At 37.6% G+C, this 72,089-nt stretch overlaps 1 protein-coding gene across 3 annotated transcripts; it reads left to right on the top strand.

The window, feature by feature from the left end:
* The first annotated feature begins 36,013 nt into the window (after positions 1-36,013).
* LOC131036202 (nitrate regulatory gene2 protein) lies at positions 36,014-54,848 on the top strand. 3 transcript variants are annotated; one of them, XM_057968044.2, is made up of 6 exons: positions 36,014-37,054; positions 37,207-38,687; positions 39,145-39,222; positions 39,406-39,620; positions 40,246-40,469; positions 53,371-54,848. In XM_057968044.2, exons 2-6 carry the CDS (start codon positions 37,469-37,471, stop codon positions 54,128-54,130), a joined length of 2,496 nt encoding a protein of 831 aa, XP_057824027.2. In that variant the 5' UTR covers positions 36,014-37,054; positions 37,207-37,468; the 3' UTR covers positions 54,131-54,848. The 3 variants fall into 3 exon arrangements, with proteins under 3 accessions (XP_057824027.2, XP_057824028.2, XP_057824029.2); XM_057968045.2 differs by having other exon boundaries at positions 37,175-38,687; XM_057968046.2 differs by lacking the exons at positions 36,014-37,054; positions 39,145-39,222 and having other exon boundaries at positions 37,071-38,687.
* Positions 54,849-72,089: the final 17,241 nt, after the last annotated feature.

The raw sequence follows: 72,089 nt of genomic DNA, 5'->3' as shown, positions 1-72,089 counted from the left end.
CATCCTAGAGAAAATATGACAACATAATCATTGTGAAAATGAACTCTCATATAAGCTCTTCTCACAAACACGTGTATTTGTAGAAATTACAATGCAAAAAGTAGCAACTTCTCAAATGTGTCCACATTCAATATATTTGCAAATGTGTCTGCATTCAATGTATCTTCAACATGTAATATATAAACTCTTTTTTTCATAACTCTTACATAACAATATTTAATACAAATTACACACAAGGCATCCAAGATAAGAAAAACAAGCCTTTTGTCAATTAGGACTTTCCATTTTACTCCAAACCTATTTAGGTGGAAGGTTTGGTCCCGCTAAGAATCTTTCCAAATTCGTGCTAAAGAATAAAACAAAGCTACTACCAGATGTCATTTGGGGGAATTTTGAGGAGCTCCTAGGCATTGTTGTTCTTCAAAAGTCCCTCCTTTTGACAAGTGTCACAATTTCCTACTCTCCTCAACACTAATTGCAACTCAATTTGCCATCGAGTTTCGCAATGTATCATTACACTTTTGAAACTTATGATATATCATTAAATGAATAAATTTGGCAACATGGGACCATTTAATTAATTAAATAATTATCCTTGCAACTCCTAAGGTTGAGGCACCTTAATCCCAACAATCTCCCACTTGAAGAAGACCTTTCAGGAGTCAATTAGAAACACCAAGATTTACATTGCTAAGAGCCACTCAATGAAATCACACTATTTATATTGAATTTGAATCTTATTTGTAAACCACAACTAAATCAACCACTAACCTAGATCTACAAACTAATTCAACACAACATCAATAGAGATCTACAAATGCATGTAAATAAAATAAAATAAGGAAAGCTATACCTTCACATGCAAGAAAGGCTTGTATCCATTGTTCTCCTATCCTCTATGATCTTGGTTTTGATAATGGGTGCTCTTAGATTCATGTTTCACTTGCACAAGAGCCCAAAAAAGAGTGGATGTGGTTGTGATGATGTATGTTTATGATGATATATTATTGGAATGATTTTGGTAGTGTAGTTATGCTCAAATATGTGTTATGATAAATGAGAGAAGGAAGCCTCTTTTATAGAGATCTCCAAGAGAATCACGGGTTTAGATGAAGAGGTTAAAAGATGAATGACTAGGATCACTTGGGTGAAAGAGACTCAATAGGATTTAAGGGTAGGTACAAATGGAAGGAAATATTAAGAGGTGGAAGGGTAAAAGATAAGGGTGAATAAGATTAAGAGGTTAATTTAAAATGGAGGGATGAGATTGAGGAGTAGGTAATTTAGAGAGACGTGTTATGATGTGGATAAGAAGAAAAAGATCAATTAATTAATTAAATAAATGAAAGTTTTAATTTAATCATTAGAGGAAAGGCTACATAAATTAAATAAATAAAATATTTACTTAATTTGGGAAAGGGGGATGAGATTAAATGAATGATAAATATTTATTTAAATTAGAAAAAAAAGAGGCTTAGTGAATTAATTAAATTAATTAAAATATTTTTTAATTAATAGAAGACATTAGGATAAAACAATTAAATAAATCATAAATATTTATCTAATTAAAGGATAATTTTAGGTGTCTGCACACATCGTCATTGTCATCCATGAAAACTTATAGATCTAGACCATGCTTTCATGATCCACCAAGACATTTGCAACAACCTCCAAGATGTCCACTATCTCAGGAAACAATCCCTTTTATCCTCCAACATGCCACGCATAGAAGAAAAGGAACAAACCAAGGTGTATAATGGTGCAGGAGCACCTAAGACTTTGGCAATTTAACTTTCATAATTTTGGCTTGTACTGACCCTAGCCAAATCAGTGATGAATAAGGACTCCTGGATGGTCCAAGAGTGAGTATGTTGTGTCAATGTAGGCCTAGGTTGAGTTCATTTACTTAGGTTTGCATTTTTGTGTAAATAGTGAGTTTGAGTAGGTATTTGGCCTTTTGTTGGTCAAAAGTGTCAAAAGTTGGTAAAAGAATTAGAGAGGGTTAAATATATCTTAGACATGTTAGAAAATTCATTTATGATGATTTGGGATAGGTCTTATAAGTCGGAGAGACCAAAAAGTGTGAAAGTGCAAAGTTGCAAAAAGTTGTCATGACAACATTTGCCCTGAAATTGGTTAGCGATGGAGTTAGGGATTTACCGATGCCATGGAAGGACTCCACACATGGTAAAACTATATAAAAACTCTCTTTCATGTTTACCAAGGTTGGTGAAGTGTGTTTTGTAAGTCTAACAACTGAAACTACTCATTTTCAATCTCGTGGACAACATTTTGGCTTGTTTTACTAAATTTTGCAATAGAATATGGATTGAATCCATTCATCCAAAAATGGATTGAGTTACTCTTGTGTGTTTTTGTACTATTGGTTCATTTTAGATCTTTTTAGGTACTGTACATAGGTGTTTTCTTGTTCAAGTTTGTAAACAACCAGTTTTGGCTTGTAATTAGCAACTTTCTTGTAAATATGGTTGCCCCATGAGCTCCACACGGGATGCCATCACGGATTGTTGGAACATGATGAGAAACCCTCTATATAGTGTACATATGTAGGTTCAAGTTCTGGAGAAGAGCTTTGATGTGACTGTCACCTTATTCTAGGTGAGTCTAGGAGTAACCCGGTTAGAGGAAATAAGGTGAAAATGGAGTGTTAAGTGCAGGGGTGTGTGCTAAATCACCATTTCAGAGTTTGGAGGGGTTCATGGAGTTGGGGAAGACTTTTCCATGCAAGGAGAATATTTGACAAATCCTTTTTATAGTAAAACCCCAATTTGTTCATACACTGCAAGTTAAAGGCCTTGTAAACCCTTCAAAACCCTCATTTTGGAGTTCATACATTGTACGGTGAAACCAAGGGCCAAAACCACAAAAATCCTTGACAGATAGGTGTATCTTTGAATAAAATTCAAAATTATTTGGGGGTCCTTTGAATTGTTTTCACCCAAGCCCTAGAAAACCGGATTTGGAGGCCTAATTAGGCCTAATTCCTTGTAGCCCTTTTCTAGGCAAGAATTTGAGATCGGTAAGAAACCTATTGACTACAATCCACTAATTGACTTAAAATACATTAAAAAACATGTTAGTAGACACCTCCACACCTCTGCAACATCTCACAATGATAGGAGGTTATTTTGACAACTTGAAGCCAAGAAGCCATAATTGAGTACCTGAGAAGCATAGTGAATTGGTAGGGTTCCTAGTCAAGACACTTTAATAAAACACCTTAGAAATAAAAAGGATCAAGCCCTAGAAGATATTGAGAAGAACTTGAAGGTCTAGAGAGAAACTAGGCCTGGTGAGTTGGTGCAATTGAGCAACACCAGCTAGGTGAAGTGTTGAGCAAACTAGATAAACCCCATCATATAAGAACCAATATAAAGAACATAAGCATAAGATATCAATGACACCAAAGGCTATAGGATACTACCACCACTCCACTATACTTATGAGATATATATAAGCATCAACAATGTAAACTTCAAAACATGTAACCAGAATACAACTATGAAGTAGTCCTCCAGAAAACAAGATAGAATATTGGCTATAACAATAATCAAATTGATTGCTCCCATACAACTAATAAACCCACATGGCTGAAAATAGCACCCACATCAAGTACTAATCCATCCAATCACACATAACTCAAAGGTATCCAACACTAGTAAACTCATTCCACCAACATAACCAACCCATAAATTTCAACCACAAGATCCATGTGCAAACTAGTCGATGGAGTCCAAACACATCCAATAACTCCCATCACATGGATAATGTCAAATCTAAAAAGATCAAATGCATATCAAGTCTATCAATTACAACACATATAAATTGAAACCATTTAGTACCAAGGAACATCCACAAAGATATGCAAATCTTACAAAAATATTGTTGCAAGAAACATCTCTCTCGACAAGTCTCCACAACTCTCCCAAGTTCTCCACATCTGACAAAAGAAAGAGATACAAGAGCCTCCATGTCATCATCCAAGAACCAAGTGACAACACATGACCACAAACTAGTGATAACTATAACTCCATAGAAAACCTCACATCCAATGTTATGTGGATCAAAACGTCCAAGAAGATAACTAATACCAAAGAGAGAGCACAAACCATAAACATGTACCATGCCCTTCTACATATACCTCTAAGAGTCACTTGTTCCAAGTAAGATATTCTTCACAACCCCAAGATAAAAAATACAACACCCAAACCCATTCAACCTCAAGTGATCAAACATCACATACATATCATGCATATACATGGATGTAAGCCTCTCAAATAAGAGATCAAACTACTCCATTCCCATTTCAATAAATTAGCTCACCACCATCCCCTATGATTATCATAAAATAAAAACACATCCCAAGGAGATAACCATTCTTTCTGTCTCTTACAATGAATCCTCTAGAACCATTTGACTGTAGCTCAATATCCATGAAAGAAAAACATAAGGAACCCAAGAGAAACAATGGAAAATACCTCTCAAGTGATAAACTACCATAAAGGCCAAGAGTGGGGAATGAGAATTATCCTCCAATATTCCAAGTCACCATGACTCATCCAAAGAAATATCCTCATAGGTCTTTGTTGAACTCACATCCAACCAAGGTGTAGGCTTCTCAAACTTCCAACTAAATTCTCATCAAGAGTAACCATCTCAACACATGTCTCTCATCTCAAGAGAACTACAACCTCACCTAAGTATCCATGTATCCATGAGTACCAACAAATGATAAATTCTTCCAAAACTCTGAATGTCTCTCAATAGTCACATGAAGCTCTCAAGAAAATGACCAATGCACTCAATATAAAGATATCTCTCCAAACCACTGTGAAAGCTCCAACCATGAATTAGGAATCCTCTTTGACGTTGTGAACTAACCATCCCCTCCTAGGAGATCACATGCTACAAGTGAACATACCATGTTCCCAAGAGAAATTTCTCATGCCAAAACTCCAACTAGTATCAAGAGTACACCATGACATAATATAGACATACTCTAGACCAACATCACTTGTTGAGCACCACCAACACCTCAACTAAAAAATTCAAGACTAGTCCTTCATGGACCCCAAGATATTACACATCCTCAAATAGTGTACATGCAAATTATGAAAGAATCCTTTTGTAGCAATAAGATTTAAGAGTTCCACCAAACCATATGCATCACTAAAGAAGATCATCCACCGATGAATACACAATCACTACTAAAGCTCCCATTAAAATATTTGGAGAAATATCGAAAGTGAGATCTTAGTGGGAGTAACACAAAGCTGCTCAATAAGATCATACTTGCTTTGTTGCTTGGATCTAGGTTTAGGTGCTTGAGGAAGTTCAAGTTGAGTAGGTGGTAAAGAAGTACGTTGATTAACATTTTATTTATTCCTTTAAGTATTATAAGTATAAGCCATTGTCTTGTAAGAAGGAGCCTTAGATTTTGGGCATCATGTAAAAAGATTTTTTGAATCATTTTGAAATGGAATCCCTTAGATAGAACAGACTACCTTTGGAGAACATTAAAGTTCTAAATAAAAAGTCTAACATGGGGTTCATGCCAGGTGAGTTTAATTGAATTGATTGATCAGTGAACTGGATAGATGAGTTTGTTCGAAAAAGCTGATTAATGAGTTAGAAAAGACGATTAAGGAGTTAACTGAATTAACTAGTGAGTAGACTGAATTGATTGCTCGGTTAGAAAAAGGTGATTGATAGTTAGACTGAAATTCAGTGCCAATTAGGATTTTGACATGTGCTATAAGAATTTGTTATGAAATTTAAATTTCAGTTGCATTTGATTTGAATTTGGATTTTATGAAATGAAATGCATATTTGATTGAAATTAAGTGAAATTAGAATTTGGGGATTTTTGAATTTTTGAATTAAAGAAGCACGAGTTAGATAATTAAATAACTCAAAGAAATTATTTAATCATTAGAAATTAAATAATAAAGAATATTAAATTAAAGGTATTAATTTACAATTAATTAAATATAAAGAAAAGGAGGTTAATTGATTAAATGTTTAAGATGGAAATTGAATAATTAGAAATGATGAAACATGATGAATAAATTAGTTTAGATGAACAAAAATTAGATTAATTAAATAATTAAATAATTATTTAATTAGTTAGGACAGACAATTAGTGTGTTAGTGATGAGACATTCTTAGGTGTCTACACTAGGTTCACAGAAATATAAAGGAGGGGATTCGCTACTCTTAATATAACAAGGTCTCAAGGAACAAATAGCCCTTGGTTGCCTCAATATTAAAATGTTGAAGTGAACTAATAAAGGAACACTAAGAAACTTGATTTTATACTAAGTTCAATAAAGAATGTAAAACTAAAATTGTTGAATGATATGGAAATACAATATGAAAAAATATCTAAAATATAGAAATGAAAAGTACAAAAGTGATGAATCATGATGTTAAGAAGGCTCTTAGCTTCAAATGCCAGTGCATTGAAAGGACATCTATGCACCCACACTGTTGTTTGCACATAAAAATATGGAAAACCTACCAAACATAGGATTCCAGTCTGGTAGACCTATTTACTAGTAGTTCTGGCTCCCCTCTTAAGCCAATAGATGTGATAACTTGCAAATAGAGGAGTCTTGGCTATTGTGAGTGTCCAAGTGTTGTGATTATTTTGATAGAGCTTTGTTGAGAGAGAGAAGGAGAGCAAGAAAAGTTGAGAAATATTATCCAAGAATGTCAAAATGAGGAAGGATGAGAGTTTTGTTGCTTGGAATGGGTAGGAATAGTCATTACAAGTGTGTCTAACCATTGTGACATATGTCAAGGAAAAACTATGCATAATATTATCATATGAATCTCGAAATCTATCAGAATTTAGAAATCCTAGTCATAGGTTTTTCATAAATGCATTAGACACAATATGTAAGTGTGAAATTGACATAGGGTGCAATTTATACCACTACACCCTCTTACAACTCTTTAATATATCATAGATGCCCTTACATTCCTGATGTGAGAGCCCTAATTTTTAAAGGCCATAACTTTTGATCCAAGAACCCAATTCATCCCATATTTTAAATTGAATATCTTTGAGAGATCCATGCCATCGTAACACATATTAGTTTGTGAAAGCCCATGTATTGATATTTTGGGGGATAAACTATTACCTCTATAACCTATAAAATAGATTTGAAGGCTAGGATGAAATGTAATTGCCTAAAAATGGACAAGCATACAAGATAGGTCAAATGATGAATTGATGGCCCAACACATGACCTATGTTATTGTGAATACTTGAGTCTCTTTCAATTTATTATAATATGATGGAAGTTTTAAATTTACCATTAGACCTCTCTCCCTTTATTTTGTGTTTATTATCTAGTTTATATATTTATAGCTTGTTCCTAGTTGAAAACTTGATTTTTAACTTTGACTGATGTACTTACTCTTGATCCAATTGGTTAATTTGTGTGTTCGCATGAATCCCCTAATGAATGTGTATTTGACACATTGCCAAATGACTATCAAAATGGGGTAAACATGCATGCTATTTTTACTTGTGTGGTTTCTTTATGCATGTATTTGTGCACCACTTTTTTTTTCTCTAGAAATATTATTCTAATTGCGGACAAGTGCAACCAACATAGCTAAACTCTAGTTCTCATCTCTAATTATGGATCTTTTAATATTAATAGAATTAAAAAATATTTTGTAAGAATATTTTCATCTTGATAAAGTTTTTCTCTTGCCTCTCTCTATCCATGATAAATAGTAGGTCTAAACTTTTATTTTAAAACAATTATGTCAAGATTTCAAAATTGTTTCATGTTTCATACATCTATTATGATAGCCTCGAACTCCCAAGCTCCAATTCCAACATTTAAATAGCAACATTATTTTGTTTCTCCCTATTCTATTTTTACTCTCCTAAAATTCCTTCATCAAATGTAAGGATTGTAATTGATAGGAGAGAGGATACCCAAAAACTAGTTCAAGAAAAAAACTAACTCAATTAGCTCTCCTCACACTTTGACTTGTTCATATCCTAAGTGTGAGGATCCTAATTATTTTACTTTTACTTAAAAATTAGTTTTAGAATAATCATTTTATTTCTCTCCATTCATTATATACAAAAATATAGTATGAAATATAATTATTTTATTTGTTATAGTATATCATTTTATTGTAAGTAATCATTCTGATATAACGCCATCATTTCTTTCAAAATATCAAAATAAATAGGTAGAATTTAGCAACAAATATAAGCAAAGTAAAAAAATCATCAAACAAATCAAACCACCAAGCAAACAAACCCTTTGAAAACTCATTTACTACCTCTATTGTATTGAAAACCAATGCTACTGTCAATGGGCCCTTGGTCTACTAGTGAAGTTGAATGGCTCCAAATAAGCCCACCATAGATCAAGTCTTTTTGAGTGCAAAGGTTCCAACATCATAAGGGATGAGGTCAGAATTATACCTCGAGCGAATTTGGTAGAATTGATACCCCTCAGTCTTTGGATCTTAGCCAAAGAGATTTCAACCTATAGGCTTGTGCCCTTTTATTGGGAGGAAAAAACTATAAATTTCTTGATGCTTATGGATTAGATTGTGTGCAATTTTTTTATCATCGACATTTCAAATCACACTCTGTGATTCATTATCAGGATAAGAGAAGAGTTCAAAGGAGATTCATCAAGAAATTTATAGCATGGATTGTGGAAATCTGATAGCTTTAAGGGAAAAAACTACTCTGCGAAGGCCCTCGCTAGGTTGATGTGCTTGCGGGCTTCATGCCCTTGCTAGGTTGTCATGCTCGTAGATCTGGACCTCCAAAAAAAAAACCAACGTTATTTTGAAAAATAAATAAATGCTCATTATTGATTATACCTTATGAAAAACAATTATTTTTACTAAACTTCAATTAATTAGTTGTGAGTTTATTTTTTTGGTTTATTAAGTTAGAATTTTATTTTTTTCAATTCATATTTTTATTGATGAATGGCTTTATTTATTACATGCAATCATATTAACACACAAAAATAGTTTAGTTTCATTGTTTTTGATCTTAAAAGAAGCATAATGAGGGTGTTGTCCCTATAACATCCACAACCCAAAGGAATAAAAAAACATCAACAAAACCACAACCAAAAAACAAAAATAACTATATCCACAATAATTTGTAAGTAGATAATAAAATTGTAGCATCCTAAATTGTCACCAAGCCAATTTACATCTCATGTTTGTGCCCCTACTTTACCGTGTCTCCCCCTCATCTCCTATCCAGGTCCATTTAGTGCCTTAACTCCAATTTTAATGCCATATACACCTACCAAATGACTCTTTGGAGGGGTATCCTCTTCTCTGGGCCTAATTTTTGGTCCTTGATTGAGGAGGACCAGGGCGCTAGAACCTTGGTCCCCCTTAATGGGGCCCATTTTTCAAGAGAAGGATGATACCTCTCTCTTTGGAGGGAAATGAAATAGGTGGCTTATACGACCGTTGGAGGTCGACCTAATCAGTAAATTGACCAAGGATCTATTATATAGATACATTAATCAATTAATCAATCTAAGTCTCCATCTCTAAGCAATCAATCATTCAAGTGTTCAAGTATTCATCATCAAGCATTTCCAGAGATCTTGAAGGGTGCATATTCTTCATTCAACTATTGTGGAGAAACATTACATCAATCCTATTCAAGAATGTGTGTGTGATTAGGGTTTTGTCATGTTCATGCCATTTCATACAACATATGTGATTGCATTCAAGAAGTAAAGCATCATTATCAGTCATTGCAAATATGAGGTATATCTTTCCATTGTTTATTTCAATATTTGTAATATTTAGTCAAGATTAATTCCTAAACTGAGGTTTGACTTAGGCAAACCCCTATTTACAACCTATTTCCCTTCTCTTGTGTGTGTAGGAATAGGTACAGAGTTGTGATCTTCAAAATTGGCTTTATTTATAGTGATGAACTAACCCCCCATTAGAGTGCAAAAAGTGTGGAGGACCTTAGCGACCACCATCCCGGTCTCGAAAAATCAAGAGCCCCTTTTGGGAATGTCTGAATATCTTATATTCTTCAGATCCAGGTTTATGGCTTGATCCAACAACTATAGCCCACTATTTGCACATAATTACTTCAGTTCCAACTTATTTGCCCTAATTTCAACATCTTCAATAACTCAGTTCACCTCAAGGGAAAAAAAAGGCACACTTAAACCCCATGGAATTAGACCAAAATCTAGATCTATTAGGATTAGGTCTATCTAATTCATATCTTTCCCTAATGTAATTGGTCCCTAAGCAAAATTAGTAGTCTTACTACATTTAATGGTGGAAACCCTAATTTTCACTAGTACATTTTGGTGAGCCTGAATCCTTACACCTTTAATTCTAATCTATGCTCTCAAATCTAAGTGTTTATGCAATTTAAAATTCAAATTTACATTTACAAGTTTAATTTCCAATTAAAATTAAAAAATTTAGAGGTCAAATCAACAAAAACCCTAATTTTTAAATCTAAAATTGAACTTGTGAGTTGTCTAATTTGAATTTAATTGTTTCAAATTTGATTTGGGAACATTATATAATTCAATTTTGCATTCATAGATCTTATTTTAATCAAATTACATAAATTTAGAGGTTTAAATCACAAAAACCCTAATTTATTTTTGTTAATTTGGTTTGTGGGTTGCATTAATTTTTTAAATCAATTTTCAGATCTAATTTTAAACATTAACAATAACACTTAATAGATCTAATTTATTTGCTATTTCACATATGATTACTTTACTTTTCACTTATATATGTCATAATCATGTGTTGGATAACAACTTCTTTCATTTCACATTGCTTCTTTTCACTCGTAGCACTTTGGCACATTGCATTTTTCAAAATTCCAAATTGCTTTATTTCAATCAATTAGATCTCAAAGATTTCATTTATAGTTCATGTTGTTTTATGATGATATTTTTAGGACAATGAATTTCATATGTAGATCACTTAAAAGATGTTGTATATCCTAATCCTAGAGATAGCTAATGTAATAACCGATGCCAAACTAACACCAAATTTAAACTATTTCTATACTTTTTCCTTCTAGTGCATTCTGTCAAATGGTTGACATACTTGTGTGATTTCAAATGTGTGTATGGTGTTAGACATTAAGTCAAATACTTTGCATGCAAGTGTTATTTATGCTGTAAGGGAAACTATATTTTAACTTCTTAAGGCTATCTAATGATCTATGCTTAGGTGATACATCTCATTCATGCGGCAAGATAAATCCTGGTATATTCACGACACCCAATTATATTATCATGGGGCCCGATATCTTATACACAAACCTCTCTAATTATCCACTTGCCCAATAATATTATTTCATAGTTCCAATTCAAAAGAATGCCCATGCTAATACTTTAGGAAGTGCGATTAATTGTTATCCATATTTCAGGCACCACTCTTGCACATAATATTACATCTGAGAAGTGGAATATTTCGCTCTTCCAAAAATAATCAATAAATAGGGGGAAGGATCTAGTAGTTGTGCACCCTAACTTCACACTTCTCAAAATCTTACGTGGAAATTTCAAATCACTCTGATTTTTTTACAGCAACTTATTTGGCAAGTCCCTTGCTTATAACTAAGGTTTTAGGGCCACATCATCAAATATGATGCCACGTCAGCATGCTTTTTGCCAAGGTGTCCAAAACAACCCCCCCAAAAAGTGAGACCAATAGGTGTGCAAAAGGGCCCCAATACTTATGCAGCTAATGTGGCATCACATGATTGGTTACTTTTCACAACAAATGGTATATTTCATTCAATTATTGGTACTTATAATACAACTATTGGTGCAATTTTATACAAAGGTTGGACATTAAATCAACAAGTATGGGGGTATTAAATCAACAACTTCTATCACAAGAATTGGAACACACTCAACTACTGGATCCTTTCCCCTATGTTCGATTAATAATATTGTGCGTCCGACAACAAATAATAATAGATAAAATATTTATTATCATTTGATATGGAATATTAAGCCCAAACTATGCCCAATGCAAACACACCTTATGTTGCCAAAATCTTATTATTTTCTTCCATAGCCAAGGGCACAATAACATTCGCATTAATATGCAAAGCCTAACTTAATAATATTTATCACCCAACAATACAAAGATCGGGGTCTTCAAAATAAAATATTAAGAAGATAACATCATATTCACGGGAATACATATTCAACCATTTGCTAATACGATAATCAAAATGCCTTGAGAAATAATATGGTGGATATAAATATTTTAAATTTGATTAATGAAAGATCCAATAGAAATTCATCTCTATAAAATATCATGAAATACCATAACTAGTCCCCTGACAGTCAATATATTCCTATCATTGCAAATATCATTATTTCTTAAACAAACCTTAAATCGTACAAATTTGTCTCCAAATGAGACTTCATAAATTTGTCTAGATGTAGACTCTGTCGCAAATCCACTCCTAAGAAGAAGAACTAGGGTTTTGTCTAGCCCTTCTATCAATCTACTGAAGGTTTGTGTCCTCAGCAAGCTAATGCAAAGCAATCAGACAGTTCATCAAATCCAAAATCCATAAGTCTCCCCAAAATGAAGCCCAAACTTCCTTTTATAAAACTCCTCAGGAAGCTTCCAGAAGCCCTAAAATATTTTCCTTACTTTTATAATTAGTTTTACAAATGGGAAATAATATTAATAAAGTGACTTTTATTTTTATTATTCTTTGTTGACATAAAAAGTCACTTTAATTGCTCTACTAAATAATTAAATTAAGTTGTCATTAAATTTGATATAATTTGACAACTTAAAACTTAATTATTTAATTAACTTTTTAATGTCCCAAAAAGGGGACATTACAGTCCTCCCTTCCTGAAGATTACTTGTCCTCAAACAATCTGCACTTACACACTAACAACTAATTCTTGGATCCCATACCAATTTGAGAAATGTTGCTCCACCAAACTGTTGTGCTACTCTGATATAAATATTTTATAAGCCCCAAGTGAAGCAACACATCACAGATCCATATAAGAAGTGCACCATACATGTTTATGCAAAGATCCCAAATCTCTATGCTATCACATCCATCCATCATGTCAATCCTCGTTAAGTTGTTGTTAATAATCAAGACATCATCTATCCAACTGAGAACTTCACTCCAAATGAAGCCACAAGTACTACCAATAATCAATGCTATTAGGAATTCATGAATGAGCCAATCTTCTGCAAGGAGAGTGTGTTGAATACTTCTCCAAGACCTCCAAACAACTGCAACAACTTTACCTATATTTCCACAAGTTAGTGTTCCTTCATTGGAGGTTGCTAAGTAAATGTTTTGTTTAGCCATGCAACCAACGAAGTCCCTTACATGTTGATCCTCATAGCCCAATGTAAAATTTAAGAAGATTGAATCTCCAATCAATAAGTGCATTGCTGCCCTATCATATGAAAGAGGTGACAAGTCCATTGATGAATGGGAGTTTTTATTTCTTAACAAAGATAGGCTTTTAGTGGTTATTCCACTATGTATGCAACCAAATATCTCATCAATTCTAGGTAGGGAAGGATCAACTTCACACTTGATCATCCCAACTTGAATGGTCCCAACCCAGGGTTCAAAGTTTGACTTATGAGATGAATGAGAATTATTGATCAAGCTCAGAGAATCAAAGTTATACTCATACCTCTTCAAGATACTATTGTCAATAATATGACACCTTTGGTCCATCAGTGAGAACTGATCAGAGATATGTTCCATGCACCAGGGCTACCCAGTTGATCAAGGAGAAAAGCAGTGAAATCATGGTTTGAAGTGTTGTCTTGTCGGAAGTTCCTTGGCCCTCTCTTTCGCTTCTCCGGAACTCCAGAACCCCGAGGTTCCAAGTTTATTTGCCTCAGCCTCTTGCTCTTCTCCCTCGGAACTCCAGAACCCCCAGGTTCCAAAGTTCCTTAGTCTTCTACTCCGAAACTCCGAAACCCCCAGGTTCCGAAGTTCCTTAGTCTTCTACCCCAGAACTTTGGAACCCCCAGGTTTCGAAGTTCCTTAGTCTTCAACCCTGGAACTCCATAAACCCAAGTTCTGAAGTTCCTTGTCCAACCACGGAGACCCCGATCCCTGAAGTTCCCCAACTATGGAGACCCCGGTCTCTAAAGTTCCCCAAGTTCCTAAGTCTTCTACCCCGGAACTTCGGAACCCCCAGGTTCCGAAGTTCCTTAGTCTTCTACCCCGGAACTCCGGAACCCCCAGGTTCCGAAGTTCATTAGTCTTCAACCCTGGAACTCCAGAACCCCCAAGTTCCAAAGTTCCTTGTCCAACTACGGAGACCTCGGTCCCCGAAGTTCCCCAACTACGAAGACCCCGATCTCCGAAGTTCCCCAAGTTCCTAAATCTTCTACCCTGGAACTCCGGAACTCTGGAACCCCAGGTTCCAAAGTTCCTTGTCCAACTACGGAGACCCCGGTCCCCGAAGTTCCCCAACTACGGAGACCCCGGTCTCCAAGGTTTTCCAACTACTTCTGACTTGCAACACTTCCGGATGACGTGATCGACACTCAAAGCTTTGAATGCTCCAACAACTTTGGTGACTTATGCACTTTTTTGTGGAGCCACAGGGGTGCATTTAATATTTTTTGGCAGGATTTCCATCAAGCGAGGTACGGGGCCATGCTTGGTGACTTATGTCATGCCTGACTTTGGAAGGTTAGTCAATCCACCTTCACAAGATTGCCCTTTGTGGGTATGGCTAGGTTGCTTGCATGTACAAGTCAGGTGCATGCACTTTCCTACACCTCCAGAATGACATGCAGGGGTCATGATCACCATTGTAACCCATTTTTCTATATAAGGCTATTAAGCCTCATTGTAAGGGGTTCTCTCCTTGCTGCCTTGAGTTTTCTTATGCTCTCCTCTTCTCTTGAAAACTTGTGTAAAGCGGAAAATCGCAATTGAACCCTAGTTGCTCTCCCCTCTTCCAACTCCAAGGAGAGAGAAGGGAGATTCACTAGGGTTGATGGTTTTCACTTAGGGGAGAGACTTTACATTCAAAAGAGGGGTTGAAACCCACAAGATCCAATCCCACACAATGCAAGATTGGATGCTAAATGTGTTTCAAGGGTTAAGAAAGCAAGGCTACCCTCTTTTGTAAAGAATGTTGATAGAAGAATTAAGCTAGGAATGCATAGAAAGTGATAAAGATTCGCTTATAAACTGAGATAGGGATATGATATGATGCTGCGGACCTGGAATTAGCAGTAAAATGTCGATACGGCGCTGTCCTGCAAATTTGAGTAAAAGTTGTCGGGACAATGGCGCCCGGCGTGCACATGGTCCTCCGAAAAATCTGCGAAATGAAGAGGGATCTGTTCATCTCTACACAAGGATTCCAGATCTTCAATTTCAGCCGCGTACCTGCAACCTACACACAGAAAAGCAAAGATGATTGGGGGGTTAGGGATTAGGGGTTTGCCTTTAGGTCAAACCCCGGTTTTGGAATTAACCAAGAAATGAGAAATTGCTGTAAATGTCAATGTATGTAATGTAAAACAAGTACTAATACCTTGTTGTAAGGATGTTTGTATCCTTATGTGCGAAGGTATAGATGTTGTTGTTTGTTGTATTGTTGTATGTTGTATGTAGCATGTAGTATGTGATCTCCTCTTCAATGGTTGAATCCTTGTCTTGAATGCAACACTTAGCCTTGAATGGAGACTTAGAATGATCAATTGCTTGAAAGAATTCTTGAATGCTTGAATGCTTGAGTATAGTTTCCACACTTTTTCCCTCCATCATATCAAATAAAAGAGGAAAATGTAGTTTATATACTTGCCAATTAGGGTTAATAGACTGATTTTCCCGACCTTAGGCCGACCAGGAAAGATAATTTTCCAATTTGCAAACATAAAGACCCGAAGTCCAAAAGAGACCGGGCCCAAAATAGGACCCAGGGACCAGGGCGCTGGGCGCTCTGGTCCCACCTCCCGGGACAACAAGGTGCAAAGGAGGTTCAGGCCAGGGTGCAAGAAAATGCAGTTTTCAGTGTCATAATCAGGTTTCGAGGTCTCCATTCAGGTTGTGTGTTGCGTTGCCATCGTGAAGACCGAAATGCGATCGAAATTGCAAGTGTCACAATTTTAGGACGCTACATTTAGCCCCCACTTTAGCGGGAGTATAAGCGTATGCTCATACTTCCGGTAAAGTACAAGGAAACAGCATTGAAAGACTTTCACCACGTCAAGGAGGCAAGATACACCAAGCCCCCAGTGGACTAAGGATCTTACGACTTCGATTGACAAAGTAAAAGGGAAGATCACGAGGGAGAACCATGACTGTCAGTAGTAAGGTTTCCTCACTATGAGTCATGCAAGAAAGATATAAAAATTTTTCAAGGCAAAGCTAAATTTGTCAATAAATTTTCAAGTATCTTGAAAAGATATGAACGGGATGTATGCCCCCCTACGTTAAAGCGATCGCACACGCCTCACCGGGGGTGATTGCTTTAAGGTAGTGATACATATAAGAAATGAGAAAGGAGAGGAGCACGTTATCGCAAGGATTTAGCCCCCAAGTATGAGATAAGCCCAAGGATAATAGACACAAAACACAAAGCACAAGGTGACTTCGCTTTTCTCGGGGTCAGTATGCTGTATGATAGTTCATGTATATATATCATATGTATGTATGCATAATTGTTCTTCATTCCCCAATCAAGGAAGGTCACCTAGAAGAAGGGAACACATGTGTCTTTTGAGTCAACATGAGAGAGATCGAGAGATCTCAATGCTTTGCATCGTCCTCAAGTAGACAACACTAAGGACAACAAATAGAAGAATGAGAATAACACATAGAAGAAGTAACGAAAGAGAGGAGGAGAGAATCTGCTATGCTAATGAAACTAGTCTAGCACGTCATCTACCCCCCGATCTTGCTGATCAATGTTTCGGGAAGGTAGGGAACACGCTAGAGGAGGACCATCCAACACAGCAGATGGAGCTATCACAAGATCCAAACAAGGGCTATGTTCATATCCCAAGCCGCGGTGTTCTTGTCTAGGAGCTAGGAAAAGTGCTTTAGAAAATTCGTTAGATAAATGGTTATCAATATCAACAAGTTCATATTCACTATCAGAATGAACAGGAGAAGTAGCATTTTCATCATGAATAACATTTTCATCTATATCATCATCAAGATTTATAAAAATAGGATCTTTGACTCGCACAAGATCAAGACCATCATGCATCTTATGTTTAGGAGATTTCGGCTCAATCGTCGGCTGAGGAGAAAATGGAATAATGCTTGTTGAAGGTGTTTTTGGGGATTGCAAAGTTTGAGCTCTAAGACGATGCTTTCGCCGACGTTCACGTGCAGAACGATTTCGTCTAGTCTTAGTAGGAAGTTGAGAAGATTGAGGAGGAGGAATGTTCTCATCCTTATCACTTGGGTGTTTAGGTTGTGGTCTCTTAGGCTGGACAATAGGAGAAGAGGAAGGTCTCTTCTCTCCATAATAGGAAGGAGGAGGAACTGCTTCATATAAGGGAGGAATATTCGATTTTTGAAGGAGACCAAGTCCATCATGATGAGGAGGGATAGGTCTACTTTTAGGAAGTTTATTGGATATAGGCATAGTCACATCCATAGGGATGGGTTGGGAATCTTCTTGAGGAAAGACATTAGTTTTATCTTTCAAAGGAAGAACTTCCTTCTCAAGAACGATAGGAATGTCAAGTTTGGGTGTTCTAGGTTCACTTAGAGATAGGATCATATCTGTTTTCCACTTTTGATAAGATTTGAAAAGATGATCACTTCGCGGAGGAAGAGATTGGAATTGTTTAGGCCAAAAGTAATCTATAGGAACACTAGAAGTTCTTTCAGCTGGTTTAAAGAGACTATGATTGACAGTAACAACTTCACCATTATGGGGAAATTTCAAACACTTGTGAATAGGAGAAGCAATAGCTTTCATGGAAGATAGCCAAGGATAGCCAAGCTTCACACAAAATTGTTCGGAAGATGGAATAATAGCAAAGTTCACATCAAGGGATTTGTTATGGACCTCTATAGGTAATGTAATAGAACCAATTGCAGGAGAAGAAAATGCATCAACTAATTTCACAATCACATCTGTTTTGTCATAGATCACTTGATTCAATTGCAAAGTAAAAAGAAATTCTTCAGTAATGACATTAACCATACAAGAAGGATCAATAAGCACTCCACGGCAAGGTGTATTCTTGACTTTTGCAACTATATATAAAGGACCATCAGGTGCCCTAATGGTTTCACTAGAATTAAATGTGATGGAAGGTTCTTTAGGGATTTTCTGTTGCTCTACAAAATTAATCACATTCGGAGTCATGGACACAAGATCATCAGGTGAGACAGAGGAATCAGTAGTATCAATCGCATTAGAGGTATGAGAAGGTAATGGATCAGTGAAAATTTGAAGATTATGGTTAGGAAGAGCTACAAATTTGTTGCCTTTATCATTCACACCAGAAACAGAGATAGTATTATTATCAATCAAATCTTGAATTTTCCCCTTTAAAGCAAAACATTTTTCAGTATCACGCCCAGGTTGACGATGAAATTGACAAAAAGATTTGTTATCAAAATAAGGTGAAGTAATCTTTGTAGGATCAATTTGCCTTATAGGAGGAAGAGTAAGCACATTTTGTTCCAATAACTTATTCATAATACTATGCAATGATTCATTCAAAGGAGTAAACTTTCTTTCTTTCTTGAAAAACTTAGAAATAGGAGGCACACCTGATGCTGCATTCACATTGTTGTTGATGATGTTTTCATTGAATTTGATGGAATCTCTGTTCAGTTTAAACTTCCCAAATGGTTGTTGACTACTATCACCCTTATCACTCGGAGTCATAGGATGTGATTGTTCCATTTGACTCACAGTCAGTTGATAATTGTGAAGAGTTGCGCACAACTGTTGGAAAGAAGTAAACTCAGAAAACAGGAGTTTTTCTCTAATGTCTTTTTGTAAATTAGAAATAAAGATTCTTTGAATATCATTGTCAGGCACTGGAAAGGAAATTTGAGCATACAAATGCTTATATCTACCAATGAAATCAGTCACTTTTTCTTTAACACCTTGTTTACAATGCATTAAATCAATCAAAGTAACTTTAGGACTTATATTGTTTTGAAATTGTTGAATGAAAGCATTTGCAAGTTGTTCGAAAGAAGTAATAGAATAGGAAGGCAACGAGCAATACCATTGTAGGGCTTTGTCTCTTAATGTTCTAGTAAACAGTTTTGCAAGCAACCTTTGGTCATAAGAAAAATCAGTACATATTGTTTGAAAGGTCTTAACATGTGTTAGAGGATCACCCTTACCATTATAAAGCTCCAAATGTGGAATTTCAACATGTTTAGGGGGAATAGCTCGGACAATGTCAAGAGAAAGTGGGCTCACAACATCGAATGTGGGCACGCTAAACTTAGATTGATTCATAGAGGCAATTTGTTGCTGTAAAGAAGAGACAGTTTTTGCAAGATTGTTAATGGTCGCTTCAGTCGAAGAGTTCATATTAGACGTGTTAGATTGTGATGGAGGTGTTATGTTATTGAAAGAAGGTAGAGAGTAAGGTGGTGGGACACTATGATAGTTAGTCATAGGAGATGATTGGACAGGAGGAACACTACAAGGAGGAATGGAAGGGTTAAATGAATTACCCCCTTGCGTCATGTTCATTTGTGGAGATATAATAGGAACACTCATTGAAGGAATGAATGAAGAAGTTGGATTGAATGAAGGAAGAGGGTTGATTGAAGAAGAGGGATTGCCCCCATGACTGGTGATCATAGGAGGAATGTCTTGTATTGAAGTAGTCATTATGTTTGATGTAAAAGTAGGTATACTAGCAATAGGAGTTGTCAAAGGAATAGAATGATTGACTTGAGTAGGAGGTTGTGTATAACCCAAAGTTTCAGCACAACTCTTCATAGGCATCACATTTGAATACACAATGTGTGCAATACCACGCAAAATATCAATTCCATTCTTATCACTTTGAAGCATACGTTTTAGACCCTCAATTAAAGGAAGAGCTTGACTATCAGGGTATTCTTGAGACATCCACTGTCGAAAATCGTCAAATTGGTTATCCAATTTTGAAAGTTGTTCTACAGAAACCTCATGGAGAGCTTCTTCATCATTAAGAGGATTAGAGGAATTACCCATGTCCTCGTTAAAAAGACCATTCAAATTAGGTTCCATCTCCTCAGTAATTAAACCTTGGAAGGACTTAATTCTAAGGCTTCGTCTAACGGGAATAGTGTAAGTAGGGCTTACTATTGTAAAACTCATGCACTAAAGAGAGAGAGAAGATTTTGAATTTTAGAGGTAGCAAATTTTAGTAAAACCAGCCAATCTTCCAGATTTAAGCTGTTAAATACAATCAGGACAATCTCCCGAAATTTCGGAAAAAATGTCCGGGACCGTGGCGCTCGGAGTGCACACGGTCCTCGCAACTTTTTTCGAAATTTGCAGGGATGAAAGTTATGATGATTTTATAGCTAACCTGAAAAAATTGAGTGATTTTACGATCTGTAGATAGGCCAAATTAAAGTTGCAATCTCAAAATTGAACCCTACCAAGATTGTCGAAAAATGCAAAATTTGAATTTTGAAAAAGAGAGGGAAACTGAAATTTTGAATTTTATGATTTTAGAGGGAATGTTAAGAGCAATGCAAGTTTTGAAATTTGAAAATTGACTCAATTTCACGCAAAATTCGATTTTAAAAGCGGAAATCAAAGTTGTTGTAATTAAGCACTTAATTTCAAAAGTCACAAATTGCAAGAATTTGAATAAATCACTGAAATTTCGAATGAATGCCAACACACTTTTCAGATTTAGGATAGTAAGAAACACAATTTTGACATGAATTTCAGTTTCGACAATTTTTGAATGATTAGAAGCCTCAATCCAAGCAATCGCTAAACCAACTTTGACTGTAATTTTGAAGGTGTTATAATTGATAAAATCAGCCAAAATTCTGGATTTTAGCAGAAAAATATAGTAAGATCTCGCTCCCGAAATTTCAAAAAAAATGTCGGGGACGATGGCGCTCGGAGTGCACACGGTCCTCGCAACTTTTTTCCAAATTTTCAGGGATGAAAGATATTGTGATTTTATTGCGGAATCCAAAGTTACAGCTGATTTGGAGATGTTTTAATCAGTGAAATTGTCAGACAAAGGTTGAATCAAGAGGGTTTCAAAAATTAGGGTTTTGACACTTAACCACTTAATTTTCAAAATTAAAGCACAGATATGAATTGATAATTTGTAATAGAAGGGCAGATCTGAAACAAGCATTAATAATTAAGCATTTCACAAGTTCAATTACTTAAAAAGAAAATTTAGGGTTTTTATGCAATTAACCTCTAAAATTTGCAAAAGATCAAACATGGAAATGTAATCAATGAATCCAATTTTCAGATCTAACTATGAATAATCAGAAAGGATGTTCACGTCAGGTTCACCAAAATGTAAAGCGAAAAATCGCGATCGAACCCTAGTTGCTCTCCCCTCTTCCAACTCCGAGGAGAGAGAAGGGAGGTTGCTAGGGTTGATGGTTTTCACTTGGGAGACTTTACATTCAAAAGAGGGGTTGAAACCCACAAGATCTAATCCCACAGAATGCAAGATTGGATTCTGAATGAGTTTCAAGGGTTAAGAAAGCAAGGCTACCCTCTTTTGTAAAGAATGTTGATAGAAGAATTAAGCTAGGAATGCATAGAAAGTGATAAAGATTCGCTTATAAACTGAGATAGGGATATGATATGAAGCTGCGGACCTGGAATTAGCAGTAAAATGTCGATACGGCACTGTCCTGCAAATTTGAGCAAAAGTTGTCAGGACGATGGCGCCCGGCGTGCACACGGTCCTCCGAAAAATCCGCGAAACGAAGAGGGATCTGTTCGTCTCTACACAAGGATTCTAGATCTTCAATTTCAGCCGCGTACCTGCAACCTACACACAGAAAAGCGAAGACGATTGGGGGGTTAGGGATTAGGGGTTTGCCTTTAGGTCAAACCCCGGTTTTGGAATTAACCAAGAAATGAGAAATTGCTGTAAATGTCAATGTATGTAATGTAAAACAAGTACTAATACCTTGTTGTAAGGATGTTTGTATCCTTATGTGTGAAGGTATAGATGTTGTTGTTTGTTGTATTGTTGTATGTTGTATGTAGCATGTAGTATGTGATCTCCTCTTCAATGGTTGAATCCTTGTCTTGAATGCAACACTTAGCCTTGAATGGAGACTTAGAATGATCAATTGCTTGAAAGAATGCTTGAATGCTTGAATGCTTGAGTATAGTTTCCACGCTTTTTCCCTCCATCATATCGAATAAAAGAGGAAAATGTAGTTTATATACTTGCCAATTAGGGTTAATAAACTGATTTTCCCGACCTTAGGCCGACCAGGAAAGATAATTTTCCAATTTGCAAACATAAAGACCCGAAGTCCAAAAGAGACCGGGCCCAAAATAGGACCCAGGGACCAGGGCGCTGGGCGCCATGGTCCCACCTCCTGGGACAGCAGGGTGCAAAGGAGGTTCAGGCCAAGGTGCAAGAAAATGCAGTTTTCAGTGTCATAATCAGGTTTCAGGGTCTCCATTCAGGTTGTGTGTTGCGTCGCCATCGTGAAGACCGAAATGCAGTCGAAATTGCAAGTGTCGCAATTTTAGGACGCTACAACTTGTAATCTTTGCATTTCTGCAACTGTAAGTGTAGCGTCCTAAAATTGTGACACTTGCAATTTCAACTGCATTTGGGTCTTCACGATGGCAATGCAACACGGAACCTGAATGGAGACCTCGAAACTTGTTCATGACATCAAAAACTGCATTTCTCAGCACCCTGGCCTGATCCTCCTTGCACCCTGCTGTCCCGGGAGGTGGGACCATGGCGCCAAACGCCCTGGTCCTTCAGGACTAGGGCGCCCAGCACCTTGGTCCCCCAGGACCATGGCGCCCAGCGCCCTGGTCCCTGGCCCTATTTTGGGCCCGGTCTCTTATGGGGCTTCGGGTCTTTATGTTTGCAAATTGGAAAATAACATTTCCTGGTCGGCCTAAGGTTGGGAAAATCAGTCTATCAGCCCTAATTGACAAGTATATAAACTACATTTCCTCTCCCATTTTGGGAGATGAAAAAAAGGCGGAAGCAATATTCAAGCATTCAAGCATTCAAGCATTCAAGCATTCCTTCAAGCAATTGAGCATTCTAAGTCTCCATTCAAGGCTAAGTGTTGCATTCAAGACAAGGATTCAACCATTGAAGAGGAGATCACATACAACATACAACATATGACAACATTTACACCTTCGCATGTAAGAATAAAAACATTCTTACAACAAGGTTGCAGGTATGCGGCTGTAATTGAAGATCTGGAATCCTTGTGCAAAGACGAACAGATCCCCCTTCGTTTCGCGGATTTTTCGGAGGACCGTGTGCACGCCGGGCGCCATCGTCCCGTCAACTTTCGCTCAAATTTGCAGAACAGCACCGTCTCGGCATTTTACTGCTAATTCCAGGTCCGCAGCTGCATCCCATATCCCTATCTCTATTTATAAGCGAATCTTTCTCACTTTACATGCATTCCTAGCTTAATCTTTCTATCCACATTTCTTTACAAAAGAGGGTATCCTTGATGTCTTAACCCTTGAAACTCATTTAGAATCCAATCTTGCATTGCGTGGGATTGGATCTTGTGGGTTTCAACCCCTCTTTTGAATGTAAAGTCTCTCCCAAGTGAAAACCATCGACTCTCCCTTCTCTCTCCTCGGAGTTGGGGAGGGGAGAACGACTAGGGTTCGATTTTTCCGCTTTACAGTAAGATTGGCGTTTGGCCTTATGATTAATTGAAGAACACTATTCTTGCCTTCTTTCAACTTATGTATGTTGTGTATGTTTTGTTACCTTCATCATAGGTGCATGTTGTGGCTCTTTCTCTTCATATATGCTGTGTTAACTGGTTTTCTGAGTGTGACTTGTGGGAATCCTTCTCCCCTCTTGGCATTCAATGGATTCTAACCTTCATCTATGCATTGGGGTTACTCATATAACTGAAAGTTGTGCATCTTCAGGGTGTTTTAATTAATTACTTGTGTCAATTAGGTAGGGAGAGGAACTATCTCTTCTTGGTGCATCACCTCCCTTGTTTCAAGCAATTTCTCTCTTCTCTTTTCCTCTACAAGTTGTTAGGGCAGGCTTAGGAATTAGCTTTGAAGTGTTGAGTTGGTTCAACACCTACACCTAGATAGAGAAGGAAATCGGCCTTCTCTAGAGATTCAACCCCCTTGCGCAAGGTCCCACACTTCGGGGTTGTTTCCATGTTTCACAAGGTTGCCGAGTTGATAGCTCGGCAAGGGTGCAAGCTTTTGTGATAACAGTTTTTGGCACGTTTGGTGGGACCTATTCAATTCACATGCTAAGGATTTAGTGCTATTCTTAGTGTTTTGGCCTTTAGAGGCAGTCATCTTTCAAGCACTTGGCGACTCTGCTCAAGGACCAGTTCGTGCTCAGACAAGGTTCATAACTCTACGACCCTGGAACCCCCAGGTTCCCAAGTCATTGTATCTCTACTTACTCCAGAACCCCGGAACCCCCAGGTTTCAAAGTTAGTGAGGCCATCTTATCCCGGAACCCCCAGGTTCCGAGGTGCTTAGGTCCAGAATCCTAGAACCCCAAGGTTCCAAGCTCCCACACTCCACAACTCCAGACCTCCAAGTTCTCGAGGGCGGTTGCAGATTTCATGCCCAAAATTCATACAAGGGCATCTTCTGGGGGCAGTTTCCAATTCATAGAGCTTCCATCTGTAGGCTCTAGAAGGAGGAGAGGTAGACCTTCATTATCACCAGTCAGGGGTGACGAGGTTGTAAACACTTCATCTCCCAGGTCTCGTTCTACTCCTCCATTTACAAAACCTTTTCTATCAAGGGCTCCCACCACTCATATCAATATACCATTGTTTCACATGGCAAGAAATCGAGTCTTTGTTACCTTCAATAGGGGGAGTCCCCTTGTTTTGACTCAATGGAATGACATACCAGTGGCTGTGTTGAAGAGTATACCATACTTCACTGGTAAAACAACTACCACACCCATTGAGCACATTCAAGACATTGCAAACATCTGCTCCGTCCATAATATCACTTAGGATGATGTTGTCGTCAAACTCTTGGCCACATCTTTGAAAGGCAAAGCCTTGCAGTGGTATAGAGGGTTGCCATCTAGCTCCATCCACAATTGCGATGAATTGGGGGAGAAATGGTGCAACCATTTTGAAGACAAAAGTGATCACCTATCACTTGTGGAGCAATTAACTATGATCAAGAGGGCACCCCACGAGTTCATGAGAGACTTCAACTTTAGATTCCATAAGGCATGGAATAGGATCCCTGCTCTAGTGAAGCCATCCCCAAATCATGCCTTCTTGTATTATCTTAGAGCTCTCAACAACGGTATAGCTGTCATGGTACAATCAATGGGTGGAGCCTCTCTACCAAGTGCATATGACATAGCCATAAGAGAAGAAAATTGTTTGATTCAGGCTGGGAAGATATCTCCAAGGCCTCCAATGCCTCTCTTCCTAGAAGCTCCCACTCAACAACCCACTTTGGTTCCCATCCCCATGGCTCCCGTAGGGCAACCATCCACGCCATCTACATCCTCTAATGAGCTCCATGAGGTCAAGGCTCTATTACAAAACTTTGGCAATGAATTGGTGGCACTAAAAGGACAACAAACTCAATATAGCAGACCTTACCAAGCACAAGGTCAAAATTATCAGCAAAATAGGCCAACCTTCCAAGGGCAAAACCAATGGAGCAATACCAGGCTGTTGAATAGTGTGAACCCCACAAACGCAAGCAACTCAAAGGCAATAGTTACAATGCAAAATAACCTTGCCCAAGAGCAAGATTGGTGTCAACCATGTAATCAACCACACAACCAAGGTGTATGCCAAAGTGGAGGGTTTGTCCAAACTTTAGTAGTGCAAGATGAGCCAACCACTTCTAGCCAACAATATGACCCAAATCAGCCTAGTGTGGGTCCTCGGGCTCACTTACAAGGGGATTCTACCTTTGTCAATTGGCAGGAGGCGGAATTTTGTGGTTTGAACCAAACAAATGGTGATTCCATGCTGCAGTATGCGAGGTCAAAGAAGAGAGCCATGGAGTGATCTCACCTTCAAAATCACTCCAAGCTCCAACACCCAGTGTAGCCATCCATGATACAAGCCAAGGTACCATGGAAGGGAACAAGAGGCAGGAAGAGGTCCAAGTCATCCAAAGAGAAAAAGTAGACCTTGTAGCCTCAAAGGGGCCTCTAAAGTCAGTTGGTGTTCCTTTCAACATAGTTGATCAAATGAAGAAGGCCAACCTCAATGTCACTATGTGGGAGGCCCTTTCAATCCCATCCTAAAGGGATTTGCTTAAAAAGGCATTAAAGGATGTCAATCAGTCAGGTAGTGAGGCAAAAGTCAGCGAAAAGGCAGCCTCCACCAGCTTGGTGCAGCCCAAGGAGGAAGAAGATTCAAGCAAGATCAGCAAGCCTCCCCCTTTCTATCTCTCCTTAATCATAGGAGACAACTTGGTTCACAACTGCATGATATATTCAGGAGCTAGTAGCTCGGTCATGCCTAAGAAGGTAGCTGATCTTCTTGGCATAGAATATGAACCCGTGACCAAAGGGGTGGTCCAATCAGATGGCACTTCTATTAAGACAGTAGGGGTGCTAAAAAATTTGAAGTTGACCTTGCATGCATGCCCTGGTTGCACTGTCTTGCAAGACGTATCCATCATCGACCTCCCTGCCTTCTTTGCCATCTGCCTATCTAGAGACTTCACAGCTAAGATAGGTGGGTACTTGTCTTCCGACTGGTCCCATATGCTATTTCAAACAAAGTATGGTACCAAGGTCACCATAAGGGCAGAGCCCATTTCCTAAAACCACATTGAGCCCTACACCCCTAGCCCTATAAACATGAATTGCACTTTGCATGACGAGGGGGAGGAGTGTGTTGTCTGTGAGCCTGGTACTCTCTTGCAAGAGGTTCCTGATTGCTTGCTGGACGAATGGGCCAATGCTTTTCAGTTTGATCCATTAGCTGAGACTGAAGAAACTGGGCTTGGCACCTATTGTATCCATGAAGAGGATACTCCTATCCCTAACCTCATCAAGATGCAAGGAGATTCAGAGGGGTTATGGAGCATGTTTTTTGATGGTTCAAGAAACAAGAATGGTGTAGACATCGGGGTAATGCTTGTTTCTCCAGAGCAGGAGAAATATTTCTTCTCTTTTAGGCTTCAATTTGGTTGCACTAACAATGTCGCTGAGTATGAAGCCTTGATCCAAGGTCTCCAACTTGCACAAAGCAGAAAGATCATATCTCTGCAAGTATTTGGAGATAGTGAGTTGGTTGTTAATCACATCCGAGCCCAAAGTGTAGCAAAAAACAACCTACTCAAATCATACAAACACAGGGTTTGGGACTTGATTGAAGGATTCGAGACCTTCAATATCCAGAGCATTCCTAGGGGTTAGAACAAGCATGCTGATAGGCTTGCAGCAGTTGGTGCTCAGTTCGACATACCAATGCATGTTGCATGAGAGGAAGAGCAACACATCAGAATTGTTGTGAGGCCTGTTGTCCCGCACAATCAAGTGAATTGGCAAGTGTTTGAAAGCGATCAACAAATCATCAACTTCTTGCAAAATGAAGTAGAGTTTTCTGTTAAAAACCAGTCCAAGCTGCAAGATCAGTATGGAGATCAAATCATGCAGCTCAACTCCAACAAGATGCCAAAAGGTCTAGTTACCTTGGAGGGCATTTTCAACTCGGATGATCAGTTGAAAAAGAAGATGAACCTGGCTGCAAAGAGGGGTGATTACAAGCCAGTCATTGTTGCTGAGGGTAGGTCCTTGAACTTGGGCAAGGTGTGCTCCTCAACCGAGCAAGAGGCCTTCATTGAGCTTTGCCAACAATATGATGACATAGTTGCTTGGACCTATGAAGACTTAAAGGGTTTTGATCCTAGCTTAACCCAGCATACCATAGAACTAAACTCGGATGCAAAACCAGTAAGACAAAAACAAAGGCCGATAAATCCCAAAATTGAGCCATTAATGAGGAAGGAGTTGACCAAGCTCATAGAAGCCAATATCATCTTCCCTATCAAGCACTCCTCTTGGGTGGCCAACCTTGTCCCTGTAAGGAAGAAGAATGGGGAGATCAAACTATGTGTAGACTTTAGGGATCTCAATAGAGCCTCCCTCAAGGATCACTATCCCCTTCCCTCTATGGAGCAGATTCTCCAAAACGTAAGTGGCTCAGAAAGATTTTCATTCTTGGATGGGTATTCTGGCTACAATCAGATCTTGGTCCAGGAATTAGACCAATACAAGACTGCATTTACTACTAAGTGGGGCACCTATGCTTATTGTAAAATGCCCTTTGGGCTAACCAATGCAGGTGCCATGTTCCAAAGAGCAATGGACATGGCCTTCAAGGGTGTATTAGCAAGGTTTGTACTTGTATACCTTGATGACATAATTGTTTATTTGAAGCATGCATCTGATCATCTTGGTCATCTTGAGCAAGTGTTCATGAAATGCAGGGAGTATGGTGTGTCCTTGAACCCTAGCAAGTGTGTATTTGCTACTGATCAAGGAAGATTGCTAGGACACATCATATCCAAGGAGGGTTTGACCATTGATCCAGAGCGAGTGGATGCTATTCTTTCTCTTCCACTCCCCAGTCACAAGAAAGGATTGCAAAGTTTCCTTGGTAGGATCAACTTTGTGAGGAGGTTCATTCCCAACCTTGCCACCATGGTAAAACCCCTCACTTCCATGTTGAAGAAAAATTTGGCTTTCAGTTGGACCAAGGAAGGAAGGGTTGGTTTCGAAGACATCAAACAAGCAATTGCTCAGGCCCCTACCCTCGTCAATCCTAATTATGAAAGGGATTTTATCCTCTATACCTTCAGAGGGGAATCCAGCATTTCAACTGTCCTAACACAGCTGAACGATGACAAGTTGGAGCAACCTATTGCTTTCTTTAGTGAGGGGCTAAAGGACTATGAAATTAGATATAGCTATGTAGAGAAGCAAGTCCTCACTGTTGTGAGGGCATTAAAAAAGTTCAGGCACATGTTGTCCAACAAGAGGATCGAGCTCTTAGTTTTGCATGCAAGTGTCAAGGATTTCCTTCTAAACAAGGATATCAATAACAAGAGGGGTGGGTGGATAACCAAGGTCATGGAGTATGACATCAACATCAAGATCACAAAGCTTGTAAGAGGCAGGGGCCTATGTGAACAACTTGTCTCATCTCTTGAGACTACTTCAGAGGTCACCCTTGTGTTACAAGAGGATCAACCAACTAACAACAACACTCAATTTAGTTGGGTAAGTGACATGACCACCTTCTTAATGGAAGGTAGATACCCCCAAGGTCTGGACCAGACCAAAAGAAGACATTTCAGGTTGTAGTCCATTCCCTATGTCTTAGTGAATGGCACTCTTTTTCGAAAAGACTCCAATGGGGTCTTACTAAGATGCATCAAGCAAAACCAAGTCAGCAGATTGTTAGAGGAATTTCATGATGGCTCTTTAGGGGGCCACTTCTCTGCAAGGACTACGACTATCAAAATAATGAGGGCTGGTTATTACAGGCCATTCTTATTCAGTGACTCACATAGATGGGTGAAGAATTGCAAGAAATGTGCTCTCTTCTCTGGGAAGCAAAGACTAGCTGCCCTACCCCTTCATCCCATCCAAGCAGATCAACCATTCGCCCAATGGGGTTTAAACTTCATTGGCATGATAAACCCACCTTCTCGTGCTGGCCATAAGTGGATCTTGGCCGCAACAGATTACTTCACCAGGTGGACAGAGGCAGTTGCATTGAGGGATGCTACTGAGGCCTCAGTATTAGAATTCCTTGAGGGAATTGTGACAAGATTCAGTATCCCCTCCACCATCATATCGGACAATGCCAGGGCATTTGTTGGAACACAAATTAGTTCTTGGGCAGTTAAGCATGGTGTATACTTGAAGACATCATCCAATTATTACCCTCAGGGTAACGACTTGGTTGAATCTTCCAAAAAGAGCCTCATCAGGATAATTAAAAGGACAATTGAAGACAATCAGAGGGCATGACACACTAAGTTGAGGACAACCTTATGGGCTAACAAGATCACACCCAAGAGGGCGATTGGTAACTCCCCTTTCATGCTAGTATATGGGAAGGAAGCAAGACTCCCAACTTCCCTAGAGTTACCCTCTCTTAAGCTAGCACATCAGTTGGAATTAATAGAGAATGATGCCATGACAGTAAGGCTAGCTGAGCTGATGGAGCTGGAGGAGGTTAGAAGTCAGTCTATGCATACACTTAAGACTCATCAAGAGCAGGTTAAGAAGGTTTTTGACAAAAAAGCTACTAATAGGGTCTTCAAAGAGGGAGATCTAGTTCTCAAGTGGGATGTAGACAGAGCCAAAGTTGGGCGACACTCCAAATTTGAAGCTATATGGAGTGGTCCATATGTCATTACTAGTTGCAAGGAGGTCAATGCATTTCATCTCTCCAAGCTTGATGGCGAAGTTCTTCCAATTTCAGTGAATGGAATTCATCTCAAGCCTTGCTTCTAAAGAGGGTGTTGATGACTGTAAATATTAGACTAGAGGTTGTTTTGCTTTCATAAGTGCTTATGCACATGCCGCATTCTCCTTAAGAGGGTGTATGCTCTAGTTTTCAGTTTTTCTCCAAGTGAGGGTACACACATGTTTGGGTCTTCCATGACTCAGTGCCCAATGGATGCTTAAGGCTTCTGGACTTCATGCTTAGCAGGCAAGCATCCCGCAGAAATCGTCAAAAATGTTGTCATTTTATGACACCTTTGGTCCATCAGTGAGAACCGATCAGAGATATATTCCATGGACCAGCGCTGCCCAGTTGATCAAGGAGAAAAGCAGTGAAATCATGGTTTGAAGTGTTGTCTTGTCGGAAGTTCCTTGGCCCTCTCTTTTGCTTCTTCGGTTATCCGGAACCTCGAGGTTTCGAGTTTCTTTGCCTCAACCTCTTGCTCTTCTCCCCCAAAACTCCGGAACCCCCAGGTTCCGAAGTTCCTTAGTCTTCTGCCTCGGAACTCCAGAACCCCCAGGTTCCGAAGTTCCTTAGTCTTCTACCCCGGAACTCCGGAACCCCCAAGTTCTAAAATTCCTTAGTCTTCAATCCCGGAACTCCGGAACTCCCAAGTTCTGAGGATCCTTGTCCAACTACGAAGACCCCGATCCCCGAAGTTCCCAACTACGGAGACCTCGGTCTCCGAAGTTCCCCAAGTTCCTAAGTCTTCTACCCCAGAACTTCAGAACTCCCAGGTTCCTAAGTTCCTTAGTCTTCTACCCTGGAACTCCGGGACCCCCAGGTTTCGAAGTTCCTTAGTCTTCAACCCCGGAACTCCGAAACCCCCAAGTTTTGAAGTTCCTTGTCCAACTAAAGAGACCCCGATCCCTGAAGTTCCCCAACTACGGAGACCCCGGTCTCTGAAGTTCCCCAAGTTCCTAAGTCTTCTACCCCAGAACTCTGAAACCTCGAGGTTCCGAAGTTCCTTAGTCTTCTACACCAGAACTCCATAACCCCCAGGTTCCCAAGTTCCTTAGTCTTCTACCCCAGAACTCCGGAACCCCCAGGTTCTGAAGTTCCTTAGTCTTCTACCCTGGAACTCTGAAACCCCCAGGTTCCGAAGTTCCTTAGTCTTCAACCCCGGAACTCTGGAACCCCCAGGTTCCGAAGTTCCTTGTCCAACTATGGAGACCTTGGTCTCCAAAGTTCCCCAACTATGGAGACCCCGATCTGTGAGGTTTTCCAAATACTTTTGACTTGCAACACTTCCGGATGACGTGATCGACACTCAAAGCTTTGAATGCTCCGACAGCTTTGGTGACTTATGCACTTTTTTTGTGGAGCCACAGGGGTGCATTTAATGTATTTTGGCAGGATTTCCATCAAGGGAGGTATGGGGCCATGCTTGGTGACTTATGTCATGTCTGACTTTGGAAGGTTAGTCAATCCACCTTCACAGGATTGCCCTTTGTGGGTATGGCTAGGTTGCTTGCATGTACAAGTTAGGTGCATGCACTTCCCTACACCTCCAGACTAACATGCAGGGGTCATGATCACCATTGTAACCCATTTTTCTATATAAGGTTGTTAAACCTCGTTGTAAGGGGTTCTCTCCCTGCTGCCTGGAGTTTTCTTATGCTCTCCTCTTCTCTTGAAGACTTGTAATCTTTGCATTTCTACAATTATAAGATTGGCGTTTGGCCTTATGATTAATTGAAGAACACTATTCTTGCCTTCTTTCAACCTATGTATGTTGTGTATGCTTTGTTACCTTCATCATAGGTGCATGTTGTGGCTCTTTCTCTTCATATATGCTGTGTTAACTAGTTTTTTGAGTGTGACTTGTGGGAATCCTTCTCCCCTCTTGGCATCCAGTGGATTCTAACCTTCATCTATGCATTGGGGTTACTCATATAATTGAAAGTTGTGCATCTTCAGGGTATTTCAATTGATTACTTGTGTCATTTAGGTAGGGAGAGGAACTATCTCTTCTTGGCGCATCACCTCCCTTGTTTCAAGCAATTTCTCTCATCTCTTTTTCTCAGCAAGTTGTTAGGGTAGGCTTAGGAATTAGCTTTGAAGTGTTGAGTTGGTTCAACACCTGCACCTAGATAGAGAAGGAAGGTGACCTTCTCCAGAGATTCAACCCCCTCGCTCAAGGTCCCACACTTCGGGGTTGTTTCCATGTTTCACAAGGTTGCTGAGTTGATACCTCGGCAAGGGTGCAAGCTTTTGTGATAATAGATACCTTCACTGTCCTCTTCTTCCCTTCGAAGAAATAAAGATCTAAGATTTGACTCCCTTTGTTCACTTGTATGATCTAACTGATTGCATCGCTCTTCGACCCTTTGAAGATGTTGTCTTGCTCTACCAACAAGTTTCTTTGCTTGGGTAGCTCTATGTAACCAATCTTCATTCAACCTTTGGCAATGTTTTATATCAGCTACTCCAAAGTACACAAAATTAGACTTATGATGGATTGTATCATTTACATTATGTCCCATGCTTGTACATTGTGTACCAACAATTGTAGGTTGCATATCATCGATTTCATCTTGGCCAAAGGCCACAATAGCTTGAGAAAGATGGGTTACATCACTATTGTTATAAGACTCAAAATCACTGTCATACCTTTGTGTCAAATCTTCAATTGTCACAAGTACCCTATCATTGTAAACTTCATGCTTAGTCTTTTTACCTTGAGTGCCAATGCTTGTGGACTCCTCTTTGTTGCTGAATCTATGTGTTAGGGCTGCAATCTCACGAAAACGAGAAAAGAAACTGCAACAGTCCAATTTCAAAATTTTTGGCTTCTCTTCCATGCTTTCTTTGGAATCATTAAACACCACCCAATGATCATGCAAGTGTTTCCACACCAACGACCTTTGTTCCCAGCCTTGTATGCCAACTTCTAATTTTTCAACATGTGTAGGAGTGGTGCCAATATGAGGAGGAATGATCACACTAGTAGATGCATTAATATCTTTTCCCTTAGAAATCAATTTATCAATATCCATGTCAATTTCACGTTCTTCATCAATCTTTGAGTGATATGAATACTCATCAAGCTTCTCGTGAATGACCTAATTGCAAGGTTCATGTGATGACAAAGAACTGTTGGTCAAACTCAAAGAATCAGAATCGTGTTCATCAATAATCTCTCCATGGGCTATCATACCTTGCATATTTCTTGAAGCTACAAACTCTTCTTTCACATCTTCCACCATGAATGATGGGACAATGATGTGACGAACCAAAGAGGTGCCAATTGGATCTATACCTTCATTAACCTCAAATGACCTTCCAAGTAGTGTGACTTCTGAAACAAATGTTCTGATTCGTTTATAGTTTCTTCCTCAATACTTTTCCCATCCAACTCATGTACCAACAAGCTATTATCAACATAATTGTGGATTGGATCATTTACCTCATGCTCTTCTTTACTTGCTATCTTGAAATCAAATGGTGGGCAAACGATGTTTTCAACTTCTATCATGTTTTTATGGACCCGTACTTGGCTATCCTCATTACATTGCTCATGTGTTAATAGTGGACTACTGATTGCATTAAAGAAATCTAAATTATGATCCCTTGAAGTGTCTTTGTTAGCTTCAACAAGCTCTAACCTCTGATGTTGAAAGTCATATGTTGTCTTACCATTCCAAATCTGCATTTCGAATGTGCTCTTTGCCTCCAACAACAACAATAGTGAAATCATCATGATGAACCAAACATTATCATATTGTAAAACCCTATGGTTAGGCAATCTTATAGTCCCTACAATCAACTCTCTAAAGAAAAATGTATCATCATGTAAAGCCATGAATTTTTAGGATCAAACCTTGAATCTTCATAATCGACATCTCAAATTCCTTTTGATTTGTCACTTGTATTGCTTATGAATTAGCTAATTCAACATCATCACTGCAATCACTTTTAGGGTTAGTAGTATAACCGTTGCATTAGAATTTCTTCCATCACGTTCTTCTCGTAGAATCTTGTCGTTGCACAAATAAATGTTTCAAGTTAAAAACCTAGATAAAAAGGATACAACCATCTCTAAAATCATGAATCAATACACTAAATTGAAATTTGTTCTAAGAAAGATGAAAATTTTGGACTTCAAGATTTACTGTAGCCCGTGAAAAAGATATATGTTGCATGAAATGTACTTGAAAAAGCCACATTAACATATTGCTCTCCAAAACTTTCACAATGGTATATAAAAGTTATAATGAAGTCTATTCCTATACAAATATAGAGACAAATTCGTTTTGCAAAATAAATTTGAATATTTATGAATATTTTCGGTGAAATTGGATATTCATATAGTCGTATTATGGATGATTTGAATGCTAAATAAAACACAATATTTATTGTCACTCTAACAATTTTAATAGTTGTTTTTTTTCCTAATATGAAAAGTGCACTCTAGAACAATTCGTGACTTAAAAAAATCTTTAAAATGCTAACAAAATGTTCACATTTAAGATTACAAGAAATACACTTAAACGCCTAACTATTTCAACAAATCAAATTGAAGACAAATAATTTCTTTAATTTATAAAGCTAAAAATATCATATCTTAACTTTATAAAATGTACATTTGAATTAAAATTCAATTAATAAAGACTTCTTATGGGGAAAAAATAATTAAATAATAATCAATTAAAATTTCAATGATTATAATAATATTACTTTACAAGTGGTAATAAACATAATAATTAAAATAAACTAAAACTTAAAAAATTCCAAAAACAATTTAATATATAGACAATCAACTCAAAATGCAATATTGCCAACTTGATAATGTTATTAATTTAAAAATAATACTATATAAGTATAATTTCAAAAGTATATAATTAACTATTACTTAAAATAAAAAAAATTACTTGCAGTCAAATAAACACTATAATAACCTATCTAAAACAATAACTTAAATCAAATGTTTCATATTCCACTAACCCATTTCACAATTAATCACACGCTTACGTGGCCATAAATGCCGCACCTAAATCGCGTCAACTAACAAAACGTGCAATATCCACCAACGGTTCAATTTTCCCGTCAATTCCGGGTCCAAGGTCACGTCAATTAACGGAGTTCATGTCACACATTCATTTCTCTTCTTTTTAACCGAAAGAGCACATTTTCACGTCAATAGACGGAAGAGATGATCGTGTCGAGTGAGTCTTGGGAAACGGGAATTTGTGAAGATTTGGACGGAAGGAAATGGGCAGCGTCGAGGCAGAGGTCAATTAGAAGCCAACTGTAATATGAATTATAAATACTCAGAAAACTCTTTTGCAGTTTCCTCCACCCGTCAATGTTGGTTCCTGGTTCACATGCTAAGTTTGCCTTTCATATTCTCTTTAACTTTTGCTCCACGGTGCTCTGTGTAAGGCTAGTGGCGGCCTCCCTGGCCCACATTTAAGAACTCTTATTTTACTGATTGACCGGATTTGGGCTTGAAGAAACAGAGATCATTTGGGGAATTACAAAAAATTCTTGCATCGATTGGACTGTAACATACGTGGGTTATACTGTGTGTACAGAGGGCACCAGCTCAGCATCTTCTCTCATCAGTACTGTAATAATTATAGGATGGACTTGTTTAAGTAAAACAGTGTCTGGCACTGATAATAATAATATTATTATTGGTAGCCCCACTGCTATACCCCACGAGGGCTTGCAGCCAAATTCTGAGCAGGACTCCTCCATGTCATAGTACATTTGATCTCAAATTTCCCTTTTTTTTCCTTCAATTTTGTGGACTTGGTTTTGCTTTTCATTATATGGGTATCAATTAGTTTTCACTTTTTTGGTTAGTGGGGTCATAGGTAGTTTCTTAGACACATACTGCGCTTTGAGTCAGCCATGAAGTTTTCTCTCTTTTCACGCTGTAAATCTGTCCGTTTTTACTGCCTGCCAAATGCACAAGCATACATAAAACTGCTCACAATACATAAAACTGCTCACAATTTCAATTTCTTATCTCTATAGTTTCTGCTATTGAAGATTCCATTTTTTTGTCCTCTCCATCCATTAGCCCACAAAATTTCGGATTATTCTGGTTGTGGGTCCTTAACGTTTTTTTATTCATCAGCAGTAATCAGTTTCTCCTTTATTGACGGCTTCATCGTTTTCCGTCTTTTGGGTTCGGGTTCTAACTAGCATTTTGGAAAGGACCTTGATGGTCGGCCAAGATTCCATCCCTCTGACTAATCTATTCCTTTTGGGTTTAATCTTTTTCTAGCTTTTCTTTCAAGACCTGGATAGCACTGGAGATATTCCTTACATGGTGTCACGTCCACAAGCTGGAGCAAGAGTTTTCACGCTTATTCAAATAAGGTATATTGACTAGAAGATGTTTCTAGTATGGTTTTCGTTGGAAAGTTTGTACATAGCCAAGGTCCAGAGTTTGGGAAATTAATATTACATGCTTTTTGAGATTCTGTGTTTTTGCCGCAGAGATTAACCATAGGTTGTTACATTTGGGTCAGGAAACAGGCTTTTGAGGCTCTGGAGAGTTCAGAAAGTGAAGGGGACATGTGATATAGTTCATCAGTTCAGAGCGTAAGCATTAGAGTTTTGTAGGAAAGAAACTGATGAAATTGCAGACCTCCTTGGAGTTTGTAAAGATGAGAAGATATTGCGTAAGGGTTTTTGAGATGTGCAATTGCCTCCCAACAGATGAGAATATGCTTTGAATTTGGGGTTAAATAAGTAAAAATTGAAGGTTGGTTGTGGCGAGGATTCAGAAATATGGGTTGTGCAAGTTCCAAGATTCAGGATGATGACGCCTTGTTGCGCTGCAGGGAGAGGAAGCGCTTCATAAAATTGGTAATAGATACTAGGTACCAATTGGCAACAGCTCATGTGGCTTACATTGAAGCTCTTAGAAATATCGGCCACAGCATCAAGAATTTTACTGAAGTGGCGTTAGAATCCTCTCCGTCTTCATCCTCCGCAATGGCTTCTGAGCTTGCTGTTTTGCATGAGAAGTCACCATCCCGTTCTCCTTTTCCATCCTCGACTTCTTCCAGATCCCAATTAGCATCCCCTGTTAACTCTCTGTCTCCAGTAAATCTGGATTCTCATGATAATCATTTTCATGCATCAAATGCGAGTCCGCTTCATGTGAATTTAATGAGGTCAGGGGTTACACAGCCGATCACGGTCGAGCAGAGGCCACCAGCTGGGGCAAGAGGTTCGTTGGAATCATTTTCATCAGCCCCTCAGTCTAGAGTGGATCTTGATTCCTCATCTTCCAGGCCTGCTACTCCTCCTTCTCCTTCCTCATCTCAGAAGACAGTTCCACCGCCTCCTCAGCCTTCTGGAAATCCTTGGGATTTCTTCAATCCATTTGCTTCTCTTGACGATCACTATTACCCTGCAGATCACAGGGAAATCAGTCACTCGCCCGAGAGAGAATTAATAGATTTGGAAAATGTCAGGGAGGAAGAGGGTATTCCTGATCTAGAAGATGGTGATCATGGAGAACGGGACTTGGAGCGAGTGCGTTTTGTGGAAAAAACGTCTAGAGCTGAATTTGCTGATTCTCACACACATAATTTTGAAATTGCTGATGAGGCGGGTGTCAAAACTGATTCTTCTTCCCAGGAACATGTAGCAACTTCTAGTGTTGATGCTTTTACTCAAGCACCGCCTAAGCCATCTGTGGAAGAAAAGCTGCAGTTTACTAGTAAAGTTGTCGTGGAGGATATTTCTTCTATCGATGTAGAGGCAGATGAAGCAGATGCTATAAAGGCAGCGGAGAAAGACAAGGAGGTTTCCGGAAAAGAAGTCATATTAGACAATGAACAGCAAACGGCGGCTTCTGTCCCCAGAAACATAAATCTTCTGGACGGTATAAAGGAGATTGAAAAGTGGTTTATCAGGGCTTATGAATCTGGCGAGGAAGTCTCTAGGATGCTTGAGGCAAATAAAGTGCGGCATCATTCAAGCCTCACCGAGACAAAAGGTATTGTTTATAATGTTCTAATCTTTTGCTTGGCACCTGAAGTGCACGAACTTACTTTTTCATCAAGTTTGTTGAATTACAATCCGGTGTGAATTCTTGTATTTTTTCCTTCTTACTTCATAGTTCATTCTTGGCAATCCCTCAAAAATTTGAAACTTTTGTTTTACCCTAAGACATTAGTTTGAATCTCTATGTGGATTTACTAGAGTCGCTCTTCTGAAACTGCTTGAGCATAGCTTTAAATTGAATGCTGGCATTTATTTCGATCCATTACTACATTAGTCTAAAATGAGAACTCTCAGAGTTCAAGAAGCAGGCATTGAATGTTACTGTCAGGATTTATTATGAAATGTCGACTGCTTGAGTTAGTGAAATGTCACTAGGGTTTTGCATGATTTTATTTGTTTAAGTCTTTCTTGGGAAACTGGCTGTACATGGAAACTTGTCAGTGCTACAGGAAGGTCGTGGACATCCAGAATTTTCATCCCCTACAGTATATGTTGTTTCAGGGGTCCTGCAGTGCCCGTCTCACATGGTAGGTTTATCCAGTGGTTAACCCAGTAAATCTTTGATTCTTCATGTTGTTGTTCTTCAAGCTGCATATGATTCCTTGAGCCTGTGGCTAACTGTAAGCATGTGAAGTTAATGAATGGGCAGCATATCCTTTGCATTATAAACTTCTAATCGATTTTCTAATATTCCATGCATATCAATACAGAACCTACATCTATGGCGCTGAGTTTACTAACCTGGCATCGATCTACATCATCTCTATCTTCATCCTCCAAAACTCATTTTGTTTCCATCCCAAAAGATGACTTGGATGACAGTAGCAGTGATTATGTAGAGGACTTGTGCATGATTTCTGGAAGCCACGCATCAACTTTAGAGAGACTGTATGCATGGGAGAAAAAACTCTACGACGAAGTCAAGGTACTAATTTGTAGTATGTGCCTCTACTTGTAGATTTTCTTTTGGACTTAAGATTCTAGCATCTCTTAAAGATGAATTGTAATGAGAAGATTCATAATGACATTATTTATGGTTTTATGCATCTGTTAAACCAGTAGAAGTGGCCAAAGTTGCTTGGTTCTGGATTACCAAAACCACAAGCTTTCAGTAAATAACAGTCTTAAAACGTCATAGAGAAATCTTCATTCGTTATTGGCTTCGCTTTGTGTCACTGTGTGCTGATCCTTTTCAGTTTTTTTTTTGTATTATCTTACAAAAATGGTTGGAATGCATTAGATTTTCATCTAAGAAACTTTTATGTTGAAGACATGACATTAATATAGATGTATGATTATTTTGTTTAGAAATTCTTTGCTAGTTACTGATAGTGGCAGATTGACTTACGATTGTGATATTTACTAACAATGATGTTTGCATAAACATAATTCAGTATCAGAATGATTATATTTGGTTATGCATGTCCCTTAATTAATGGCTTGAGAGCACTGTAGGATTCATAGATAATGGATATTTTTGTTGCTCTTGTGACAAAATAAGATACATGTTTCCTATTTCCTCTTATGCTCATTGACACTCAATTTTCCAGGCAGAAGAGTATATAAGAAGTGTATATGAAAAGAAATGTGTACAGCTAAGACATCAGGAAGCGAAAGGAGAAAATTCACAAGTCATTGATAAAACAAGGGCTGCAGTAAAAGATCTACACTCCAGAATCAGGGTTGGCATCCATGCAGTTGAGTCAGTATCAATGAAAATCCAGAAATTGAGAGATGACGAACTGCAACCACAACTTGTTGAGTTAATACAAGGGTATGCATTTTTGTATCTGTTTATCAAATACCTCGTCTTGTGTTTTACACAGTTCTCATTGGTTTATGAAGGACCACTCTGATTATGTACATGAATATCATGTTCTAGATTCAATAGAATATGTTTACTGCGAATTGTCCATGGATATTTGCATGTATAGAAAGCAAATTTCTTTTGATATGTTTTTCTTCTTACAGAATGTATCATCATAATCTGATTTTGCCTTGGCCATATTTTCTCTCCTAAGTTTCGTTGTGTTGTTTATAAAATTTTAAAGGGATTAATTGGGAGTGTCTCATGATATATTGGACTAGAACATTTGCATTGCAATCCAAGCACTAAATGGAAAAAATGTATACAGATGAATTTTAGCGGTTCTAATATAAACTGACAATTGCACAAGGATTTTCATGATACCATCATCCTCTCTCCAGTCGCCTTGGATGCCCATGTTTTCAGTTCATTGAAAACAACACTTGAAAATAGAAAACAAGAAACGGAATCAAGCTATATGACAAAGAGAAATGGAAACGGAAAACAAAAAAATGATGTATATGAATGATTCGATGCTGGAAATGGATTGTGGATGGCTTCATGAGACTGCAAACCAAATTTTGTTGAAACCAAAGACAGGGTCACTTGTGCCAATTTGACAGGATAGACCAGGGGCCACTAGTCTTTTTACAGCATAGTCCTCAACTCAGAACAACTTCAAATTTCTGGAACACAGCTTTGTTCTGATGTCGAAATTCCTTTGTCTCTATCATCTATTAGGAATTACAAAAGAAATTGAAATATGACAGAAAAACTGTTGCTATGGATCAATGGAAGAAGAGAGAGAAAATTGACTAAGTCACTTCATGAAGACAAACTGTAAATGTTGAAACTGAGTGCAGACAAGTTGGTATAGGCATTAGTGAAATCTAGGAGTGTTCTGATGCAAGGACAATTTACATTCAATAAAAAGTAGGGCATTGGATGGGTCAGGATAGACTTAGGGCCACAAATGCCTTGAGCTCATAATTGCCTGAAATATTCTGGAAGGTCTGTAATGACTTCCTGATCATTTTTATCGTCTGTACCAACTACCAAATCTGCACAAAATCTCTGGATTTTACCTGTAAGCACACTTTTTGTAATGGGAACCTTGCAAAATGGAAATATACTGTGCTCATAATTGCCTGAAATTTTCTGGAAGGTCTGCAATGAGTTCCTGATCATTTTTATCTTCTGTACACCAACTACCAAATGTGCACAAAATGTCTGGATTTTACCTGTAAGCACACTTTTTGTAATGGAAACCTTGCAAAATGGAAATATTAATGTGGAGATTGCCTCAGTTAGCTCAATGTATACTGTACTGACAGATGTATAAATTGGATCAATGCTACATCGATGACATTGATAAAATGAAAAGTAAAACTCTGGGTGGATACAAATGGTATTAGGGAGAAAACTAGGAGATAGAAAAGTGGGATCAGAAGGGCACAAAAGGAAGGAAAAAAGTTTGGACATGGCGAGGGATATGGGAACAAGGTGTATGTGGAGCATTGCCAGGAAAATGGGGGAAAACCTAATGGCTATGGAAGAACGTGTAATGGATAGCATGATGGCATGAGCGAAAGAGAGATGAATCCACTTAAAGGACCAAAACAATGCTCCAAGGGGCTTCAAAAAATTGCTTCAAACATCCAAAGTAATGCTCTAGCAAGCCTCCAAAGATCCCAAGCTTCAAAGACTATTGTGTAGGCTGATACTTAGCAAGAACACAAGAAAAGGATGAGAATTGATAGCTTGTAGTATTAAAATGAGGTACTTGTCAGAGGAATTTGAGCAAATGGTCAGTGAAAATGTAGCAAGTATGCACTAATGAGCCTTGCTTTAAATTTTGGTGGCAAAATAATAGGATATTAGACTCCCCCCCTTGACTCCCCCCCTTGTCTATTTTTGGGGGAGACAAATGACCTTTCATTTGAGGAAGCTGTATGTATATATATGAATGAGACAAATCAATTCTCACCCTCCTAAATAATAGGACATTAGAGTCCCTCCGTGTCACCCTCCATCCTCATGGTTGAAGGTCTATTTAACAAGCCTTCTCCAAAGGACAAAAAATGTATATATATGTATATAGGGGGTACAAATCAATTCTCACTCTCCATCCTAATGGTTGAAGGTCTATTTAACAAGTCTTCTTCAAAGGGGGCACAAATCGATTCTCACCCTCCATCCTCATGGTTGAAGATCTGTTTAACAGGCCTCCTCCAAAGGGCAAAAAAGGAGAACACATGCTGTCAATTTATGCAACTTCCAAGCAAGAGCAATTCATATCAATCAATCATCACATCCATACATCCATACATCCAATCATCAACAAATGGATGTATAACCATTGAACTTTATTGCGTATGATTCACGTTTATGCTTTCATTTATGCTCTAATCTGACATGCACGTGTTATTTGGATTGAGTGTCTTGTTTTGTATGCATTTGCTCTTCTTTTGTCCAAATTTCACCATCACACCTTCCATGGTGAACATGACAAATGTCCCTCTATCCCATAGGCCACAATGGATACCTAGACGTCCCTTGTGGCTTGCAACCAAAGTTACCAGTACAATGCGTTTTGGGGTTGGGTTTAGTGATTCAAGTATTCCAATATGACAAAAATATTTGTGATTGCACTTTTTGGGTATATTTATACAAAAACCATAAAGTTTATGTAGAAGTTGAGAAAGCCAACTTCACAAACCCCGAAGATCACCTGCATGCAAATAACCTGTCATAGAAAGAAGAGATGGAGACAAACAAGCAAGGGTGCTCTGAAAGCTGAAAAATGTATTCATCCAAGAGAGAGATAAATTACAATGATGAATCCTTATAAAAGGATATTGTGCAACCCTAAAAGAAACCCTAATAGGTAGACATTTAATAATTAATATAATTATTAAATGTCACAAATGCAAACTAAAGTGAAATCTTAAGAGAGGAATAAAGGTAATTTAATCAACATGATTAAATTAAAACCTTTACTCTAACACCCCCCCTTAAGATGAGCAAAAGTGCAGTTACAAACATGTGCAAGAAAGCAAAGGTAACTACAATGCAAGAAAGTAAACTTGGGTCCCGGCAACAAGGCCTGATCAGGTACCCAATTACAACCAAATCTCTGTAAAGTGGAGAAATAGAGAAAACCACATGGGAACAAAACTCTACTCCAAAAAGAGATGGAAGAACACCACTGAAGCATGAAGAACATGCAAACTCTGTCAAAGAATAATTGCTGATCTAAAGAACATCCACTGAACTAGAACATGACCAGGTAGAGAAGACTGTAATCTGCATGAGTGCCCTCAAATGACACTACTCGAATCAGGAGGCAAACAAGGCAAAACAACTGAAATCGAAGATACAGATGGCATGAGAAACCAAAGCCTGAAGAGCTGATCAATCGAACCACGGAAGCATTAGAACCAATAGGATAAACCTCCCCATAATGCGGAAGTGGGAGAGGGACAAGAACACTGAAAAGGACAGCCAAAAACAATTGCATGACGAAGAACCAAGAACATCAAAGGTGCTGAAACATAGCATCATGAGGCGAATGTCGTGGAAGGAACACTCACTTGACAAAGGAAGATGGCAAACAAAGGCAAACATCAACCCCCTCATGGCACTTGATATGCAAGATTCCAAGTAAACAATGCATTATGGCACTTTATCTCAGTGCGTTTACATAATTACAAGCTACAATGATAAGAAGACTGGAAATAGAAACGAGAATCAAAGCAGAGACATCCTACTCAGAAAAGAGATCCCAGGACCTGAAACAACCACGATATCCACCAGAGTGCTGAAAAGCAAAAAACTGAATAAAATATGCATGGAGCAGAATCTGGAAAAAAAAAACTCATATTTCTAGAAAGTACACAGAACACGCTTTCCAAAAATATAAATTTTTCGAAAAACGGAGGTCGGATGCTCATTCTATGTCTCCTGGAATGCAAAAAATTTGTTCTGACTTTGACTGGCAAAAAACACTACAAAACAGCAAAATCAGAGAAAAAGACCTCCATCAATTAGATCGGGCTCGGAACCAGCTTTCCAACGCCTATTCGTTTTTGAAAAACGGAGATCGGACGCCCAAGTTATGCCCGATTTTGTAAAACAGCTCCAAAAGAGCCCAGATAGGCCCTTATAGCCCTCAAGGGCTAAAAAAAAATAAGCCCCTGGTCTGCTGGGCGACCAGGGGCTAGCTCAGAGGTAGCGGCACGGGGGCGGTGCAGGGGTGGCGAGCGGGCGGAGGGCGGCGCGCGGGCGGCGCACGGGCTTCGGGCGGGCGGATGGCGGCGCGCAAGCGGCAGGTGGCACGCGGGCGGTGCGTGGGCGGGTTACCGCCGGCGGCGGTGGCCGCCGGGCTGCGCACCGGTGGCCGCCGGGCTGCGCACCGGTGGCCGCCGGGCTGCGCACCGGTGGCGCGCAATGATAATATACTGGCTACACCTTCCGAAAAACAAAAAACCATAGTTTTTTATTTTTTTTTTTTATTTTTTTGAATTTTCCTGTCTCAAACTGCGTGCCCTAGGGCCGTACGGCCTTGGGGCAAAAATTTTTTGCCTTCTGGAGCAACTGTGTCCAAATCGGATGAATTTTATATGGAAATAGGGGTTTTTGGGCGCTACGAGCTCAACGGTGAGGTCCGTTTGGGTCCAAAGTGCACCGAAAAAAAATACCCCCTATTCCAAAATAAAAAACAGAAGACAAACACAGATCTGATGCAACCAAAACCGGAAAATCAGATCTAACCCTCGTAGCTCCAAATTCTTCAGAAGACGAACAGGAAGCAGCAGGTCTGGAGCTCTGATACCATGTAGAAGTTGAGAAAGCCAACTTCACAAACCCCGAAGATCACCTGCATGCAAATAACCTGTCACAGAAAGAAGAGATGGAGACAAACAAGCAAGGGTGCTCTGAAAGCTGAAACAAATGTATTCATCCAAGAGAGAGATAAATTACAATGATGAATCCTTATAAAAGGATATTGTGCAACCCTAAAAGAAACCCTAATAGGTAGACATTTAATAATTAATATAATTATTAAATGTCACAAATGCAAACTAAAGTGAAATCTTAAGAGAGGAATAAAGGTAATTTAATCAACATGATTAAATTAAAACCTTTACTCTAACAGTTTATCTATCTATCGCATGATAATGATAATGGTAAGTGGGAGATCTCCCACATGTATGGAAATGTGGAGGTTTATGAAACATGATAAGTAGGAGATCTCACACGTGTAAGAATGGAAGGTGTAGATATTCTTGGGATAATGGATGACAGAGATCAAAAGGTGTGAAAAAGTGTTTCAATTAATTAAACATTGGAAAAGTTTAGAGGAATGGATTAGCTTAATTAATTAAATGGAATAATCATTTAATTAATTAATCAAAAGAAAGGTTAGACTAGGCTAATTAAATAAACAAGGTTTATTTTATTAATTAAATATAATTAATTAATTGACAAAGGGTATTAGTTTAATTAATTTAAATAAAAAGGATTTATTGAATTAATCAAATGGGGGAAAGATGGATTAATTAATTAAAAAATTTAATTAGTGAAGATGTGATGCAAGACTAATGATGTGGATTGATGGAAGCATGACGATGTTAGGTTGGAATGTAGAAGTTGATTTCAAGTGTCTACAGAATGATACAAGGGGGGAAGGGTCTGGGCTTCTGATATGTCCTCCCTTGTTAACAAGAAACATTGTGAGGATGCTTTTGTAATCATGGGAGAGGGATCATTTCTTCTTGTTTTCAGGAAATGAAATGCAGAGGACACCTTGCCCACATATCAGGATCGCTTCTTCTTCTTTCTTAGTCAATATGAACTCATTTTGTCTTTCTATTTTTGTTTTAATATCTCTAATGGTTAATTACCAAGGTGAATCATGATTGGATGCTATTTACATCTAAGCCATAAGTGTTGGGGAGTATTATCATGGAGAACTTAGGTTTCCATAGGAATGGGTCCTAGGAGTTTTCATGGGCATCACTACCTCCTATGCATTTTGGATATACTTGGATAGCCGGGAATGTCCCCAAGGTTGTTCTAGTTTTTTATTGGACTTTGGAGGGTGGGAGATATTGTAAAATAATGAGAAAACAAAGGGATGCGGGGCCCTTATGATTGTGGGTGGCTGGCCCACAAGGCCACTCACAACCCATTTGAAACTTTAATCTTCCCTTCCAACGACGTAACCATATTGGGGGTAGCTACTAAGTCTCCCCCAAGGCATTGGGGGCTTATACCCCTTTGGAAACTCTAATCCTCTCATCTTAAAAAGTAGCATTATAATGCTGATACCACATGTCCACACATTTTGTTTTGCATTTGAGGTGATTGTGAAGGAGAAGGAAAGAAAAGAAAGAAGAGAGGAGAGTATTGTTTCAGTGACATGCTTTTAATGAAAACCATGGAATTTTCATGTATTCTTTTAATTGAATCTTGATGGATACTTTTTCAATGTTCATGTGAATTCATTGAGTCTGTCTAAACTCCAAATCTTGTAGTCTGTGTTACATTTTGTTATAATTTTGTATAACTTGAGTTTTGTACATTTTCTAAAGTCGTTGTCTCTTGTCATCCCTGAATACATCCTTGCCTTTTCCTGCCATCCTCGTCCAAAAAATAGTGTGAAAACATTGTGGCAAACTAATATTAATTTTTTTTTTTTTTCAAATATCAAGTTTTGAAAAAGAGCAGATGCTTTATAAATGGTGGAAACAAAACGATTTATTTAGACAACAATCATGTGAGATTTTTCCAAGAAAAGACTGCAAAATTATTAAAACGAGGATGGTATACAAACTGAGAAGCAGCCATCGTCCATGGAGGTTTGGGTAGCTTCTATTGCCAAGGACATTGTTAGTCATAGTCGTAAATTGTATAAATGGATAACTCTCTGTCCACCTGTTCTGATGTGATAATCTAGTGGAAGCTGTGCCAAGCTTTGACAAAGATATGTTTCATGAGCATTTAACAAAGGGTTTAATGCAAGCTCTTGGGCTATTGTTGCCGACATTATCTTTTGTTATTTTTGGTCCTCAAGTGAGATCTCTTTACAAGATGTCTATATCTACTTGATTGATGATGAGATTATACCAAAAATTGTGAGATTGTTGGTCCATCTTATATCCATAAACTTCAGGTATCTCACTAAACCTAAGCATCTAAGTGGATTTCATCCATGTCTGGTGTTTTGACAACATGCCATCCCAAACCTCACACTCCTGCTGCAAATAGTGTCTCCTACATAGTCCAAGATGCTTTGAAGAAGAGAATATGCAATGTACAGATAAAGGTCTTGGGCTAATATTCCAGTATTCCTAGGAATCCACCTAGATGATAGCATTCAGAACAACTTTTTAGGAGATGAAGACTTGCATATTCAACTAACAACCTAGTCGAATATACATAGTCCATGATGGCAACGCAGCAGAATCTACGTCATACCTTCTAAAGTTATAAACACTAGAGAAAAACATACACTGAGGGTGCTGCCATACAGGGCTTCTTTAACATCTAAATCGTAACTATGTTCTGATTCCTATTTCCAGGTTACAAATTAGTATTCCTACTGGATATAGTTGATCAAAGCAATTTCATCTTCATCATAGATGCTTCTGGACAGCAACTAGTGGGTTACAGTTGTCCAGGCTTCATTAGCTTTTTTAGTTGCCATCCTTAACAAACATTCTTCCATCCAGATAGATGTCTGATAATGAAAATCCCAGGAAAAAATATCAAAAATATATTTGCAATTCTCCATGGATGGGAACTTTACAAGAATCTAATAACACGATTTGTAAAGGTTTGGGTTCAAATTAACCAAAAGGATTGCTGATATAATGGTGATTGCCTAATGCCATCGTTATCAGTTTTGCTCTTAAGTTCTCACTGGCCTTTAAGGTTATTGTTATGCTTTTTTATTAGCTTTTTAAGGTTTGGCTTAAGATTCGCTTTGAGAAAATAAGGATTCCTGGACCATACACTTAAGGTGAGAAGACTTCTAATGAAGCAAAGTATTGTACAACTCTCATTAAACAAACTATTCATCAAGACTCAATACAGATAAATGTTTGAAAATGAAAATCCTAGGAAAATAATATCAAAAAACATATCTCTCCATGGATGGGAACTCTACAAGAAGGTAATACTTTTTGTAAAGGTAAGGGTCAAATTAACGAAAAGGATTGCTGATATAATGTTGATTGCCTACTGTCATCTTTATCAGACTTGATTTCAAGTACTCACTGGCCTTTAATATTATTGTTATGCTTTTTCACCATTGAAAATATGGCACGTTTTACCTGTCCTGTTGACTACAAGGTGAGGCTTTTTGTAAAGCTTTGGAACAAATTAACCAAAGGCTTACTGGCAACTTTCTCAGACTTATTTTTTCAACTTGTATATGAGATGATGACTCCGATGTTGATTGCTTAGTTACGTCTTTCTCAGTTTTGAAGTTTTTGTTACCCCCTGTTCTTTCTAATTGTCTCGGAACTTTTCACTGTTTGGTAGATAGGGTGTGCTACATTAATTTTGTTCTATGTTCTGTACTTTTCATTTATAGCTGTTGCAGTTTGCATGAACTAACCTCACATGCATTCAGAGCTTATATTAGTTGTCCATGCTCTTTGCATTCAATTGTTTAAATCATAGAAGCAATAGTCTGCAAAAAATCACGATTATACCTGATTAATCCTGAATCTTGGAGCCAGCCGATTTATACCCCCAAAAAATCCTGATTAATGAAAAAATTGTTGACCCAATTTTCAATGATTTTTTTGCATTTAATTCACATTAAAATCATGTTAAAAAACCTCAAAAAAAGTGAAAAAATCCATTGTAAAAACTTGCAAAACCCTAGAAAAACTCATGAAATTGCTAAATTGCTTATAAATAGGTTGATCTGAGACGGAATCAAAGTCAATTTGGAATCAACGTTGAAAAAGTTTGTTATTTTGTCCATTTTCGGGGGGTTCATCATTCCCCATACTTCACTTGTTCAAACCCACGAGCTCAACGATCCAACAAAGGTAGAAAGCCCGTGAACTCAACTGCCCAACAGGTGTTTGAACCTTGGAGGCTGCCTCACCAATGGAGAGTTTTTACCACAACACTAAACGTCCGAAGACATACATAATATATATCGATATATGATTTTTAATTTTTAGTTGATATAGTTAATTTTTGCTCAAACAAAGACATACAATTCATTATGTGAGCAAGATATCCAAATTGCTCCACCAAATAAATCTGAATGACAACAAACAAGCTTACATAGTTGTAATAAATGAGCCTCCAACACACAACCATTAAAATTTGTCTCTACCTAAAATAGTAGTTGCAAGCTAGGTATTGCTAAAACCAGTGGTTTGCTAATCTTTTACTTCACCTTAACAAATGCCTTTTGTTGAATTCTACCCCTAATAAAAGGCTGACCAATTGCCATCAGGAATATAAAGCATTGCGACTGTGGAATATGATTTGATAAGCCTTCTCAAATATTGAATATACCTCTAGAAAACTCCTTGCCTCAATCACAATGAAAGTCTTGGATCACTTCAAAATGGCTTCCACTTTGACTTCTCTGTCTGATAAATTTGGATCTCATCTACTTCATAGACTTAGCTAATCTTTGATTTCAGACTTAGACAACTATTTGGTGTATTTGGTGACTGCCATTTTAAAAAGTTAAATGGATATTTGCCTATGTAATCAGCAATATGAATATAAACAACAAAAAACTATTTTCTACAATTCATGGGTTAAACTCTATTTTATTTATTCTCTATATCTCTATGCTATGGAAATGCCCTTAAGTTTAAAAAAAAAGTAGTTTGTGTCTATTTTTCTACAAATTTTTACAATTTTTTAAAATCCAATTTTTTACCCATTTTTTCAAATAATCTTATACTTTGGTTTTGCCAATTTTTTCCCCAAACAATTTTTGTTGCTATGATATAAAAGCATTGCAATTGTGGAATATGATTTGATAAGCTTTCTAAAATATTGAATTAACCCTACACAACCCTTTGCCTCAATCACAATGAAATTCTTGGATCATTTCAAAATGGATTCCACTTTTACGATTTGTCTGTTAACTTTTGATCTCAATTACTTCATAGAGTTAGCTAATATTTGATCTCAAACTTAGACAACTATTTGGTATATTTGGTGAGTGGCCCTTTAAAAACTTAACTGAATATTTGCCTATGTAATCAGCAATATGAATATAAACAACAAAATTAATTTTCTACAATTCACGGGTTAAACTCTAAGTTACCAGTACATCCATTTTTCCTACAGATTCCAGGTACGATTCGTTTCTGAATCTGAATCATCCTGGAATCCTTGTGGAATCCAATAGGGTTCCTTCATTTAGCCCTAGAAACACATCCACTTTTCCAACCAAGAATCCCTACGAAATCTACGATTGCAAATATAGTATTTAAATTGTCAACGTTTCGTTTATATTTAATAAAATATATGAATTGAAAACCAATGTCGGGAATCAAAATAATAAAACGCTTCGTGTTTGTTATGTCTGGAAAAAAACTATGACGGGAATCATAATAAGCGACACCAGATAGCCCTACGAGTTTGCCGAGTTGGCGAGTCGAGCCAAGCTCAACGAGTTTTGACAACTCGTGACTCGGACTCGGCGAGTTTTTCTCATAACTCGTCGAGTTTTTCTCATAACTCGTCGAGTTTGAGCTCTAGGACTCTCGCCACGACAGGTCAATGTTTTGACTTGCAAAAAACATGAAGTTGTTTGACAAGTTAGTCTCTCCGTCAGGATTCATATATGGAATATAACATTTAAGTATAAGTGGCATTTCCTTATGTCTTTTCTCTTTCTTAATACTTTAAGTTATATTCCATATATATTGTCAGGATGTTTGAGAGTGGTTTCGGAACTCCATGAGTTATAATGTAAAATCTAGTTTTTGGAGGATCCTTCAAATTTCCAGACAGTCAAATTTCAGGCCATTTCAGGATCAAGATGACGTTCCAGACTTCTAAGGCGAGTTTGCTCCGACCTTGATGTAAGGGATGGGATCTAGGAGGACACTATGCATTCAACCAAGGTTTGATTTAACAACTTGAAGCGTGACCGGATAGTACACAAAAACCCTAGGAATGATCTAAATAACCCCTAATCACTCAACTGACTTGACCTCCTTCACTCCACCTTGAGGAGATCCACCCGACTTGATGACCTTTGAAAAACTCAATCCCTTCAATGCAAAGGCTAAGACACTAAAACGACCAACAACAAAACTAAAAGAGCTAACCCTAGAAAGCAAAAAGTGGGGGTCCCCATTTGCAATGGGGTGATGTGTGAGTACCTCACAATAGGGACGTTTCTTAAAATTTTGAAAAAAGGGGGTGAGTTGGGGACATTTCCTACCTATCCCCACACCCCAAAAAATCCCCCAATGGGGCACAAGGTTGCTTTTGGCAAGGGATATGTCTCTGAGGAACATATTTTCAAACCCTTCTGGCCCCACAATTCCCCCTTCCATCCAACATATATATATATATATATATATATATATATATATATAGCCCAAAAACTAAGTGGTCCAAGAAAGACCAAGGTCAACTATAGTCCCAAGGTAAAACCTAAGTTCAACAAGCACACTATTTAATGCTACCATACACAAGCACTCCTTAAAGTTTCCAAGTGAAGATGCTCATGATGTCTAATGTTGGTGCTCCCAGAATTTCAATTTGGCCAAAGAAAATACTAAACAAAAGCTCCAAACAAGTAGATACTCTACCAGCATGCTTTTCATGGCATAACAAGCTAGCACACATTATAATTGGGCTTTATTCAATAATGGGTGCATGAAGCAAGTTTTAAATCCTTAAAAATCTCTTAATTTCAAGGGTTTTTTTTATTTTGCCGAGTCACGAGTCAAGACGGCCTTGCTGAGTTCGAGCCGAGTCCGAGTCTGGGAACTTTGTTATATACTATATTAACATAGTGTTTATTAAACTATATATTCATATAATTATATGGTAAAATTATAAATTGATATATATATAATTTAAAAATTGTAGTTATAGATTTAATATTATACAACATTATTAAGTATAAATAAAATAATAATTATTACTATATATCTATTTTTTAATATATATTTACAATTTTTTATATTTTTTGTCCAGAAGTACCCAAACGTACCAACGTATCATACCCACACACTTGATTCCGATTCCGATTCCGATTCAGCAACTTAGGTTAAACTCTATTTTAGTTGCTCTTTATATCTCTATGCTATGGAAATGCCCTTAAGTTTAAAAAAAAAATAGTTTTTCTCTTTTTCTACAAATTTCTTATATTTTTTGTTAAATTTGATTTTTTTCCAATTTTTTGCCAATTCTTTCTCGATTTTTTCATACTTTTGGTTTGCCCATTTTTTTCCCAAACGATTTTTGCTACTGTGGACTTTAAATATCAATTCCACACTCTTTCTTATGTCTTCTGCATACCGTCATCCCTCATTTTAATATGTGGGTAGATGCTTTCCTTTTCATTAGATGTGCAGAAACAATATTTATATCAACTAGAAAAGTTTTAAATGCTCTTCTTTTCAGAATTATCAGGTCCAACCCTATTTGCGTTTATTACTTGTAATTATTGTTATAAAAGAAGCTTAGAAATGGTTCTTGAAACGATGTTTCATCTAGGTACACTGTAGCAAGCTTACAAGTCTGATTGGAGGGTGCATAATAATAAAATGCTGTCTACATTTTTTGATACTTCTTGGTTGCATGTTACTGGTATTCGATGTTTACATACTGAGATTTTTGCTTTTGACTGCAGGTTGATAAGAATGTGGGAAGTGATGTTAGAGTATCATCAAACTCAGCGTCAGATCATCTTTCAAACAAATGCTGTGGGCCGTCCAGCTGTTAGTGGCAAATTTAGTGAATCATATCAGCAGGCAACTGTTCATCTTGAAAGTGGGCTACTGAACTGGTGCTCGAGTTTCAATAATTGGATAGATACTCAAAAGGCTTATGTAAAAGCTCTGCATGGATGGTTCCAGAAATGCCTATTGGAAGAGGTCCCTGACCCCTCTACAAGGAGAAGAGCAGGCAGCTTGTCGCCCCGCAAACTTGGTGCTCCATTTGTAATTATAATATGTCATGATTGGTCTCGAGCATTTGAAATGCAGGAGAGTGCTTCCAAGAAAGATGCCAGTCCTAACAACAGTGTTCCCAAGAAGGAAAATCTAGATACAGCAGTGAAAGAAGTTCTTAGTGATATTAAAAGCTTAGCTGGAGATGTACGAGGGATCTGTCTACAACTAGATGATCATGAGAACCAGAAAAAGAAGGCTGCAAAAGATCTTGGCAGAAAGGCAGCAGAGAGTACAAAAGAAGAAGTATATAAGGGGGATTATCATAAGGTGATGCAGGAAACTAATGATGTGTTCTTGGACGCATTACCAACACGTTTGGCAGATATATTTTTATCTTTGACAGATTTTGCTTCAGTTTACACAGATAGCTTACGTAATGCCATAAGTAATGAGAGGAAGGGTTCCAATTCATATACAAACAGTAGGTCATATACCTAGATATCTTACGGTTCAAGGCTGCCATTTATATATTAACGGTGTACTTTTGGTTCACAGGGGGAGTATGTACTTTTTATGATCTGTAAATGTCTGGAGTTTCCTTTGTGGAAACGTCAAGTATACATAGAAATTTGTTTTGTTGAGTATTTGGTTATCTACCACTCAGCAATGGGGGAACGCTGTGTTTGTTAAGACATGGCACAAATGATGCTTTGAACTGTGTAACATTGTGTGTGAGGATATTTGTTTTCAAACGGTGAGTCTCTGGTTTAGGATCTATGGTTTTGCGGAATTTCTTCTAGGTCTGTGTACTATAGATAGATTCAAGGGGCCTTAAGATACATGGCTTTGTATCTAAAGCAGGAGAGATTTTGCTGTTTAGACAGTGAAATCTAGGAATCATCCTACAAAGCAGGTTTTGAGTGAAAATCTAGTGAGAAACTTCAAAGCCTGTAAGGAATGTGCTAGTGTCATATAGATATGTTCTAAAACCTCTGAATTATATATATTTTGAAATAAATTAGCAGGTAGGAGAGATTTGAAGATCAGCTTGGGTAGAATCTTCTCAGTGTGAGCTATATGCAGCCCACAAATTCTCTACTGTAATAATAATCATTCTACTCATTGTGCTTCCATTAATAATCTCAGTGTGAGCTATATGCCCATGTTTTTAAAATAATATTCACCTTAATAAAAATTGATATGCTTTTCTCTGTAAGTGTGATGTCTATATTGAGCCTGGAAATGATTCTAATTGGCAGAAGGAAGCAAACTATACTTTACTAATGCCTTAATTTAGACATAATCATTGAAGCTGAAATGTATTTGGAAGTTCATTTGGAAGGCCTTTCTTAATAATCTTTCTACTCATTATATCAGACTCCTGCGCCCATGTTTTTTCAATTTTCACCTTGATGAAAATTGATGCTGCCTTCCACTATAGCTTATTCTGACTAGTAGCTACTGTGCCAACTTTTTAAGAAATTATATATGAAGCTGGTGGTCTTATTAATTTTTCTGATGTAATTACAGTGACTTCTTACCTCTAGACAATTAGCATTTATACCAAACAAGCATGCTTGTAAGGTATTTCCAATTCATTTTATCCTATTTGTTATTCAATTAATTTCAATGTCAATTCATCTTATCCTATTTCCAATTCATCTTATCCTATTTGTTATTCCATTAATTTCAATGTCAAAAATTGCATATGCTGTAATTTCCAATCTATGCTTTATTGTTCATTATGTAGCATAATCATTAACTGCACATAAACAGTTAATGAATCTTTTATTATTCTAATTGACAAAATGATTTAAACATTTTTAGTTTTTAATTTATTTGGATTTATCAAATAAATTCTGAATACTGTTCCATTTCTAGGGTTGAGGTTCCTCCTCTTGGCCTCCCCATATTATCATTTAGGAATTTTTTCTTTTGTTGCTCATTTTCTCCTTTTGTGGCTCTTTTCCTTTGTAGTCATGATCTTGACTATTAAAAAAAAAATGAGTCTTATCATTATTTCCTTTTCCATTTATTTCACACAAAATTAAATACTATCTTGCATTGAGCTATGTTCAACCCTTTCTTTTTCTCTACTCTTTAAAAGATCCAAGTTGTCTCTTGATGCTTCCGGATTAGATTGTCTATACATTTTTTTTATCATCAATGTTTCGAATCACATTGCGTGATTCATCATTCGGATGAACAAAGAGTTCAAAGGAGATGAAATATCCAAGAAGACTTATCCTTCCCTTTTAGTAGCACTTTGAGGATTTTTTTTCTTTAATTCCCCCTTTTTCCTTGGAATCAACAAACATTCCTCTCGTTAATTTTAAATGTTTGTTGTCCCATTGATGCAAAGATAAAATAGATACAATATTGATTGCCTCTTCCCTCTTGACAATATTGATGATTATATTTCTTAAATTTTTTCTTATACAACATTGCAAAATCTTTTGTAGTTAAATATACTTTGCAACATATTTTAATAATTTTAAGCTCCGATTTCTAAACACACTTAAGTTAGATGCTTAGACCTTTATATGTAAAAATCTATTTGGTTGTCCATGGAGGTCAAAAGACTAAAGATTTTGATTACTTTGACAAGCTCCTTTGTCCCATTTTTATGTAACTTAGACACATATAACATCTATCCAATCTCTATACATTTGATGGATTATTAACTGATTGATGGTTTCATTTACTTAGTTGTTTATTTTAATCTCAATTTGTCTTTGATTACGTGAAAAAGGGGTTTTGAAGGGACCTAAAACCCTATACAAATCAAACAAGGGATAGAACTTGACCGCTCAACAAAGAGGAGAAAGCCACAACCAAAAAACCAGAGTTTGCCTCGAAAGACAGCAAGCAACCCAACCAAAGACAGGGCCAACAAAACCAACCCAAACAACCAACTACAAGGGCCCTCAAGATTTACAACTGGATTTGTGGGAATGAAGAGTCATATCAAAAGAAAGCTTGGATGTCTTTGAATGCTTCCCCTTTACAGTAATCCATCCTTCTTCAATTTTAGCCGTCGCATCAGACCAATTTGAAGAGCCCAACACTGATTTATTTGGATTGGAAGGAAGAGCATCAGTAGAGAGAGCAACAACCGTTGCGGACACGGGACTGCATCCAGTAGATGGGGCAAAAGTTGTGTCAACACACGGTGAAGCAGCCGGCGGGGTAAGAGACAACAAACCATTTTCAGCAGGAGAGACAACAACATTTTTAATCACATAAACATCCTTAGTGGCATCCGAAGAATCTTTTTTTGCCATTAAAGAAACCGAACCAGCCAAAGTAGAAACCCCAACATCCAGCGACTCTTTAGAGGAGTCCAAAAATTTCTTTACCGTGTAATGCAGGTATGAAGCCCCTGACCATCATGAGGCCACAAGATTTTTCTTCTCAAGCCCACAATTCCTAGTCGCACGGCTGGTTTTAAAGTATCCACGACACTTGAAAGGAATACCTTTGTAATCCAAAGTTTGGACCCAGCTGCCAAAAGAGGAATTAATAGCAATTTCAGCTGGAAGTCCCTTAGATACATCTAGCTCTATCGGAATGCGAGCAAAAGTAGTATGATAAAGCTCAAAGGATTCATTATCCACCATACTGAAGCTCCCAATAGCATCACCAATTTCCTCAAAGAGAGAATCAACCCACAAATGGAAAGGAAGGTAAGCAAGCCAAACCAAAACCGGAATTTTGTTGAACTTCTAAGAAAGGGGGTTAAAATCAGAGTGCCAAGGTTTGATCAAAAGCGACATATTATCTTTCTCATAGAAAAAAATTTCACACAAATTTTTTCTTGTATCCTTAGCATTCTCAAATTTAGCAACAAAGAAACCTTTAGCCATAGGGTATATGTGGACAGTACTAGAAATGAGAGGATTCCAGTGATGGGAGATCCATTTATGCATTCGGAAGGCTGGGCCAAATACCCTTGAATCTACAGATAGCACTATGCTCCATAAAAACCTTCACATTGTTCTCTAGTTTAGAATCCTTATTCACATTGATAGAGGCGACACAGGAGACAGGGATAAACCCTCTTCCTTCCCCTCTGTGACAATTTGAAGACAGAACCCGCGAAACCCAAGCAGAGCCAGGGCGAGGGCCCCCAACAACCACTGACGCCTAGGATGGACTAGCACAACCAGGATCGCCGACTGTGACTCGATCCGAGCCGACAGGGAGAGTAGCTGCAGGGGAGCAAGCGGGAGAAACAGGCAAGAGTTGCATTTTCGAAAATCATTTTTAATTTTAATTTGTTGTTTATTGATTTGTTTTCCATTTTCAACATATCTATTATGCTGCGTATTGTCTTTCATCATTGTACAAGATTTGTTTGCTATTTTTTCTATATATGGGAGACACTAGTGTTGTCACATTAATGTCCTTATTGGTGTGTTGGCATTCTAACATTGAGATCTATTATTTTGCCCCTCTTAGCAATTGCCAAAGTGCCTCACACCATCTTCTAGCTACTTCCATATATGTAGCAAGATTTTTTTTTTTTAGATGTTATTATCTTTTAAGTACTCAATTTAATAGCATAAATCAAGTTCTTGTATTTGTTTAGATTTACGGGCTTAGTCCTATTTAGGCTAGGAATCTGGCTTAATTATACACTCTTAGTAATATAAGTGAAATAACAAATAACTAAAATTTTAGTTGCTATGAAATTCTTAGGATTTATGTCTAATGTTTTCAAAAGAGTCATAGTCAAATAACAAATAACTAAAACATTAGTTGGTAATGGTAGTGCTATGAAATTCTTAGGGTTTATGTCTAGTGTTTCAAAAGGGTTATAGTCATAGTCATATGTCCTAACCGAAACCCTAAACTCTATTGGCTCTATGTCCCTTTTGTTTCAATCCGTTGTTGACCTTTTACTTCTAGTTGGAGATAACCTTAATTACAACTTATGCCTTTAAGTATTGTTGGTTACCAACCCTTTAAGATAAATATTGTGGTCCTCACACTTTGTTTGACCTTTTGCCAAGTGTCTATCTCTTATTGCATCACATAGGGATTTTGTATTAGGAGTTAATTGAAGCAGTCCCACCTCAAAGATGTGAAGCCACAATATTGTTCCACGTTGTTGAGCTCCTCTCATTATAGGGTGTGTCTATGCAGTTGATAGAATGGGTGCTATGTTTCATGTTCAAGCAGTTTTTATAAAGAGCCAAGGGTTCGTTCTGTCGGTTGTATAGTCACCATGCCATTTTAGTGCATTATGGCATAAGATTGCATCATCATGTCTACATGTTGGCTTGTCACTGTGTCATGTCAAGTAAATCTATCATTTTTTCTTCCCTTGTTAGAATTTCTGAAGCCACAAGCTCACAAAATGGTGACACTTGTCATTTTTGTTAGAGGCAGGCCCAAGCTTCTCTTTATTCTTCAACTTGAAGGAGCAACCCACTCATCCTCCAATTGCATCCACATGGAGGATTTTTCATTGCATCATGTGATGTTCTTCTATTGCATCTTTAGGCTAGGGCCTAATTTCAAAGTTGTCACACAAAATAACTTGAGTGTCCTTGTTGGGCCTATTGCAGTTGGTGTGCATGTGGCTTGTTTTTATTGGATTGTATTGCTTTAGTCTATAACATGTTCTTCAAGGTGGGCCTACCACCAAAATGTAACTAAGTGAGAGCTTGCCACGTGTCTTAGTGGGACAATTGGGTTTTCTTATGCATGGTTGAAGTTGTTGCATTAATAACTTAAAGCTTTTTCAAATATGATGAGATGCATTAATTGTCAATCTGCTTGACAAATGAAGCTCAATGACCCAAATTCAAAAATTTGAAGAACAACTAGTTGCCAACTAGTGGTTTATGCGTATGAGTCTTAATGGCATATTTTGTTGGTATCTATTGATTGCCCAAATAATTTCATAAATTTTGTATTCATTTGAGATATCTAAGAGCTATCAAGAGCCGTGTTTGATAATTTCAGAACTTCAAGAATTGCAGGCATATATAGTAGCCATTAGGGTTTAAAGAGTGCAATAACAAGTTCATTTTCTGGGCCTTCTATTGCCATTTCTGTCCATGAAAAGGATTTTGTTATCCTAGGGCTTGATTGTTGAAAAGAAGTACTCTAAGTACTATATAATTGTTAAAGTCTGCAAAGAAAAAATTGAATTTGAATTTTCCTTGGGAACCCTAGTTTCTAGATTTTAAAAAACTCTAAGCTTAAATATGATGGCTTGAACATCAACAAGCACTAAAAGGGGCCTTGATGAGGGCACCTTGATTAGTTACCTAGATATTCAAAATGGGCAAGGCACACCTAGGACATGGGCATTCTATCTGATAGACTTGCAGATAAGGCAATGTCTTGTGGGGATCCTTGTGCCCCCATACATTGTTGAAGTTTTTTCAAGTATGGTTATAATAAGGGTAAAGCTCCTATGCCAATGAACAATGCATGGAGATTAAACTGAGGAAGGCTTGCAGTCTCAAATGTTTTTGTCAACGTAGACCTAATTAGAGTTGTCGACTAAAAGCTATAATCCAAATACAAGAACTATACATAGTGACAAAGGTGTTTTCTTGGCTAGGTTTGATAGTAGTCTATTTGTGAAACATTTATGTTAAATCCTAATTCACATGTTCCCTTAGATTTTGGATCTTTAAGGAGTGGCTTCCAAATCACAAAAGAAAGAATAGAAAGGGGAATCCTGTTGCATTTGAAAGGGTAGATGTTGAGCCCTTTGATTATGAGATCTTAGAAGATTATTTTTAAAGACTTATTTTGTAATGTACCTGTAATGGTGGGAAAATGATGAGTGATGGATCAAGAGGAAAACTACCCTTTCCCTCAAAGAGAGATAAGAGTTTCACTATTGATTACCCTTAAAAAACTTTTCACCATTACATCCACACAAAGATGATAGATTAAATTCTGAATGAATTGAGAATGTTAGGATGATCCCTTCTTCCTTGTTTGAAATGGAAAGGAAATTGATTAAATTATGTAGTGCAAAAGTGACAAAGAATCGATTATAACTTGAGATTAGAATATGGGATGAAGCTGTGCACCTGGATCTAGCAGTAGAATGTCGAGACGAAGTCACCTTGCAAATTTGATGAAAAGTTGTCTGAACCGTGGCGGGAATGTACACAGTCCTCTGAAAAATCCGCAAAATGAAAAGGGTTTTTCCGCCTCTGCAAATGAAGCCCGAATACGAAAGTACAGCTGCGCACTTACAACCTACACATAGAAAAGAGAGGAAAAGGGGTTGGGATTGGGGGTTTTCCTTTAGGTCAAACCCCAGTTTTGGAATTAACCAAGTAATGAAAGAAAGTACTTGCAAGTAGATGTAAATGAAAGATTGAATTGTAAGTCACCTCAAGGGAGGTTGTAGTAGCAATGTTGATACAAATGCTTGTATGGAATTGTATGTTGGAATCAATCTTATCTTCAATGGTTGAATCCTTGACTTGAATGCAACACCTAGTTTTGAAGGGAGACTTGAGAATGCTCAATGTTGGAAAAGAATGCTTGAATGCTTATGCAACTTGAATCTCTCCAACTTTGACCTCTCCAACCTATGCAAATGAGAGAGCGAATGCCCCCTTAAATACATTTTTGAAGGATTTGAATTTCATCACAGACCGACATTGAGGAGATTTCCCACCCGAGGCACAACCCACAAGGCATGCTCTAGGAAGGGTCCTGCCCTAAAATAGGGCAGGAACAGGGGCACAATGCCCTTGTCCTGGGAGGACAAGGGCGCCACGCCCCTGTCCTGGGAGGACAAGGGCACCACACCCCTGTCTAAGGGGGGACAGTGGCGCCACACCCCTGTCCTACCCCTTTCTGTAGGGTAGTGTTAGGCCCAATATGGAAAGCTAATGTACTGAGAGGGGAGGGGTGAATCAGTACTTTAAAACTTCTCTTCAACAATAACTTTACTGTTAAGCATAAACCAAAAACTGTTGTAACATAATATAAAGCTAAAACAAATAAATAATAATCATACATGATTCACTCCATAACACATATATTTTGGTTACGCAGAAACTCTTGGTTAGAGAGAAAAACTGCGGTGGGGATGGCACCCACAACTTCACTACTGCAATAATAAAGGTTGCTCGGTTAGAGCTACATGTTTAGCTATTTCTGAGAGCTTACCCTGCTAGGAGTATCAAGATCATTAGATCTACCTTGCTAAAGGATTTTACAACACTTATTCTAAATGCTGCACCTGGTTAAAGGCTTTACAATTTATAGACTTTGTTAGAGTCTTTTACCCTGTTAAAGGTTTCTCTTACAACTCAAAATATTACAATAAAATCTTTACAAATATCTGCAACTTCACATTTGAAATGTTATAGCAGATTCTATGTGCTCAAAATGAGATTACCCTGCTTATAACATACCTCGGTAATCCATAAAGTAACTCGGTAAACCCTTCTGTTTACTTTGTTCCTTGACTGTTTTCTGAAATCCTTCTTGGTGACCTCCGTGTCTCTAACAGTCGCAATACTCAGTGCTTCCTTATTTATCACATATGTCTTGCTTCATATCCCTCTTTTTCTCATCTTTGATCCTTAATCCATGCTGTATAAATAGATCTCTTATGTCTGTGATCTGGTTCATTGCTTCGATCTTACAAACATGATTTTTTGAATGAATAACCATACAAGATATTTCATTGGATAGATGACCTCAAAATCATACAAAATCTTTAAGTGCAATTTCCAATGTGATAATGGTTCTTTGTTCCTCGATCTTGTAACACCTTTCCCATGTGTGTCTAGGTTCAATGAATCTAGTAACACTTTTCACTCGAGGTGTGTTAACTCGGTATATCATTTTTGCTGCTCGGTAGACACATTAGTGATACTCGGTAGACAACTCGGTGTATACTAGGCTCTGTGACTACTTTCTTCTATAATCGACTGCTCTGTGCTTACCGACTAAATATTTCGGTAGTAGTAACCAACTAGAGTATATAGAATGACTTTGGACACAAAACTAATGGCAACTTAGTAAGTAGTAACAATCTCCCCTTTTGACATTAGTTGAGATGTTTGACAAAACTTCTTTCAAAGTCATAACTCAAAAATCTATATACTTACAAAATTTGACTAATCAGACAGTATATACATTTGTCAATAAAATAGTATATTCAGATATACTCTCCTTATCAATATACTGTACAAAACTCTGATTATACATGCGCTGTGATCAATATTCTGTATTAACTGCTCAGTTGACACTGCTCGGTTCATTGCTCTCCCTGTCAAATTCAACTGTGCATTTGGATACTCTGTTCTACTCGGTATACTCCCCCTATATACTACACTCCCCCTTTGATACTTAGATACTATACTCCCCCTTTTTGACAAATATCAAAACTTAGTTACCATTCGGTGGAGGCAATTGGTCAAAAATGGATTTGTACTTTGTCCTTGCATCGGTAAGAGCGGCAAAGAGGGCATCCTTGACACTATCCATGAGTGAATTCTGAGCTGTAATGTCAGCTAACAGTGAAATTAGTCCATCTAAGGTGCTTCCCTTTGGCTGAGTGGATAGGGAGGTAGCCTTGTTGATCTGCTCTTGGACGGAGGACAAGTGTGGAATGAATAAGGTTTGAAGAGTCATAATGTCCATCCTGATTTGGTGCTCTTCATTCCTAAGTTCCAATTGTTGAGCCATGAGCTTTTGTAACATTGTATAGAAATGCTGAATAGAATTTGGCTCAGTGGTCAACTTATTTAAGAGATCGGTGATCTCTTTCTCAATCACTTCTGTTTTATTTTTGATATCTTTAATGAATAAAGAGAATGTACAGAGTTTTTGAAATAAATAAAGAATGTGCTTGAGTTGAGGGGACAACTCAGCAATAAATTTAACAAGTTTTACTTTGCCAATAGCAATGGCTTTCTGTACCTCTTCAATCATTTTAGCAGTGAGCTCTTTGTCCTTCAATTTGCTCAAATATTCAGATGCGTCTACTCCAGATGTCTCTATTTTAGTTAGGAGTTCATCCAGTTGAATATGGATGGCTGCATCTTTTGTCACTGTAGCTTCAGGTAGCATATCTGTTAATAGTGCTTTCACCTTCTAAAGTACTCTGTTTTTCTTTTGAATAGCCATTTGTTTTTCCTGTTCAGCTTTGGCTTTGCATAGCTCTCCGAATTCAATGAGTGCTTGCCCTTTTAGTTTATATATGTCTACATTTGGCAACACTATTGGTTTTGACAAATCTAATTTGAAACTATGCTTTTTCATTTTCTTTTCTTTAGTTTTCACCGGTTGAACTAATACAATGGCTTGGGAGGCTTGTTGACTCTCGGTAGGTTGCTTGGTAGAGGCAACACTTTGGTCGGTTCCTTTAGCCTCTGTAGTGTCCTTTGGTGCCTCTGTGCTTGGTGTCTCGGTGGCAACAGTTTCAGTATTTGTAGGTGCTTGAGAAGTCTGTTCCCCGGTGGCCTAAGAAGTAGCTTCTCCTTCTGTAGACTTGTGACCCTCTGTTCCTTGTTCAGTATCCAGAGGGGCCTCAGTTGAAACAGGCTGATTGATCGGAGGATAGGATTTGACTTGTTCCAAAACTGACTCACTATATACCAGTTTTGCATATGCATTCCCTTCTATCATTTCCTATTCTTGTGCCTCGGTGCCCATGATATCCTCATCAATTTGTATAGTGTCAGCAGGGTCTTGCTCAGTGATATCAACTATTTCAACTTCAACTTGCTCACCATCATTCTTGATTCGAAAGATTTCCTGCCATTTTTCCTTGGTCTCATTCTCTACATCCAGATAAAGGCCATTCATCAATTTCAAGGCTCTTTGCTTGACTAGGAAGTTTGTGTGGTAGTTTTTCAGATGTTCATTGATCTCAGCTACCGACATGTCTGGAAAGAGATGTACCAGACTTCTTTCTCTCATCTGTTTCTCTAAGTCCATAGCATACTTCCACCTGTTATCAATATGTAAATACAACTCTTTTGGAAGAGAATTAGTTACTTCCAATGAGACCAATCGAAATTTCAGAAGTGTGCAGATGACAACTTCTTCTATTTGTCTCTTTTCATCATCATTTCTGGATTCATACTTAACATATCTAAATGATCCAAATCCACCATATTGTTTCAAATTTGCACAAAAATTATCCACACTATGTACATCTTCCTTTTTACTCTTGACAATCTGAAATTTACTTTTGTCTTCAGATTCGGTGTCACTGGACTCTTTAGTCAAAATGAGTCTCTGAGTAGATTTCTTATAAGTTTTTGTTACCTTTGGTGCGGCAACATTCTTTGGTTTCTTACTCGGTGACGCTGCAGATGATCTTGTGTTAGGGTGCTTTACTGAAGGAGTCGGTGATACCTGTGATGTATCTTGTTTCTTCCTTTTCAAAACTTTCCCTTTAGGCAACTTGGTGCTCAATGTAATAGCCGCCTCTTGGGCTTCAGATTCCTCCTTGTTGATGACTAGAGTGCCCTTGACAGGTGTGGAGGAAGAACCTTCTCCAAATTTCTCCTTTAATGCCTTGATCATTTTTGTTGCTTTCCTTGTAGCCTTGGGTACTACAATGCTCATCTTAACTTTCTCTTTAACTTCTTCATATGTACCGTATCTCAGCTCGGTAGCATGCCTTGGTAATGTAAGAAAAGCATCTATCTGCTGTTGTGTGATGTCAAAATCAATCTCATAACCCATAGGTGGCAAAGATTGAGTTCTTGGTTCCACAACATTGACATAGCAATAGTCGGTGTCTACTTCAAAGCATATGCCATCCTTGTATTTCTCTACTAACTTGGGTGGAATTCTATACCTGTTATGCATCTTTTCTTGAAACTTGCTAAAGTAATCATCCATAATATCATTGAAGTTATCACCTAGCTTTTTGATGAAGTCATTGATTTGATGGGTGATTGGTCGGTGTAGCTCCCAAACTACATTACCAACAGATGGAAAGAATTTCTCAAAATAAAAAAACATGCATACCAAAAGTGATCCAAACTTCAGTGTGTTTGCCGAGTTGTTCTTCTTCGGCTTCCTTATGGTGTTTAGATTCTCAAAAAGGTTTTTCAACAATACTTCGCATAGATCAATTTTCATTCCTTTCTTCACAATTTTATATTCTAAATCGACTGCTGCACAGGGTACACTATTTTCCCTTGCCGATTGAAAGAAACAATAACCTATTACTCTAATGGCAAACTTCAGCTCTGCAACTGTCACATTGTTCAATTTCAGTCCTCTGCAATCAGATTCAACTCCGGTTAAAGTGATCAATTCCTTTTGTGATATCATTTTCTGTGCTCGGGCATGATCAAAAATAGGGTAACCGGTGATCAAGTGAATGATTTCCTTGGTGATCTTGAATGATTGCTCCTCTAACCAAATGAAATCATCATGAACTCTGCTTAGAATAAACTTGACCCATTGGGGTTTGAAGACACGGGGATAGGTTAGGGCTTCGGTCAATCCCTTGATTTTAATGTGTTCATACTTGCTATCCAATTTCCCATCGGTACATAATTCATCATATGTGTCCTTGATCTCAACATGACCTAGTTCCTCAACACGACACTTAGTGAAGAATTTGTCATCCTCAACTAGTAAAACCCTATCCGAAATGAGTGAAAATGCAGTTTTATCATCCGGTTTAGATGCAACTTTGGGAGTTAGAGAGTATTTCAGTGAAGGCTTTTCAATGTTCTCGACAACAACGGGCTTCTGGATCTTAGGTGCCATTGCAGATTTTGGATAAATACTAACAAAAGATTCTTAGGGTTTGAAGACATTTAAATGATAGATGCTTTCCACTTAACAAATGTAAAACACATATTCACAACTGATATGATCGGTAAACTAGCTTGATAATGCGTTGTGATTGATGTAAATACCTTAAATTTCGCTTCGGAGGAGGTTTGATCGCCTTTGAATCGCTTTGCTCTGCTTTCTTGAAAACTTGGTAAGTGTAAAATGACTACGTAAAAGCTTTAAGTACACAATATACTTTATCGGGCTTCATGCAGTTAGGTCAGAAAACATTAAATGCACTTGGTACCACTTCCTTTTTATGCTTTTACTGAGTAGCCAAACTTCCTGTATTTACCGCCTAGACAGGCTTCCAAAAGACTCGATAAAATTTCAAATTTCCTAATGCATCTTTAGTTATGCAGATATTTAATTAAGTACATGATAAAATAGGAACTGTTAAGATTTAACCTTGAGAGAATGCAGTCCCTTCATACCTTCACCGATTAATTTGGAATAGGTGCACCTAACTCGGTAGATAAGGCACTTTCTTTATTTGACACAATTTCCTTCTTTTTCCAAATCATTTGTAATTTGCCTTTTATTTCCTCAGTGTCTCCTCTAGGTTGATCTCTACAATTTCTTGCCAAGTGTCCAACTTTGTGACAATGAAAACATGCCATACTAGGATTTCTCCATGATCTTCGGTTGTTCATTCCAAACCTTATAAAGTAGTTGGCACTTATATGTCCATATCTTCCACAACATTCACACCATATCCTTGTATTGTAATCCCATGGCACTGTAGAATACTGTCGGTTAGGATCTGTGTGAGTTCGGTAGCTTCCAGTATTTGCTCGGTGTGCAGACCACATATAGTTCTTTTGCTTAAACCAACACTTCTCGGTACTATGTCCATATCTATTGCAGTTTTTACAAAATCCTTTGAATTTTGCCTTCTGATAATTGCTAGCAGACTTTGTCCTACATTGGTTAGATGTATGACCATATTTATTGCAATTGTAACAATAACCATTAGACCTTGTGACATTCGGTTGCTTACCTTTTTGATTTGGCACATATTAGCAGTATGTCCTTGTTTTCCACAGTAGTTGCAAATAGGCTTCTTTCCTTTGAGGCTCTTCTTGTTTCTATCTTGCTTTGACGATTCTCCTCTCTCGGTAGTGTGGATTACCTTCTCGGTAGAGTCTTTTCCTTTGTAACCGAGTCCTGCAACTTTGTTGGGTCTTTTTGTATTAAGTTGCTCATCCAACATCTTTGATGCTTCATAACTCTTCTTCAGTGTTTCTTTGGATTTCTTCTTTGTTTCAAGTTCATTGGTCAATCTTGACAGTTCAAGTTTTAATGCTTGATTCTCATCATCTTTCAGATTTGCTTCATGATGTGCATAACCCAATTGATCTGACAGATTTTGTTGAATCCCAGTCAACCTTGTGATTTCATCATTCTTTTCAGATACTAATGCTTCAAGTTGTTGTTTTTCTCTTTCTAGATCTCTTACTTTATCCTCGATTGTCCTAAATGCATCCAGATTTTCAGTCATTTGTGTGCTGAAATGTTCATGTTCTCTTTTCATTGCTTTTAGCTGTTCAGTCAGTGCTTTGTTATTTTTTTTCAGATTTCCAATCATCTCTTTAGTTTCTTCAGATATACTGTTCTCAGATGATGGCTCAATTTGTTCCACCAGCTCTTGTGAGTACTGTAGATCATCATACAACCTTCTTCTGACTTTCAATGATTTTTGCATTTGTCTTTGCATGTCTGTAATCACTTGATTAGCATGATCCAACTCTTCTTGCAGATACATAGTTCTCTGAGATTGTTTATAGCCTTCCATTGATAAGATCTTTTTCTTTAGGCTTTTAAACCCTTTTCCAAGATTGAAGCTCTGATACCAATTGTTAGGCCCAATATGGAAAGCTAATGTACTGAGAGGGGAGGGGTGAATCGGTACTTCAAAACTTCTCTTCAACAATAAATTTACTGTTAAGCATAAACCAAAAACTGTTGTAACATAATATAAAGCTAAAACAAACAAATAATAATCATACATGATTCACTCCATAACACATATATTTTGGTTACGCAGAAACTCTTGGTTAGAGAGAAAAACTGCGGTGGGGATGGCACCCACAACTTCACTACTGCAATAATAAAGGTTGCTCGGTTAGAGCTACATGTTTAGCTATTTCTAATAGCTTACCCTATTAGGAGTATCAAGATCATTAGATCTACCTTGCTAAAGGATTTTACAACACTTATTCTAAATGCTGCACTTGGTTAAAGGCTTTACAATTTATAGACTTTGTTAGAGTCTTTTACCCTGTTAAAGGTTTCTTTTACAACTCAAAATATTACAATAAAATCTTTACAAATATCTGCAACTTCACATCTGAAATGTTATAGCAGATTCCATGTGCTCAAAATGAGATTACCTTGCTTATAGCATACCTCGGTAATCCATAAAGTAACTTGGTAAACCCTTCTGTTTACTCTGTTCCTTGACTGTTCTCTGAAATCCTTCTCGGTGACCTCTGTGTCTCTAACAGTTGCAATACTCAATGCTTCCTTATCTATCACATATGTCTTGCTTCATATCCCTCTTTTTCTCTTCTTTGATCCTTAATCCATGCTGTATAAATAGATCTCTTATGTCGGTGATCTGGTTCATTGCTTCGATCTTACAAACATGATTTTTCGAATAAATAACCATACAAGATATTTCATTGGATAGATGACCTCAAAATCATACAAAATCTTTAAGTGCAATTTCCAATGTGATAACGGTTCTTTGTTCCTCAATCTTGTAACACGTTTCCCATGTGTGTCTAGGTTCAATGAATCTGGTAACATGTTTCATTCGGTGTGTGTTAATTCGGTATATCATTTTTGCTGCTTGGTAGACACATTAGTGATACTCGGTAGACAACTCAGTGTATACTAGGCTCTGTGACTACTTTCTTCTATAACCGACTGCTATGTGCTTACCGACTGAATATTTCGGTAGTAGTAACCGACTAGAGTATATAGAATGACTTTGGACATAAAACTAATGGCAACTTCGTAAGTAGTAATAGGTAGAATGCAGTCGGGATGATGTAAAGGCCAAGGAAGAAGCTGTTTTCGTAAGTCAAGCACTCTCTGGTCTCCAATCAGGCTGGAGGATTCGAGTTCACATGCATGAGGACCCTAATGTAGTCGTAAATTTTCAGGGTCATAATTTTATGACACTACAGTACCAAGTATTGGGAATTGATGTGAAGACCTAGATGCTTGTGCATTTGATGATGATGATTGTGGATATCCAACACACATATACTAATACTTTCTTTGACTTTGCATTATACATTTCTAATGGAATCCACAAAGCCCTTGTGGATTGTTAGGATTTAGCTGCAATCAACCTTGTAAAACTTTTATTTATTATTTTCCTAATATCTTTTATAATTTACCCATAAGAGGTTAAACCATTTAACTAACGGTGGTGAAAGAGACCATGTAAAGCGAAGTTACTTTTATCATTTGTCTTTGGGGAAAAGGACAAAATAGCTAGGTGACCACTTTTGGAAGCTTATATTTTGAGGTGGTTGGACACTTGTAAGGGACCTTGTAAGAGCACCTATGATGGTTATGACAATCATTATTGATTCTATTACAATACATGATGAAATCCTTATGCAGGTGCGCATGCATGAGAGATGCCTTATGACAACTATAAGAGCATTTGTAAGAAGCTACTTTGGGTGTTTTTGACTAATTTTCAAGGAGATACACATGATTTTTTTAGGTCATTTTGTAGCATATTGTTCGGTGATACCATGGTGGTATTGTAGCATATTGTTCAATTTTCAGGATAACAAAGTGTTGCTAGATATTATAGAGGTCTAAAAGAGAAATGTATTGATGTTGTAATCTTTATTTGATTAGTAATATACTTGCCTCTCTTTCTATGGTGAATTTTTTTTCTCTCGAAAGGGTTTCTCCACATAAATCTGATGTTTTGCGTGTTATGATTTTCTTTTTCTTGTTTTGATTATACAATCATTTGATAAGGGTTAATATAAGTTTCAAATTTGTAATAATATTCATTTAAAGTTCATATTGCAAGCTTTCTTCACCTTGTTTTACAACATTTGGTATTAGAGCTAACAGTTCTATTGAGGAAGGGACGTCTTTCTTTATAAGTGTTGAATGTTTTTTGCTATAGTGAAAGCTTTTTTTTTTTTTTTTTTTTGTAGATTTGAGAAAGGTTGTATACCATGGCCTCCACCTCTCATCAAGATATTAAGAAGTTCAATGGCATTGTTTACGAGATGTGGAAGTTGAAAGTTGAGGATCTCTTAGAAAAGAGAGACCAATGGTTGCCAGTTTTAGAAGAAAAGAAACTGGGGGATTATTCCCTGACAAATGATGAGTGGAAAAAGTTAGACAAGAAGGCACAAGGAATCATTTGGTTGTGTCTTTCTGAATTTGTCCTCCTAAATGTCTCTACAAAAGACACTGCATACAAGCTATGGAGGAAAACATGCAATATATATTAAACTAATAGTTTGTCTATAAAGTTTTATTTGAAAAGAAATTTGCATTATTTGAAAATGAGGGATGGTGATTCTATTGTTGAACATTTGAATGCTTTTTATTTGATTTCAAGTCAGCTTGCATCAATAGATGTTAGTATTGAATATGGAGATAAATGTATTCTTTTACTTTTCTCTTTGACTGATTCTTGGGAAAATCTAATTGTTGCCATAAGTAGTGATGGTGCATAGCCTAAGATGGATAGTGTGATTCCCATACTTCTTTCATAAGAGATTGGGAGAACATGAATGCTAGCTCCCAAGATGTCTTACATGTTTGAAGATGGCCTAAGGAAAAAGGGCCTAAAGGGGATAAAAAGAAGGATAATTCAAAAGGATGTTCTAAGACCCTTGGAAAGAGAAGAGTGAAGTGTTGGAATTATGGTAAAAGAGGGCATGTGGAGGAGTGTATAAATAAGAAAAAGAGTACTGATACTTCCATGGATAAGTCCTCAGATGATGGTGATTATGATGCTCTATTTATTTCAACTAACTCTATTAGTAATGATGCTTGGATTTTTGATTCAGGTGCTTCCTACCATATGACTTCTCACAAGGAGTGGTTTTTTTAATATAAAGGATACAACAGAGGAGAAGTTTTTCTTGCTGATAACACCTTAGTGAATATTGTTGGATAATGAAAGGTAAAGTTGTGTTTCAATGATGGGAGGATTGTTTCCATTGATAATGCTTTACATATTCTAGATCTTGCAAGAAGTTTACTTTCAGTTTCCAAGTTAAATGATTTTGGAATGCATGTGACGTGATAAGTCTGGTTGTAGGTTGGTAAGGGGAAGTGTGGTAGTGGCTAAAGGATCTTGGATAAGGATTTTGTTTAAGCTACATGCTTCTACTTTTGTAACTAGGACTAAAAATGTATGTATGTTGTGGCACCATAGACTGGGTCACATTGGTGAAAAAGGTCTTAAGACCATTTTAGATAAGAAACTAGTTGAGGGGATTTTTGATTATTCTGTTAGTAAGAATGATTTATGTGAGCACTGTGTGTTTGGTAAATAAAATAGATCTTATTTCCTAAAGGAGCTAATATAGCTAAGAGACTTTTAGAGATTATTCATTCAGATGTATGTGGTCCAGTGGATGTTGACTCTTTG

The sequence above is a fragment of the Cryptomeria japonica genome, chromosome 10 (assembly GCF_030272615.1).
Source record: "Cryptomeria japonica chromosome 10, Sugi_1.0, whole genome shotgun sequence".
Lineage (NCBI taxonomy): Eukaryota > Viridiplantae > Streptophyta > Pinopsida > Cupressales > Cupressaceae > Cryptomeria > Cryptomeria japonica.
Note: the sequence above shows the minus strand (reverse complement) of the source record. Positions and strands in the feature narration are given on the sequence as shown.

Coding starts and splice junctions, on each gene's coding strand:
- LOC131036202 (XM_057968044.2), top strand. CDS start 37,469: ATGGGTTGTGCAAGTTCCAAGATTCAGGATGATGACGCCTTGTTGCGC. Junction 39,223..39,405: donor TGCAGTGCCCGTCTCACATG/GTAGGTTTATCC, acceptor ATATCAATACAG/AACCTACATCTATGGCGCTG. Junction 39,621..40,245: donor AACTCTACGACGAAGTCAAG/GTACTAATTTGT, acceptor TCAATTTTCCAG/GCAGAAGAGTATATAAGAAG.